At 41.9% G+C, this 72,089-nt stretch overlaps 2 protein-coding genes across 2 annotated transcripts in view; one reads left to right on the forward strand and one right to left on the reverse strand.

Moving 5' to 3' along the window:
• Positions 1-10,349: 10,349 nt before the first annotated feature.
• On the forward strand, positions 10,350-40,555 carry GLUD1 (glutamate dehydrogenase 1). The gene is made up of 13 exons (XM_086616255.1): positions 10,350-10,785; positions 22,744-22,824; positions 23,666-23,721; positions 24,596-24,659; positions 26,336-26,430; positions 30,946-31,125; positions 32,857-32,994; positions 33,934-34,071; positions 34,196-34,276; positions 35,165-35,288; positions 36,244-36,335; positions 38,598-38,660; positions 39,296-40,555. The coding sequence occupies exons 1-13, from the start codon at positions 10,350-10,352 to the stop codon at positions 39,413-39,415; spliced, it is 1,668 nt and encodes a 555-aa protein (XP_086472381.1). The 3' UTR covers positions 39,416-40,555.
• A 25,721-nt stretch (positions 40,556-66,276) lies between these two features.
• The window catches only part of SNCG (synuclein gamma), a 15,122-nt gene continuing 9,309 nt past the window's right edge, over positions 66,277-72,089 (reverse strand). Inside the window, exons 4-5 of the mRNA XM_009989621.2 lie at positions 67,423-67,509; positions 66,277-66,297 (exon numbers count right to left, since the gene is read on the reverse strand). Coding sequence (XP_009987923.1) covers positions 66,277-66,297; positions 67,423-67,509 — 108 coding nt within the window. The remainder of the gene's footprint in view (positions 66,298-67,422; positions 67,510-72,089) is intronic.

A 72,089-nucleotide genomic window follows, 5' to 3' on the forward strand; every position in this document is an offset into this window, starting at 1 on the left:
CTGTTTCTGTTCCTAACAAGAAAAGAACTAAGTAAATTTAATATGCTCTGATAAAGAATAAACATTCAAGACGAGGTATTTTACTTATCACATAGAATAAAATCTAAGACTTTCCTGTATTTCTTGAGAAAACCTGACTCTGACAGAAAAGAAAAATTGCATCAGTTTATTAGAAAAGCAAATTCCATTAGTTTCTCATTGAGAATAAATACTGTCCATGCTCTGTAACTTCTGACCTATATTCATTCAGATATGAGGACCATACAAGATTGCATACCAGTTCAGTTCCAAATGATACTTAATGTATTTGTCCTTCCCATACCTTTAAGAAGCAGGGAATAAATTATCATATGTTTTTCTTATAGGAACTGAGGCTGGGAAAGAGAAGTAATTTATTTTGGCTCACACAGTCAGCTGAAACTTGTGAAGAACTCACTGTGTGAATCTTTCATAGTCATACTTTAAACACGGCACTATCAGTCCCGAATTCATGACCCTTTGACTTTTTGATAAGTCACAGAATTATCCTTTTAATCTCGACTTTTCCACCTCCCCATTGAATTTTTAACATTCATCATTGCTGGTTATTCATTGCTACATCTGTGATTTTCTCTCTTCCTGCAATATAAAATTTATTGTCCTCCTCAGATAAATGCTTTTATTTATTTGAGGTCTCAGGTGTTGACTTATACCACCATAAAATAATCAAATGATTGGTATTAACACAGAGCACTCAGTGTTACTTTTTTCTGTTTAGTTCTTGAATCTCATGTACTATTCGAAATAGGTTTTCTCTTGCCTTATGTATTGCACAGAACCTACCCACACAACTAAGCCTTAATTTTCAAAACGTTAAGAATTACTTAAAATTTTAAGTCCTGAGGCAGTGTGCTATATCCTGACGTGACTAAGACTCATCATACATTCTCGGAGAAAAAAAGGAAATGAGTGTACAATATTTTGCCAAATAAGAGACCTTGTTTGTTTTAGTTAACAGGCCCATTAATTTCTTTGACTTAAAATAACCTTCACTGAAATAGTCATGTAATAAACAAGAATAAATTAAACCTAAAACTAAGTAACGCTAATGACTTGCACTACAAGTACAGGCTCACCGGTAGATGAGGCGTAAAGCATACAGGGGGAACAGAACAGTGAAGGAGACTGACTTCTTTTTCCTTCCTTCTCCTCTATTACCTTCATGAGGTATTTGTCACATGAGGAAGCAGCTCAGAATCTGCTCGTATACCAACATTACATTTATTCATAAAACTACCGCGGTGCTAACGTAGACCATAAACCTGAGATGAACATATAGCATACACACTGTTCAGGAAAGTTGATCTCTAATGATAACTGAACAATCTAAAAGAATACATTATTTAGATTGCTGGCTAGTTTTCCTTTGATAATTAAAGACAAACACCAGCTTATCTGAAAAACTGATAAGACAAAACAGAAGAAATCAAGATAAGCTTTTACAAATTCCATGACGATTTTAACCCATTGAGTCAGATGACAGCAATATAATACTCCTTCTGAAATCAGAAAATCTGTTACCAATGATGTGCAGAGGCTCTACCTTGTAAGCTTATTTTGAAATACTTGTCTTTAACCTACTGACTTCCAAAAGAAAAAGTAGAAGAGATAAAGTAGATCAGAAATTAGGTATTATCTTGCCAACACTGACGTGATTAGATAATAAATAATAAAAAAAACTTACACTGCACAAAATCTTCAGCTTGCTAATTAAAATAAATGTTCATCTAAACCAGATCCTAGGGCAGTGCTCAGGGTTTATAGCAGCAATTGCAAACTGCTCTCATGTCAACTGCCAATATCCCTTGGATGCTCCTCACCTCTCTGGACATCAGGCCAACCCCACTCTTACATCTTAAGGTGTCCACTGCTCCCACACCAGCACCAAGTAACAACAGCAACAATGCCTTCAGAAGATATTCCAGGATACATAGATTTTGTCTGTGTGGGTTTTGCCACAACTCCATAAGCTGGCACTTATGTCTGGCACTGCATGGCTACACATTTAACATGGTTAACATATGGGCACCTAAACAACACACATAATATCTGATTTTAATGAACTCCAGTATTTCCACAGAAGGACATTATTAATAAACCAAGGCATTTAACTGGAAGACAGACCAAAAGGACTGGAAAAATATCTAATTATTTTAAAATAGTGTTTTCAAAAATTGTTCAAATGTGCTCAGGATGGGACAATTTATTTTTTAATTATTTCTTTAATTAAAAATTATTTACAATTATTTCTTATTCTGACCTATTTTCCCATTCTGAAATTTCTTTGGTATGAGCTACACGACAATGACTTTTTGCACTGATCTCTACACCCAGTGGGCACCATGAATAATCTTGAGGTCTGTCTGTGAAAGATGACTAATAAAAGGTATCAAACACTTCTAGCATCCAGCATAACTAGTAATTTTTTATTTTTTTTTTTAGGAAATCCATTATGCATTGAAAAATACCAGACAATGTACTCACAGACTTTTCTGGTGACCACCGTCAATTTCAATTGTACCAATAAACTTGAGAGGCAATTCTTAATTCCTTTGAATCTGGGCTTCATCCACCAACATCTTTCATAAAGGATTAAGCACTCAAACATTTTAACAATACCGATTTCCATAACCCAGTCTTCCAAAGTGAAAGAGGATAAAGTTGATTTTGTTAACAGAAATGCAAACAAAATCACTACAGGAGACTAGTATTTTCTAGTTCATAAGAGCTTTAATGTTTGTTATTTAAACAATATGCACTTTGTTTATGTCAACAACTTCTGATTGTCAATTGAGTACTAAAACAAGAAAAAACTGGTCTGCAGTCTCTGATGCTGTGATTCCAGGCTGTTAAGATCTCAGGTGTAATTTTCAGCCAGACAGCCAAGGCCACCAAGAGTTGCAAAACCCGTCAATTTCAATTGGAAATGTTACTTTCAAACAATTCTTAGTTCACTCCTGGCAAACCATACTTTCTACTATCTGTTGTTTGCTGTGTTGACTACAACAGAGAGCAATTCTCTGAAAAATAGTATAAATTCCAGGAAATAAACTTAATAAAGTACTAAAGTACTTGCTTTCCCTCCTAAACCCTATTTAAGGGAACAAAGCTCACATGCTCACAGTACATCTGTGAAAGTTTTTATGCCTGTATGTCAGCTTTCCCATAACTAGTTTTTTACATCAAATACATTGGGAATATCAAACATACTGAATTTGTAGCTGTATCAGCCCCTCTTTTGTCTTTTCAACTAGAAATAAGGAAAAAACAAGCAAAGCAAAAGATTATTCTACAAAGACACAAAACAGCTACTTCAACAGATTCTCAACAGGAACTGAGAAAGGAAAAGCCTTCACATTGACCTGCAAAAGCCTGTATCACTTCATGAAGGGTCATGTTGAATGAAAGGTCACTGAAATCGGATTAATTTGTTACTAACTTCAGTAAACTTCAGATCAGATCTGCAGGCTCCAGAGAAAGTTACCTTTGGTCCTACCCATCTGAAAACTAGAAGTGGCATTACAGGAAGTGTTATAAAAAGCGTATCTCGTATTTCACAGTTATATTATCTGGTAACACCTATTAGTAACATATTGACAGTAACAGTACCAAAACATAGCACAGAAAGTTCTTGCACAGCTATAGACTGTCTAAACAAGAGATGAGGACATTATGTCCTGTATACATGAACAGCTTTTTATATCTCTTCTGCCACAGAGCTGAAGTAACCAGTCACAGAGCTGAAGTAACCAGTTGGCAACGTTGGTCATCGTGCAGAACAACAATATAAACGGATGGAGATAGACAGTCTTTAAAGCTGATAAACGTTAAGCACCACCACTTTTCATGGCAATCAAGACTGTATTTACTCATGATGTAGTTATCAGAATTTATTCAATATTTTATGACTTTTGCAGCAGAATTATTAACATTTTAAAACCTCAGGAAACTGCCCTCTGACACTTGCTCTGAAACGGTGGCACATTAGTCCACTCTCTGAGGGTTTTTCAAGTATCTTTCACAGAGAGAATTAGGAATCCCAGTCAAATTTACATTCTGAAAAACAGCCTAATAATTCTATCACCAGAACTGTAAAACACAAACAATATCTTGTTGTGGAAGGTCTGGAAAAGTAAAAAAATCTTATAATTGCTTAAATAATAAATCTAATTATTATTTTGCTTAGTAACTGATTATTTTTGTAACTGGACCCAATACTGATCCCTGAGGAACACCACTTGTCACTGGTCTCCACTTAGACATCAAGCCATTGACTGCAACTCTGAGTGCGACCATCTACCCAATTCCTTATCCACCAAGTGGTCCATCCGTCAAACTCATGTCTCCAATTTAGAGACAAGGATGTCATGCAGGACAGTGTCAAATGCTTTGCACAAGTCCACAGGTAGATAATGTCAGTTGCTTCTCCCTTATCTACCAACACTGTAGCCTCATCATAGAAGGCCACCAAATCAGTCAGGCATGATTTACTCTTGGTGAAGCCATGTTGGCAGTCATCAATCACTTTCTTTTTTTGCCCCTCATGCACCATAGCATAGTCGCCAGGAGGATCTGCTCCATGATCTTGCCAGGCACAGAGGTGAGACTGACCAGCCTCTAGTTCCCTGGACTTTCCTTTTTAAAAATGGGGGCTATGTTTCCCCTTCTCCAGTTGGTGGAAACTTCACCAGACTGCCACAACTTCTCAAATACGATGGATAATGGTTCAGCAACTTCATCTGCCAGTTCCCTCATGACTCATGAATGTATTTCATCAAGTCCCATGGACTTGTGCACCTTCAGGTTCCTTAGATGGTCTTGAACCTGATCTTCTCCTACAGTGGGTGGTTCTTCATTCTCCTAGTCCCTGCCTTTGCCTTCTGTGACTTGGGCAGTGCAGCTGGAGCTCTTGCGAGTGAAGACTGAGGCAAAGAAGTCACTGAGTACCTCAGCCTTCTCCACATCCTGGCTAACCAGGTCTCACGTTTCCTTCCGGAGAGGGCCCACGTTTTCTCCAGTCCTCCTTTTATCGCTGGCCTACCTATAGAAGCTTTTCTTGCTGCCGCTGGCCAGACTGAACTCTCTCAGGGCTTTAGCTTTCCTAACCTGATCCCTGGTTGCTCGGACAATTTCTCTGTATTCTTCCCAGGCTACCTGCCCTTGCTTCCACCCTCTGTAGGCTTCTTTTTTGTGTTCAAGTTGGTTCAGGACCTCCTTGTTCATGCATGCAGGCCTCCTGGTGTACCTATCTGACTTGCTCTTTGTTGGGATGCACTGCTCCTGAGCTTGGAGAAGGTGATCCTGGAATATTAACCAGCTTTCTTGAGATCCTCTTACCTCTGAGGTTTCATCCCATGGTACTCTACCAAGCAGATCCCTGAAGAGGCCGAACTCTGCTCTCCTGAAGTCCTGTGCTCCCTCCTCACCCTAAAGATCTTGAACTCTGCCATTTCACACTCACTGCAGTTGAGGCTGCCCTTGAGCTTCACATTCCCCACCAGCTCCTCCTTGTTGGTGAGAACAAGGTCCAGCATAGCACCTCTCCTCATTGGTTCCCCTGTCACTTGGAGACTTTATCATCAATGCATTCCAGGAGCCTCCTGAATTGCTTATGCCCTGTTGTGTTGTCCCTCCAACAGATACTGGGGTGACTGAAGTCCCCAGTGAGGATCAGGGCTTCTGAACATGAGGCTGCTCCTATCTGTCTATAAAGGGCCTCATTCACTTCGTCTTCCTGGTCAGGCGGCCTGTAGCAGACATACTTGGTCACAACATGCAGGCAGCTCCAATGCAGTAGGATTACTCCGAAGTTCTACATATCTGCTGCCTACCTGCATACCCTCTATTTAACAGAAACATGCAAAGGATTTCAACCAAGAGGAATACGAATAGGACTACAGTCAGTATTCCTGACAGATTCATACCCTCTCATTCTCCCAGTAACTATTATTCAGCCATACACAGATCTGTTAACTCAGAGGCTGAACAGTTTTTCTTCAGCAACAGTTTGGGAAAGACAATAATCCCAGCTCTCAGCTACTTAGTTACACTACCAAACTCTACATAAAGCAATATGGCATAACACTTAAGTCCAAGACAAAGAGGCTTTTTTTTTTTTTGCAACTTCTGGTGAAATGAGGAAAGGAAACATAATTGCTCATATAGGCAATTCAAAGGGGAACAAGAACTTGCTTTGACTTGTAAAATATTCTAAATTATCCCACTGGGGTAGAACCTCTGTTTTACAACTTGCCTAGTTATTTCTGACATCACTAGAAAAAAAAGTCTTCATATGCAAGTGTTACCAATATTTGGACTTTACCGCAATTCTTTAAGCAAAGGTTAAGAACTGTCAAATGCTTCATGTGATATGGCTGACAGCTTAAAACGAAGCTTGCCAAAACAACTGTAAATCCATTTGTAGAGTATTTCAAAACCCATTTCTGTTCCTAGAAGAAAGTTTGTTTACCACAGAAAGAAATTAGTTCTCTGCTCACTGAATGGATCAACTTTTCTCCTGAGCGTGCTGCCTAGTGGATGTTCAGACTCCAAAGTCTCTGAACTGCAGGCAATCTCAGGGTTATCCTGGATTCAAAGGGGCGCAGCCAGACAAGGGGCAGAGTTATTCAGTCTTGTGAGGATCCCTAATTTCCAGCTTCTCTGCTCTCTATCACCTTCTTTAGTGAGCTAGTAAGGAGACTGGGATGCAAACTGGGGATAGCTATCCCTAGCTTCTGAGAGAATCCAGTACCAGCACATCCTAGCAACATTTTAGCCACATTGACAAACTTTGATAGGGAACATTAAGCCTGAACATAACTGACCTTCTAATTTTAATCAACATATTTCCCATTTATGATGCGACTATTAATGATGTTAGACATAGGAAAAAGATTATCTTAGTCACCTACATATTCTCAAATAGCTAATACTTCAAATAGTACCATGTATTAAAGTAGCAGTAGTATTAGTGGATTCCTTTCTAAGATCACTTTTTCAATGAAACTTTAAAAGCTGACACATAATAAATTTCACTCCACTTTCATGAAATTGATAATTTACACCTCAAAGCTGTTAGTTGCTTCAGGAAGGGACAACGCAGTGTTTATTATTGTTTATATATATAATAAAAATAATCTTTTAAAATTATATGTAAAGATATTCTAGAAGCATCTTCAAAATTAAAATAAACTTGTCTTCCTCATCTGTGCTTCACAGATTTTAAATAAAAACTTATACCAATCTATCACGTACACACAGTTAAACATGACTTTGTTGCAGAGTCCATGAATCATATGGACAGTTCCTACCACACAGGCACTAAGTTTCCTCTGTGTTTCTCTCTTCAGATGCAGGCTAAGACCAACATTCAATATAAAACTAACAAAGTTAGTGACACTTCTGGTTGTGAATACAGAAAGTTACCTTTTAATCCACCCAAGAGGGTTTTTTTTTTTTCCCCACTGATACTACTGAAATGTGAAATCTTCTGATGGCACCTCATATGCTATAAAAGAACAAGAAGACATAGTTAATCTTTTATTATTGCAATTACCATTTTCATACCTCCTAAAACTCATCCTAAAGCACGTGAATTTTAATTTCCTCTGACAAATAGATTTTGTTTCAACTGCTCACCGCTTACCATATAAGAATATTGGAATGGAGTATATAACTCCTGGTCTTATTTTTCTTGAATACTCTCAGGCAGCATGGTTACTCTTGCCTCCACAAGGGATTTGAAGCAAATAAAAATATGGTAGGGATCTGCTGAGGGAGATCAGTTTTCTTGATAAAGTGCCAGTAAACCATACACATGATTTAATTCATAAAAAATATGCAAACAAAAATTCCTTAGCTATTTTTTTCATTTACAATATTTAAAGATTAAGAAATTTAACATACTGATTTAGTTATTCTTAGCATTCAGCACACAGCTTGTGGAATATTTTGCTGAAATCCAGTCTTGTTTATAAAAGAGGGCAGCTATGGTGCTGCCATTACTCCAAATACAATTGTGTGACTGAATCCACAGAGAGATCCACTTTGCTCTCATATTATCATGCCTCATACTCAGTCTCAAATACTGCACTGCAAACACAGCCTGATACTGCAAGCAGCTGATAACTGAGTAAAGCTCATAAATTAGAGACGCCACAGCTGAAGGCAGGATAGGAGCTAAGCATGTTAACCTTATTTTGATCTAAGCCTACACACTTGAGCAAAGTGGTGGATGGTATTTTTTATTCAATCTTTGCATCTGTGAAATAGTACTCTAAATAACCTATAGAACCAGGTGAAAATAATTAGCAGATAAAGACTAATTGCCACAATACCTTTCATCACCTTCTTTCCTACACATTTACAAAAGTTAGCAACTTGCACAGAAGTTGAGCTTTAGCTAATGAGAACATGGAGATGATGGAAATCAAGTAGAAGCTCAAAACTGATACAACCACTGAGAACACTGCAATTCTGTGAAGTGAAAACTAACACCAAAATGTAAGTTGTCTCTGAACCACCTACAGCACAGAAAGGAAAATGTAAATTAGTAAGTTTATTTCTGAAGTCCTGTGGGAATATCCAAATAACAAACCGGCCTAAGAACAAGCTCCTTTCTTGCTTTTGTTTCCACATTGACTACTATCAAGGATCTTTGTTCTGTAGACTACAGTCAGAAACTATCCTCATTACAGACACGAGGCAACCATTCTTATTACCGGTCCTTACCACAACTTCTCAGGAAGCTTAGAACAAAGAAATAACATGAAATTGAATATCGGTTGCCTGAAAAGTTTATGTCTTGAAAGAGTCTGGGACTAAGCTTCCTGTTGACAAATACACAAAAAAAGTTATATTACTTTCCCACAAGCCTTGCAGCACAGTCCTTGGATGCCCACAGTGGTTAGAGATTCCTATAAAGATAAAGCAACTTCCTGGTTACTCCTGCCTTAAAGGCATTGGTCTCCCACATGCCTAAAAAGAAAAAGCTCCCTGTATTTTCCAATCAGCAGCCCAAGCCTTCAGAAAGTGAACAAGTCTCATTTCTTCTAAAACCAACCTGGTAAAAATGCTGCAACACACTGTCTCCCATGCCCTGAAAGCAGATCTTACAGAGTTCAAAATAACATTCTTAAATACGTACTCAAAAGGCTGAGCTATGTAACAAACAACTGCCCTTAGTGGACCAGACCTAGTAAAAGGTGACAAGCTACTAACGCAACACCTGAGCGGGCAGAGCAGCCGTGTTACCAGATGACACAGGTGCTGACTTGAAGCCTCCGTCCCCACTTCACAGGGCAGTCAATTAAACACACGTGGATAAGCCATCTTTTCCTAAGAGGCTCCCTTCAAAACGAGTTCTCACAAAACCCGTACTTTCCCTGAACAGTTTTACTGCGGGGAAGTACCCGTATTCGCACTGGCGGTACGAGAGGCCACGTTTCAGGCCCAGCAGAAAGGCAGCATGCGGCAGCCCAGAGCCCCCCCCGACCCCGCCGGGCACAGGGCAGGGCAGGCGACGCTGGGAGCCGCCCGGAGGCTCACACTGTGCTCCACCGAAGGCTCCTTGCCCCCGGTTCTTCACCGGCAGCGGCGCTCTCCCAGCGCAGGGCAGCGCGGCAGAGCACAGGCCGCAGAGCGCCCCGCCAGCGAGGCACGGCGCGGCCCCGGCAGAGCCCCACGCTCCGCGCGGCGGCGGCCGGGAACAGTCACCTGGCGGGAAAGGCGGCCCACAGCGCAGCTCCACGAGAGCAAAGGGAAGCGCTCCCGGCGCGAACCGGCGGCGAGGCGGGGCCGCCCGCTGCGCGCCTGCCCGCCCCTTCCCGCCGCCGACCCACCGGAGACCACGTGGGGAGCGACCGTCAGCGACCGCCCCAGCCCCACGCGCTCGCCCGCGGCTACCATGCGCACCGTTACCCGCTGAGCCGCTGCGGCTTTACAGGGAGGGGAAGGAGGGGGCGCGCGCTGCCCTCAGCGCGCATGCTCGCCGCACCTCCTCCGCCCCGCCCACAGCGAGACTGCCGCGCGCCGCGCCCCCTTCCCCTCCGCAAATCCCGCCGGGGTCGGGGCGGGGAGAAAGAGGCGCAGGCGCAGTCGGGAGGCGCGTCGTGTTCCTGCCCCCCCCCCCCCCCCCCCCTCCCGGGCCCCCTCTGCCCCTCCGCCCCTTTCCCCCACCCCGAAGCTGTTTAAAGGCGGCGGCGGCGGCGGCGCCCCGCGCCTATTGTGACAAGACCGCCGCGCCGCGATCTGCCTCCGCCACTCCGCTCCTCCCGGCTGCGGGCGCAGCGGAAGCGCTGGTGGCTGCCGCCATGTACCGCTACTTGGGGGAGCTGCTGGTGTCCCGCCTGGCCGCCGGCTCGGTGCTGGCGGGCGCGGAGCCGGGCGGGTCGGCGGTGGCAGCCGCGGGCGCGGCAGCAGCAGCGGCGGCATGGGGCCAGGGCCGGTGCCCGCGGCGACACTACTGCGAGGCGGCGAAGAAGGAGGACGACCCCAACTTCTTCAAGATGGTGGAGGGGTTCTTCGACCGTGGCGCCAGCATCGTGGAGGACAAGCTGGTGGAGGGGCTGCGCACCCGCGAGAGCATGGAGGACCGGCGCCACCGCGTCCGCGGCATCCTCCGCATCATCAAGCCCTGCAACCATGTGCTCAGCGTCTCCTTTCCCATCAAGCGCGACAACGGCGAGTGGGAGGTGATCGAGGGCTACCGGGCGCAGCACAGCCAGCACCGCACCCCCTGCAAGGGAGGTGAGACCCGCCGCCCCCCCCCCCCAACCCGGTGTCCGGGCCCGCGGAGGGCCGGGCCGCCGTGCCCGCAGCGGAGCTTCCCTGCCCTTCTCCTGCCCAGCAGTCGCTGTCCTGCCGCGGGGCGGGCGCTTCCCGCGCCCCGCTCCCGGAGGTACCGCGGGGGCGACGCTCCGCTCCGTGCTGCCCACCCGGCCGGCAGCCGTTAACAGCCGTTCCGGCGAGGGCAGGCGGCAGCCTCCCTCTGTCACTCGCGGTGTCTGATATCCGAAGGGAAGGCAGGGGCGGTTCCTCCGCGGCCCTTCAGCGGTCTGCCGCCGGCGCTGCCCGCAGCCACCCCCCGGCTAGCCGAGGTGCGAGGTCTCACGGCAGCCGGTCGCGCAGCCGTCGCCACAGGCGCGGCCGGTCCGGCGTCAGGCGAGGTAGAGGGTGCGAGGGCAGCCCGCGTTGGTTACTCGGCGTGATGGAAAACATGCGGAAACCGCACACGAAGTGTCTGCTCCTGAGCTGGGAGCTGGAGAAGCCATCCCTTAACACGCCGCCTGCTGCGTTCGCGAAACCCGAGTGCTCATCCAGAAAACGTTAGTAGAGAAAAATAAGCTTTCTCGGTTACCGACTGGATACACAGGAAGAGCCAGGAGTGATTTTTCTAGGGAAAGCTGACTTGGCATCAGTGAGGCCAATAGCATGCCTGTGCAAAGCGACCAGGAGGGTGAATCCCACAGGAGCTGAGCTCACGTGGGATCAGCTCTGATCTCAGAGGACTCACACTCCCTTTTAGTGTGGGATAGATGGCATTTCCTTGAAAAACAAATACAGATGTCCTGCAGCATAACTTACTCAGGAACTCTGATCTTTGCGGATGGTTAAGTATTGGAGACCATTTCGGGACTGCCTCAAACCAGAGCTTCTGTAGTCTGTAAATACATTCCTTTTTCTTCAGCGTAGACTTTGTGGTAAATAATCACAGAAACTTTGCAGAAAGCAAAGTTTCCTCTGTGATTTCCTGTCAGTGAAGACCTCTTAACTTCTAGAATAGAGTAGGAAGGGTGTTCTTGATAATCAGTTCAGCTGGTGCATATGTATGACATGAGAATTTTTCTCTTTGCAGCACAAATAATCTGTCCTGGTAATGTGGTTCCTAACTTTCCAATATCAAATACGTAGTGAGTGTCCTGTGACATGTTCAATTCTTACTCAAAGGAGGCTAACTCGTAATAACTTCTGGCTATTACCTGGAACAAGAGTTACTGGCATCAGACTTAGTTGTAGCTGAAGTTGGGTATGACTGAAGCTTACTGTGTGGAGCTACTGTTTCTCTGCCATTGCTGTAATTTCTTTTAAAATACTGATGATGAGTACACGTCTGTTTTGTCACTGCTTAGGTTAAGTTAGTTTTTGCTGCCGCTTACGAGACCTTTTCTGTACAGCCTGTGTTACTCTTAAGATCACAGCTTGCATAATAAAATACAGTTCAGTGGCATTTGAAGTAACAATATAGTGTTTGACATATGGTAACTTTGAAAATTTCACATTAGTATTGCTCAGAACTGAAAGAATTAATGTTTTCATAACAAAGAATTATAAAATACTCTGTACGTGAACAAAACCCACCAACTGGGTGATTGGATACCTTCTGTTCTGATACCTACATTTCTAAATCCTCAACAGAATTTCTTGATTTTTAGTAGCATTTTTTACACCTGTCCACACTGACACTGGAGCAAACACTGGAGCATTTATGGAAAGTTACAACTGTAAATTTCAAGGCAGTTGGAAACGACAGCTAAAGAATACTAAGTCTCAGCAGCTTGTCTTTTTCTTCCTGTGCTGCTCCCCACCCTCCCGTGGGTTTAGGAAAGAATTGCAAATGATGTTTCCTTTCCAGTCTTTTCAGCGTAGTGATCGTAAATGGATTTCACCTTCTAATGCTCTCTAGGAATTTGCTCACTATCAGATGACAGATCTGGCTTTGTAGTAAATTGAAATGGGATGTGTGATAAGTGTAGGTTGGCTGCTTGGAACCTGCTATGAAAAAAGGTGGGAAGAAGTAGAACATTTGTACTTAAGCTGCAAAGAAAAGGGGTGGTAAAGATATTTCTGTCTTTTTGGTACATTGGATCCACTGGGAATGCACCAAAAACTTGAGCTTTTTTCTAAATGTGATTTTTGAACTAGAATCCTAGTAGGTTCTACAGGGAAAAACCCACAAAGCCTGGTGAAATACAACTCAAACTCCATAACAGTATGATATGGGAAAACTTGCCGAAGTGAGTGTCTCACACTCTGTGGAGTCCAGAGTCCGATGCAAGTAATTCACACCAGCAAGAAACACCAAGGGACATAAGCCTACCTTTGAAAAGAAGGGATGAGTTGGCATCTGGAAAGCTTGCAGAGCGGTAGGAGGAACACAGCTTCCAGATCTTTTCAGATGCAAAATTGCAAACTTTAACTTTGCACTTAATGAAAAGTAAAGTTTGATAAAATAAGGTTCCCTATGCTGATTTTTTTTTTTTTTTAAGGATCTGTATTTTCTGCTAAGAAAGAAATAGCCTTTAGTTACTGCTAGGTAATCACTAGCAAGTAGGGATGCTTTGTCATCTCTGTCAGTCTTTTAAGGAGCATCGTACTTTAAATGCTCATCTCTTGTATTTCTTGAGGTTTACATTTTATATCAATTGTAATCAAATTTGACTTTACATCTTTAAGTACACTGCAGAAAAAGTACATGGTAAGCCCGTTTATTACTAATTAGCTGAACAAAGAAACCAATGCTGGTTAAAGAATATTAAATACTGTTCAGTATGCAGATTCAACAAACAATTGAAGTGCACTTTAAGATTCAAGTACAGAATGCAGGAAAACAAATGTTTTTTAGGTCTTTTAAAGGCTGTCATTTAATCGTTTGTCGTATCTTTTTATAAACCCAATACCAAAATGCTTTGTTAGTGATTGTATGTTACTTCTGTATACTGTTTATTTTATAAAGTCATTTACAGATTTAACCATGAGCTAATGAAGAATTTATACTGTAAATCAAATTTTAAAATCTTGATTTGAATGCCCTAACCCTGGAGACAGCTCAATTACTTGAGGAGACAGACTAAATAAACATTTGAATTATCTGCACTTTAGCAGCACCTTCTGTTTCTACTAAATGTTTTTAACTTAACATTATAGCAGTTAGCTTATGTTCCTTCTGTCACAGGCATCATCTTCAGTTTCTGTGCCTGCTCATTCTCTTCTAGAGTGAAACCTCAACCCCTGCTTAGTAATCTAGCCCAAATCTGGAAAGTGACAGACTTCTTAATGCAAGGTTGATCTTTATGAAGCAAGTTTAAAACTCACATATGCCCGCAGTTGATACCTGCCAGTAGAAATGCAGAAGTTCCTTGACTGCTAGTCCTTCTTTACCTCCTTCTCTGCTGTCTTCTCTGCTGCCTGCCAATAGAAATAACTCAGAGAGTGAATACCAGAAGAGGCCTGATTTGAAAATAAGGCTCCCGACTGGGTGGATGCCTGGTGGCCTGAGACAGAAATGGCATGGCAGACCACATGGGTTGGGCTGGATGAGGGCAAATTCGAGATCAGTGTTACATTTTCTGCATAGGCAAACTTCTATATGTTGGTTGGAAACTTGACTGTCATATTTCTATTCAAGAAGTACGATGCTCTCAATGCCCTAGTTCTAACAATCTAAAGCGTAGTTAATAAAAATAGGAAGTTATTTAATGGCTTATCCTACTCACCTCTCTCCCTGCAAAACAGGTATAGGAACACAAGTCAACTTGATTGTGTCGGATACAGTTGTCACTACACAGTAGTGCAGGTGATTCTTCATAGGGTCAAGAGAAGAGCTTTTTAGGAAAACTGATGCTAAGCACTGAAACGTGCTTTCTTTTCAGTTTATAACTTGTGGGGTTTTTTCCACCTCATTGAGAGAACCCAGAAATAACATTTCTTGTTGCATCCTGTGGTACTTACCTATATAATTGTAGAAATAAATCCTGAGTTCTGCTTTGGGGGTTGCAAACCTTTGCAACTCAAGAAGGTGGTGACTCTTTTTCTTTTGGTGTGCTTCTGTGCTTTAGGAATCTTTCTGAAATGGTCACGAACATACCCATTTAAGTGGTAGGCCTCGCGGTATGTCCAGCACACGAGTCCAAGTTTTAAAGACTCCGTTTTCTGTGACTGACTGTTTACTGGAAAGGAAAACTCTTTAGAAGCCTCCTCATCCTGTTGAGAACATGGAGATAAGCAGTTTTCTTGTGTTGGAACTCGAGTTGCTTATGATCCAAACTTAGCATTTATATGGCTGGACTGATGCTGCGTGGTAGCTGAAGTCATGCTGTGGATCAGATCACTCTTTCCTTTGCTTGCGTGGTGAGTTGCATGCTAGTGGCCAGCACTAACAGGAAACCACAGCTGCTCTTGTTCACTGCACTGACAGCTGCCTGAAGAACTGAAGCAAACCAAACAGGGTACAGGAAACGAGATGGCTGTATACAGATGACTTTGTTGAAAAGTACTCCGACCATTCCTATTTAAAAATAATGAATCTTCATAAATAATTTTATCAGGTTCTGTGAAAGGTGTGAAACTGATTCAGCTGCTTTTTCATGTGGTTACTGACGGCTGTTTTCATTAATAGGTCAGTTTCAGAGAATAGATTAGTGAAAATAAACAATGTGCAAATATGAATAACCTTATTGAGTTCCTACTCGCTTAGTAGAATGGAAACGATTCCGTGTTCGTTAGGCAGAATTTACTGTGGGGATAAAGCTATTGAGTGGTTTTAAAACTTTTAAAAGCCTCTTCATGTTAACCAACTGAGAGATCTGTTATCAATGAACCAAAAGAATCAGAGCTGGGAAAAAGCCTAACCTTTTGTTTATGCTCACTCGAATTGCCTTAACCAAGTCTCAGCTGCTTCCTCAGTTCAGAAAGACTTTAGAACCATCTTTAGTTCCAGACTAGATTTAGTCTAACTTTCACTTACTAGGCATTTTGGAAAACTTTATCATACGTTACTTCAAAGTTCACTCTCTGTATATAATGACAGATGATTCTTACTTTCTTCACTCAGTTGACTTGGAGGTGAATCAATCTGATTTCCTGTGTGGTGCTGACTTGGCTGGTTAGTGGAAGAAGCTATTCTGCATTACAAAACTTCCCTGTCTTCTGGTTTTGGCGGCTTTTCTTCCATCAGGATTTATCCTTTTCACTTGACTTACAAGTTCATGTTAATGAGTTTCTTGCTGCAGTTTTCCAATTGCAAAGGTCTGAGGCTGATGCTAATCTCGGTGCCCAGATAGCCTCTGTGGTACACATTACCTCGTCTAAAACAGTGTACATACATCATGATGGTAACCTTACTTGCAAAAGAAAAAGCTTTATATGCAAGAGTTGGAGAGTACAACCCCGTGTGTTGCCTTGGCCATTGTGACGTTGTTTATTCCCCTTTGTAAGTGGGAGAAGTAAGAATTAGTGATATAAGGTATCTTCACTTCAACAGAGCTGTGTTTATCCTGGGATTGTATTGGTGGCTTTGCTTTAAGTCATGCATGTATGAAAGTTCCGAGGACATGTCTTTGGCCCAGGGGTCTTAGAGGGCAAGACATGGAAATGTACCTTAGGGACCATGCAACAAGTGGAACTATAATATAGACTGTCTGTAACAGGAAATAAGCCGTGATAGCTGACCTAACTTCAAAGGAATAGGTGTGTTTTACAGAAAAAAAGGTAATTAGCCTAACTGCGATAACAAAACTTGCAGTGTTATAGCTAAAACTTACAAACGCCTTATTTTCATAGGTTTTGTCCTCTTATTGTAGCTTACCTAACTTTACAATTAGTACAACAGTAGATATATATTTAAATTGCAAATTGAAAAAAACAAGACAAGGAATGGGTGTCTTGTGCTTTTGCTGTCCTTTAATGAACTAGTTGGAATTCTCAGTGAATTGTATCAGTTTTGTTGGTTTTACCTCTGATAATCTTGCAGGAGGCTATGCTTTCCTCTTCTGGCTATGAATCTTTTCAGTCTCAGCTTTTTCAGATAATCAGCTCATACCGTTTGTGCAGTAGCCAGCTTTGTCCTTGATCTTAAATAGTTGTTTTCCCTTGCTGCTGTTGGCTCCTTGTCTATTTATAGAGATCCTGCCTTTCTCAGCATTGGGCTTTCTGGATAAACACGTGTTGGAGGGGGTGAAGAGGGGAATCTCTTGTGTGATAGTCTCACACCTGTTCTCTGGGTCATCCTAGCAGGTATTCTTTGTTGCATGAATTGCAACAGCCCCATCTTGATAGGAAATAAACTCTTAGGAAGAGCATGGAATTTGCCTGCTTCACATCAGCACTGTGCTGGCTTACTGTTTTGTGGCTCCTATGGCGTTTGGACTAGCCAGGGCCAACTCCTGTGATACTTCCACCCTCTGCGCACATCCATGCGTGTGGGAGTAATATGTGCATGGAAGTGGTGTTACTGCATCTCTTTGTATCGGTTCTTGTTACTACAGTGTAGGAGTGTAGCTTAATGAGTAACCTGATCCTTTAGGTAGTTCTGTAGGTTAGACTCTACTTCACAACTGTATTTCTAAGAGCATAATTTCAGATAATATGTGCATGCCTGGTAATATACTAAATTTGCCATATTTGCATTTAAAACACAAGATCTACTAATGCACTACATTTTTTTTTTAATAGAGAATATTCTTGGCTTTTCTCTGCATGGAATGAAATAAATGTATATATGTATATGTTTAAGTTTATTTAAAGTGTAAGTATAGCTTATTAAAAGTATACAAGAAGTGATATACTGAAGTATTCTGTCTGGTTGAGTACCTTAATGGTCACTGAGTAGATACTTGTGGTTAAATCAGAATGGTGGGATGTGTCCATAGGGCAATCTCTCTCCTGCCCCAGGTTATAGCTGGCTAATGCTGAGTGGGAAGAGATAAATATTTTTATCTTCTCTCTTGACAGTGAATTGAATTTAGGAATCAGTCGTTCTTGTTGCTGGTTGGTGTACAATGTTCTTGTTTTCCAGGACTGAATTACTCATCTTGCTTTGTTAGATTATCTGGAATTTCTCCGTCTTCTATGATTACAAATTTGTCATTGCGCTGTTTACCACACTTTCCAAATGGTTAAATAAGACTAAACAGTTTCTTTATAGGGAAGGCTGGATTGTTTTTCTGTATTTAGAAAATTCTACTTCTTCTAAAAGAGCCTAAGAATTGCCTGGAAGATCTGTTCCTACTGCGTTAGGTGTCGGTGATTACGTAGAGTTTAATAGTAGTATGATCACAGTCTCACTTGCTTACTTCCCAAACTTCATCTAAATGAAAATCTTGTACGTAATCCAGAGTTAAAACATTAAGGAACTAAGGCATTGCAATAAATGCTGGAGCTGATTTATGGATTTTGTTTGGGGATTTTGCTGAATAGTTTGAACAAGGTGATCATCTTTACTGAAGCTCCTTTGGACTCTGGGTGTAATGTCAGCCTTTGGACAGTCAGGCAAGCTGTTAACCCACAGAGTCACTGCAGAATCCAGTCTTGCTAACCGGGAGATTACTGTGGCTGTAGTCAGTCCTAAAAAGTTTTAATGAGATCATGAAATCTGTTTTGCTGAGTGCCGTATGGATAATGTAGGATAGCTGCTGCCCTGAAACACTTGTTCTGATGAGCAAGCATTTTGCAAATAGAGGTGAGCAGAACAAATGCACTGTCTTAACAAGAATTGTCATGTGTGAAGGACCCAAATTAGTTTCAAAGATCAAAAGATGATCCTAACTAGAAGAAGACACCAAAGTTAAAGCAGGAGAAAAGCCTCAGTTAGATATTAATATTTCAGACTGATGCAAATCTGTTTCAGGTTCTGGGGAACTTGAGAGACTTGCTAAGATTTGCAAGATGTTTAGTGCAGGAGAAGTAGTTTACCAAGTGTTTTGCTCTGAACTGTTACTATGGCAACTGCTTAGTTTTGAGACTTGTCTTTGAATACTTCACGCTCATTAGTGGTGAGAGCATATGTAGATACTATCATTTAAGATCACTGCACTGAAAGAACAGGAAATAGTTACGCTAAGTTTCCTAAATGTAGATTTTTAGGCATACTAGAAGGGCAGTAGTCATCCTTGAAAAGTTGGTGTTTCTACATGTTTTCTAAGGAAACATAATAAACACACTGAACATCATGGGACATACTGAAATCCGTACAGTGTAAAATCTAGTTGGATGTATAGCCAGTTTTCTTTGAAATCAAGATACTTGTTACATGTCTGTTACTACATTGCTTAGTACAAACCTGTTGATTAAAATGGTAAATGACTGCTATTATTATAAAATCCAAAATACAGTCTTACTGATAATTACTACTTTGACATCTATTTTAAAAATACTGTTTCAGGTGCTTTGCTACCTCCATTTGGAGAAGTAAAAATTAATCCATAGCATCTATCTAAGAAGCTAAGCTTAAATCGTGAGCAAATTTTACTTTGGCCAAAACAATTACTGGGCTCAGTGCAAGAGGTAACTGGGTGAAGTATATTATCTCCAAACTACAGATCATAAAAGAGAAGTTTTAAAAGCAATGATGATGACAAAGCCTTCTCTTTATACTGACCAGTAATGAAACAACATTAAAGCGAAAACATTTCCTCATCTAGAATGTCTTGTGCATAAAAAAACAAGATCTCTCTCAGCGTACTGTTTAACTTCTTGGGGTGTGGCAAGGAAAGAGAGTTCTCAAGTAGAACAAGAATTCGTATGTTTTCCAGTGAAAAGTATTTTCCATGGCAGTGAGTCATACTGTAACTTGAGGCTTTCTTCAAACTATTTTTTTGTAGCTGGTTTGCTGTAAAAGTCACAAGTTTCCAGAGACTTACTGCGTGGGACTTGCCAGGGTTTAAAAAAATTACAATCTTGCTGTGTAGCAGTGACTTTTATTTGCTTATTATTAAGAATCTTTAAAAAAACCCTGGTATTTTATCTGTGTATACAGTCCATTTTTAGACTTAGGCTATTGAATGCATAGTACCACTGCCAAAAGAGCCATACAAATGCATGGCAATACTCTCCTCCTGCCAAATTAGGAAGCTGTCAAACTAAATTTCACTGATGTCCAAATAGAATAGAAATTAAGTCTTTTATCTTTGTGCATCCCCTTGCAGATGGAATGTAGAGCATTCTCAGATGCCTGCTTCTCATCACTCCTAACAGCTTAGCACAAATAACTTCCCTGTCAAGAGGTGGGCCTCCTGTAGAGTAATTATAATTCCTGGAAAACGGTAACTGGCTAAATTGTGAAAAGGAATGAAGTGTTAGCGCAGCTGAAATGTTGTCCACTCATGCCACAGAAGGGAAAATATCATCACACCTATCAGAGAACCTGGAATCCACACCTTGAACTATGCCTGGCACTATAATGAAAGCTTTTAGCAGATAAACTGGAGCAAAGTGGCTGGTGAAGTCAGCACAACTCTTAGAACTGACTAGTCTCCCACCTAAGAAGATAAAGCCAGCAGACAAGCCATTTCAATTAAAGCTGTTTAAAAGGCTAGAAAAAGAAGCTAAATCTTGCTTAAAAATATGAAATTGTCAAGAAAAGGACAGTTTCAGCCTCAAGTCTAAAAGTTTTCCGTAGTCTGGTGTATGTACATGGGTGACAAATAGGCATCTTAGCTGAAAGCCTTTCAGTACTTTGTTAGTCTTGGGGCTTTTTCCCTATTTCCCTTGGTATGAAAGTTTATTACAGTAAAGTTTATAGTAACCCTTGACTGTGACACAAGGAAATTGGGGATGTAACTGTTTTGCATATGTTTGAGTCCTACTTAAACTGCCACTTGTTCACCTTTTCAGATTCCATCTTCCATATGATGTGCAGAAGATGCTGCTCTCTCCTTTTATATTTTACTTCCCTGTTAAAACTGTATAAAATAACTATCCCTAACTATTTAGCCTGCTGCTACTTTCCATATATCAATAAACAACATTTTGTGTGCCAGCAGGAGCAAAGTTACAGCAAAACTGCAAGTTTGAATAAATATAGGGGTTGAATAAATACACAGTGACCCCGTTCAGCTGGGGGTGGAGGGGCAGAGTTCACTTCTGCCCAGCATAGATTGTGGCTTCAGACTTGATTGGCTTGAGCATTGCTCAGATGAGACCTGTCCCCAGAGTACCTGCTCAACCAAGAGGGAACGATGTCCCCAGGCAGGACAGTCAGTGCCGTAGGTGGTGTTTGTTCTTGCTCAGGGCTTAACAGAGGATAAACACTCCTGAAGGATCAGAGTAAGCAGTGTTAAAAAACCACATACGTTGTAACTTTGGCTGTTGTGTTGAGCTCTGATAGATTCCACTTAAATTTCAAATATTACTTCCTGTGAGAAGGTTCTTGAAAGCCTAGACATTAACACCTTACATATACCTAAGTTGGAAACTGGTTGGTTTGTTTTGGAGACCACCCTTCCTGCAAATACACATCAAATCTGAATTTTGTTCTGCAGAGGCATGGTACTTTCTTTTACTGATTGAACTCACGTAAGAAAGCAGCACTTGGCCCTCAGCTTTATTTGAGCAGCACTCAGTTCCTTTGAAACTGGGATTGTTTCCAGAGCATTCAGGAATGGCTTTCATAGCAGCACAGTGCTTTAGTTTGGGTAATGCATGCTGGCCTTTTTTCACTCCTGAGGACCTGAATATGGTAATTTCTTTACATAATAGGAAATCTGTGGTGCCTTGTCCTAGCATCTAAAGGACATTCTGTACCTGCTACAAACCACCGGGCAACTTGGCACAACCTACAGCAAAGGATTTGGGGAACAGAGGTGGGGATAATATATTCTTCATGGCTCTGTTATATGCTTAGTGATGTAGGAGAAGCTTGGATAGAAGCTAACATATGTAAGGGTTTTTTGCTCTAATCCCATGATTTTGGGCACTGTGCTGATCTTAAACATCATGTTTAGTCATCTGAAGTTCTATATATGTCCCCGATCAGTTTGGTTAAAAAATATTTTCCACTCTGCAGAAATACCTGGATTTTAGCTTGGATTTCAATCAATTTATTGGACAACTACAGCCCATTTTTTAGATGACTGGTAAGAGTCGGGCAGGTGACAGATCTCCCTACCTTTGTGTAATCGTTTTCCAATCAGTTTTGAACTGCCTTGGAAGCTGGGGTCACCCATTTTGCATCCAGCCGCTATCAGACCACAACAATTTGAATTTGCATCTGGACCATTTGTCAGCACATACTTGCAGTTCTGCTGAATGACTCAGAGCAGGGAATGCAGGTGTGGGCTGGCTTCCTCGTGGGTGCGTGATGGGTGGCCCAGTCACACAAGCTTGCTGGGATAGAGTTATTCCATCAAAATGTTTTGAACAAATTTGAATTAGTGGAGTGGCTTGCTGCTTTCTGTTGTGTGGCTGCACATAGCAGCCAGAGTCCTGAAGCTACATATGGTTTTTTTGGACCACAGCCAACATATTGCAAGGCTCATAACTTAACAGGAACTTGCATTACTCTAGCAATTGATTATAACCTGTACTGGTAAGTTATGATCAGGAACAAAGTTTATCTTGTATATACACTGAATGAAGTCCAAAACTAAAGATCTTATGGAATGCTGATGAGCTTTATCAGCCTCTTGAAAACTCTACTCCGAGTTAACTTGGCTCATCTTCCTCCCCAGGAATATTCACTTTTATTCCAAGGTTGAGTGCTGCCGTTCAACTACTTAATAGAAAATTGGTTTAGTCTTGAACTTCTGCTAAGTAAAAGACAGATTTCTAAGTAGGAGAATGCAGAATTGTTCTTTAAGTCTTAAAGCAAATAAGTTGATAAATTACATACTTGCATGTTATAGATGGCTAGTGTAGAACTAACCTTCCCAATTTATAAATACCTGTGAAATTGTTCAGTGAATTCCTGTTTTTCTCATGTGTCTTCTGCAGGTATTCGTTATAGTTTGGATGTTAGTGTGGATGAAGTGAAAGCCTTAGCATCTCTAATGACTTACAAATGTGCTGTGGTTGGTAAGTGATGATTTTCAAGCAAAGATAATTCTTTAATTTCAATCAGTACTGACGTAATTTACAGAAAAAACATCTAAAGGATTAAATTAAGTTTTAGACACTAATCTCTGATTAAGTCTCCCATCTAGCAAGATGGGAAAAAATATATAGTGACCAAAATAATAATACATATTCCCTCTGCTCTTACTGTAGATACTTCAATAAAGTTGCATTTTCATTTCAAAAGTCCAATTTCTGCTAGCTACTCCCTCCCTTGAAAGTTTTGCCTATTGAACTCCAATCAAAGTATGACAAACTTGGATTAGGAGGGGGCTAATTTTAGGGGGAACAGATGGAGGCTGTAAAGGGTTCAGGCAGGGGGGCTGTGGAGAGAGAAGGATAAAATTCCTTTATGGGTTATAAAGAAGTATAATTCATACATGGCTGCTAAATTGTAAGAGAATTAGGAGTAAATCTGCGCATTATGTGTAAGAAAACAAAATATTTCCTTCATGTATCTAGAGACACTTAGGACTTCCAAAGTAAAATATGAGCTAAACCAGTAAAACATAAACTGTAAAACTTCTTGTTTCTACAAGTACCAAGTACAAGAGCTTGAGGCACAGAAAATTTAAATCATGAACTTTGGAGTTTCGAAGACCATTTTCAAGCTGCCCTTGAAAGATTTCCCATTTTTATAGGTGCACCTAGATCAGATTATAGCTTACACTTGTGAAGCCCTAAGTGTGGCAAAACCAAATTCACCGCTAAAATCAAAGATATTATATACTCACACATATTACTGATGTGTTCTGCCTTTATTGTTGAAAAAGTAAAATGGTTTTCCTTTGCATTCTTGTAGATGTGCCATTTGGTGGGGCAAAGGCTGGTGTCAAGATCAATCCCAAGAACTACACAGTAAGCTTAATAGTAGATAAAAATTCAGTTATCTGCAATACTGAAGCCAGCCAGTTAAAAAAGCTCTTCTAAGGGCATTATTGACCACTTAAAACTTCCTGCCAACTCTGCCTCTCTAAAGACTGAGTTTAGCTTGTGCGTGAAATAGGTAGGACAAGAATTTTTAGGTGGTCTATGTTTCAAAGGTAGAATACTTCCATTATTTAATGTATTACTATTTTTCTTAAAGTCAGGAGACTAGAAATAATTTGAAACCTGCAATTTTTAAAGTTGATACTGTTAATAAAGGGTTAAATTAAATTATTCTTAGAAAAAAGTTAATTTTTTTTTATTTGGACAAATAGTTTTATGCTCCATTAAACCTTTCTATGCAGTGTTCCAGCGTGAATAGTAACTAACTTGGCTATAAAAAGTTTACCACGGGCTTGCCACCTTGCCCTAATTGAAATAACTCATATAGAAACGAGTACTAGAATATGTAACAGATATTCTGAGCTCAAAACTCCTGTAAGGATTTATTGATTGTGTTGATTTCACAACCAGCAGGCTGGCTAGTGCTGCTGCTGGTTACAGATCCCTCATATAGGATGTCAGATTTGTTTGCTGGAAATCTCTGCTACAAGCACAGGTGGTTCTTCCTGTGCCACACTCCTGACTTGTCGTGGGTCAGAATGTACAGAAAGCAAGCCGAACATTTCCTTGTGCTGCCTGAATACCAAGGGTCTGTTAGGGAGTGGCATGTAAATTATATAAATATATGAATCATCCTTTCTTCTAAAAGAAAAGGGCGTCTGTTTATGCTTGGGCATAAGTTCTAGCAAACATTCATAAACACTAATGATTTCTTGTGATATTTATTGCATTTTCTCTGCAGGACAATGAATTGGAAAAGATCACAAGAAGGTTTACCATGGAGCTGGCAAAAAAGGGCTTTATTGGTATGTTGTGCAATTTTACTGTTAAAATTTAGGAATCTGATTTATTGTACCTTGGCAACGTCCACTAGATAGAATCCTTAAATAACTATTTTTAGGAGCTGTAAATAATTTGGGTATAGAACTTTCAGCCAGAGCCACAAAGAATTGAGTCATTGCATCTTAGTGCATTTTAAAGGGAACTGTGTCTAAACTTCTTTCTGGTGCCTGTTCTGCTATGTAAAGCCACAAAAGCTGAGCTCACAGGATCCAGAATGAATCATGTTTCTCTTAAAGGCAGATTATAAAATTGTGACCAAGTTTGTTGCAATTTTGGTCTCTAGTATCAAACTTGTTACTGTTTCCTGTAGTCTCAGTTGAGGCTTTTGGCAAATATCTGAGGAAACAGAGGAAGGAAATAGATCCACCCCCGAGAAAGTTGATGGTTTCACCCATGGCAACCACAGGCTGCAAGCAAAGCCTAAGTACCTGTTATAAGAGAACCTCAGCTTCTGTAATATTAGTAGGTGTTTTATTCAGGCTCTCAGCCCTGAGTTGTTCTGTGAGCTTGATGTCTGGAGTTGCTGTGTGGAAGTCTTCTCTGGAGAAAGCTGAATGTTACTAGCTCAACTTGTAGCTAAATGGAGGATCTTTAGCTGGAGGAGGCTCTTATTCAAGTGAATAACAAGGCATGTAACTAGTTAAAAGTCTGTCATGTATTCCTGATGTCTAACTGCCTCTGGGAATGTATATCCATTTATTTATGCATTTTCTTGCTCTTCAGCCAGAGTGTTTGCCATCTGCTCTTCCAGCCAGAGTGTTTCTCATCTATATTAAGCTTCTGCATAAATATGCTTAGTGATGTTACATGTGGCTAGGGTAATACTACACACTATGCCAGCTATAGTGGTTATTAGTTCAGCAACAATTAAAATGGCTTGATTAAATTTGTCTTCCTTTTTGGCTCTATGGTTGGTGCTATGCAGCTTTCACAAATCTTTTAAAAATACTTAGAAAAAAATTGATAAAGACAGAGTTGCATTTAAAATCTTGCTGAGCAAGTCCCTCTGATCTTAAATAGGCTGGACAAATGCTATTTTCAGTTATCTAGAAGAAACACACAGAATTTGTTTTTATTACAACAGATGTGTGAAAGCTCTTTCAAAGGTTTATTTCGTCAAGAAAGATGTAATGTCTCTTTCTTGAAGTGAGCGGTAAAATCAAATGCATGTGCCACAGTGCAATGACTAGGAACAGCTTATCCTCAATTTTTAAACTCACCCAGAAACAAAAAGGAAATTATAATGCAAAAAAAAAAAAAAAAATTAACGTCATGGTATATAGAAATCATACCTACATAGCACCCTTCCTGTTGTTACAGCAAAGATTATCCAAAAAAGCCTACATAAATATGCTTTTGATGTTTTATCTTACTCTGACTTTTTATTGACAAACTGACCTTCATATTACTGAGTGGCTTGTGTGGAAGGTTGGAGGATTTGACAGTATTGTACAAATGCGTGATACAGCATCTAAAACTGAACTGAATCCAGAAGAATCTGTTACTTGCATAATAAACTGAGGATTGAACAAGACAACACTTCTTCTCTGCCAAGCCCTGCACAGTTCCCAAGGGAATAATGGTTGAAGATAACTATTTGTGTTTGAACCTTAAAAGCTGCTTTCGCTGTTGCCAACAGGACCTGGTGTTGATGTGCCTGCTCCTGATATGAGCACAGGGGAGAGGGAGATGTCCTGGATTGCTGACACCTATGCCAGTACCATAGGGCACTATGTAAGTTTTTAGCAGAGGCTTTGAAGGAGAAAAGCTTCTTAGTTTTTGCAGAAATCCTTTGATCTAGAATATTTATTACCATGCTGCTTAATCATATAATTTTATTTAATTATGTGGATCTAAATATATATTTGCAAACTGTGACAACTTAGTTGGTGAGAAGTTTTTAGGGTACAGCTAAGGAAAAATAGCTTTAAGGTTAATGCCTTTATACTAGGCTTAAGTTTATCTAATACAGTACTGATTGCAACTGTTCAGCAGAAAGAAAATACACTGATTTTGAAGGTCTCATACGTGGTCTAAAGTTGGTTTCTATTTCTACCATTTTGCTCTGTTTTTCAGTAGTACTATAATTACTAACTTAATGTTGTTAGTTAATATATTGTCTTAAAGTACTGAAATGTTTCTATTTCGGACTACTGAATTTACAAGTGTTATTAAATAAATGCTCGTGGTTTTGTGCATTCAAGAGATCATGTAAATTATGTTCACACTGATAGTATAACCTGTCAAAGTATTAAAGTTCTCTGTGGTCCCCTGAAAGTAACAAGTAATCAGTGCAGACTTAAGCAAATTCTCCAAAATGTAAAGCAAAAGGACACTGATATAATTTATTGCCCAGAAGGCAATTAAAAACAAAAGTTTTTAAAAATTAGTTTTTAAAAACTACAGCCCTTAATTTGGCCTCTGTCCTTATGTTGCAGGAGTTATTTTCACCTGTTTTGACTGTACCAAAAACATGACTGTTGACCAAACACTTCTGTTGTATACTTTTGAAAGGCTGGACAAAAAAAAAAAAAATGTATTATGGACAACTTATTTCTTAAGCCTATACTGTTTATGCTACCCAAACTTTCTAGCTTCTCCTTCAGATGTTGTTTCTGCTACTCCAGCAGGTCATACTTTGCTAAGGAGTCTTGCCATAGCTTCGTATTAGTGTGTTAATATGCTAAGCTATTGCACATTTGCATATCCTAGCTGCTTTCGAATTAAAAAGACTCTTTATTTTTACTTTCTGCAGTCCCTTCCAATAGTTCCTCAGAAACACAGCAGGGTGTGTGTCCCCAGTAGTAAGGCAGTACCACCCAACACATATTTCTCTCTGGCATGTCTGTTCAAGACGTGCCTGGCTTTCCTGAGACAGTCTCTTGACAGAATATTTGTCTTGTGCTGTCTGATGCCTTTAACAATAGAAGGATGGAGTGGCACAGGTTATTCTAGATCTGAAATGTAGTCTAAGGTATCTTATGGGGGGGGAAAGGAATGCTTGAGGAATAGACTGTGTCATGCTGATTAGTTGAGTTTAAATCACTTTTACACAGAGCTGTCTGTTATGTAGGGATATCACTATAAAACATGACTTGCTTTTTGTTATTCACATATGTAAATATAAATATTTTATTTAAAACTGCAAACCTGATAAAAAGGCAAAATTATGACTTCAACAAGACTTCAACATGCAGAGTGGCAACTTGCTCCCTCGGTCATAACTTAAAATTCCAACATTTAAGAAAACTACTGCCTCAAAGCATTTTAAGTTTTAACATTTAACTCATTGCACTAAAACACATTTCACTGTGATACAACAGTACTTATTGTGACTGACACAGAGGACTCACAGCACATGACCTGCTTTAAGATTTGCTATATTAATAGTTAATATTCAGTTTTATACACAAGCTTCAATTTCTTTAATAGGTGGAAAACTAAACACTCAGAAGATTTTTAAATGGCTGAATTTCTTATTCTTTTCACTTTGTCATGTCAGCTTGTTGTGTAGTGCTACACATACACACACTTCAGTGACAGAAGAAAACAAACAACTACTGAGGATAAAAATACAATTTGAAATTTGCTACAACAGCTTCTTTTATTCCTAGACTCTCTCTGTATGGCAGTATCTTATTCTTGAAGAACAGAAAAACCTGAGAGGATTTAGGTACATCTTTCTGAAAAGTTAATTAAATTGAAATAAGAAAAAAAATGAGATCAGTTTACTTAATTTTGTTGAGTTGCTTGTTAGTACATGGGAGAGATAAAGGTAGCCATAGTGGAACTTATCAGCTACTGTGGAGAAAGACTAGGTATAGAAAAGGAAGGTGAGAACTCTGACAGTGCTGTAAGAAGTGTAATGATCTATCAAAACCAGTTTGTAGAGGAGGATGTTTCAGGTAACTATCTGGTTATCTATTATTCACCAAGAGCAGAAGTAAAGGTGACTAAGGAATACCAAATACTTACAAATGACTGTAGGGGAAAGTGGGAAAGGAACTAAGAGCCAAAACTGACCATGGAACAAAAGAGAAACTAACCATAATTCAGAAAACAGATGGAAGCAATAGGAGAGACTACATGCAGTTGAGTGGAAAGATAACTCTTCAGTGAGAGGGGTCTGAGAAATCTACAGACCTGCTGAGTCAGTATGGTTGCACACAAATGTGTTCAGGGAGCTTGAAGTGAAAAGGAAAAGCCAAATAACAGATACAAACAGATAGGGGAAGTCTGCTCAAAACCTAACATACAGAGCCAGGAAGCCAGAGAGACCAGGAGAACATTATTGCAGCATGGAAGGGGGTTAAGAAACAAGCAAAAGTTCAGTGTCTGAACTTTGCCAACTAAGTTCATAGACTATCAGTGCTAATGTAGAAGTCTTTATTTAATGCTAGCCATAAGCCATTTTACAAGCTTCTCATTAAAAGCCACGGTCTTTCTTTTTGACCCAAGATGTGTTAAACATTTTTTTGATTGACTTAAAACACAAAGTTTTTAGGACTTGACATCAACTATGGTTTGTATATGTGACTTTAAGAAGACCCAGACCTGCCCTCACCTCATGCTCTGTTTTCTTGCCAAACCATGCAAATCTTTAATAACTACCATGTTAACTGTTCCAGAAAATCCATCTTAAGTTGCTGGATCACCAATTTATACATGGCTAAAGTTTTTGATTAAATTCATCCTTTCCACTCTTGTGTACTTCCTGACACATCCAACTGACTTCTGGGACATGGGAAGGGCCTTTATAATAAATACATTCTGCATATGATAGGAGGCTGTATTTCTTCAAGTACTTATAAAACGTACTTCCTCCATTGTGAATGCATGAAGGATAAAATGTAGTCTCAGAATGAAAACCTAAAAATGCATCAAAACGCCAGGGCAAGTTGTTCCTAGCAAAACACCACCACGGATCTTGTTTATAGTCCATGTGCCACCAGAGGGAGCATACAGCTTAGTGAGAGCAACACAGCTGTATTTTGGGAAACTGAATCGGGAATGTTGTGGCAAGCCCAGCATCACTTTTAGCGTTTTTAAAGAGGGGTTATCTTTGGCTTTATATAGTTAACTCACTATCATTTTCAAACAATAAATAGTTTTTGTTTCCTTTATGGCTTTAGTCATCTCCTGCCACTCTGTCTCCTCTTGTTTTTGTCTGCTCCTTTCCTTCCTCTCACCAAGCGTCTTTTGCTCACACCACAGGCATGCAAATGCATTTGGCACAAGCGATGGAGAGGAGGGAGCCTCCCAGTGAATGTGTGGCTAGTGGAATAGAAGCCCATCCGGCTGCTGGCAGACTTATTTCAGTGAATTCCCTTTCATCCCTACTCTTTTACTTGTGTTGGATGCCAAGCCACTGTGTGACTGTGCTCCCAGGGTGTGAGAAGCATGGGAACCAGTGGTGACAGGAGAGGGAGGCCCAAACAGTGTCTAGTTGGGAAGAAATTTTTTCAAGTTATTGATTTCAAAATGAAAAAAATAACTTCATTTTTAAATAGTCTATTTAAATTTTAAATAGTCTATTTTATATTTACTTCTAGCTGTCTAGCATATGGAAAATTTAATTTTATTACCACCAAATTAATGATAGAGGCTTGATTGTATATATTGTTCTTCTGAATAAAAGTAGTACATACTTATGTAACATTTCCTATATGACCTTTGTACTGTACATTTTCCTCCAAGATCAAACATCGCTGTATTCTCACAACTGGAAGGTATTAGGCCTGTATTGTTGTTTGTAAATAACTGAATTTGGTATAAAGGAACACTAAACACTCTTTACAGATGATTAAACAGCTTTAGCAGTGACCAGTTCAAGCCATTTAAAATGTCAAGAATAATGATGGGAATTATGGCTGTAATAGGAGCTGATTTTGAGAAACACATCCCTCAAAGCTTTTTGATTTGTCTGTTCTTTGCTAACAGTGCAACAGAGATGTCACCATACTTAGGTAACCACAGACCGAAGTTCACATATACACTAATACAAAGAAAAAAAGAGGATATCCAATATTGCATTGCACAACCTTTCCATCGTCTACTAGACTACTTCTGAGAAGCTGTTCACACAAGCTCAGGAAGGAAACCATCTTTTCAAACTAAATGTATATAAAGTATATTATGTTCTGACTCTCACGATTCCTGTTCTCCCTTATCTCTAAAGTATACAGAACTTCTTATTCCAGCTGTTCTTTGAATAATTCCATAGCTCACAAGTCCTTCACTCTTTTACAGGACATTAATGCACATGCATGTGTAACTGGTAAACCCATCAGCCAGGGTGGGATCCATGGGCGTGTATCTGCAACTGGTCGTGGTCTTTTCCATGGAATTGAAAATTTCATCAATGAAGCATCGTATATGAGCATATTAGGAATGACTCCTGGATTTGGCGATAAAACATTTGCTGTTCAGGTAACTTTTTTCCTTCAACTGCAGGGAAAAAGTAGTAAACAAACTTCAAGTAGAGCTGCTTTTAAAAGGGGCTGTAGCAATAAATTCTGTTAGGGTTTTACAACTTCACAGTTAACCTTTACTCTCAAACTTTAGAAACACTTGTCAGGCTACATAGGTGCCCTTTATTTCGGACTGTTTTTTAAAAACTGAACTTTTGATTGCACTCTACAGGCACAAAGCCAAATCTCCAGTCTTTATAAACATAAACTGCAAAGAACAAAGTGAAATACTATTACAGGAGTTCTTTAAGGCATTACATGCTTTTCAGTGAGCTGAGATGCTGTTTCTGCCTACACAATTTTTTTTTCTCTGTTGTGTAATAAAAAAAATTAGGGAAAGAAGGAATTGGGGGTTATGTTTTTGTTCCATTATGGAATAAGGAGTTAGAAAAGTATAAACTAATACCTTATCCTAAATTTGTAGGGTTGAATGTATGTTTTTGACATTCATAAGACTCCAGGATTTATGTAGTTGAATTTTGAAAGGGTTTGACATGCAGTAATGTGGGTTATCATTCTTAAAATTTTGAAGAAATAACTTATTCTCTTCAGCTTTGAACAGTATGTTAAATGGAGGATTTGAGGGATTGCTTTGTTTTATTGTTTTTAGTACCAATGCACTGGTGGTTAGAAATAGCTGAGTAACTGTAACCTCCAAGTTATGTCTCTGCCCTGCACAGACCCAGCAGCACACTCCTCTCTCTGCACTTTGGCATTTTCACACCTGGCAGAGGGCTAACCAACAGGCACTTAAGTGTAACTTAAACTGAAAACATGGCCAAAAGGATAGCTGAAGATTCCTCGAGGAAAATGAGGATACAGCATTGCAAAGAAACCTAGCGCATAACAAACTGTTGTATTGAAGTTTGCTTCTAACGTATGAACAGAAATCCTGAATATAGTTGAAACTATGGTATACAGGAATTTAATATTCAGCTTTTTTCTGGCATAGAATCTTACTACAAACTTTTGACATGGATCATGTGACCTTTTGTTCTGCCATGTGTGTTCCTCTACTTCCAGAATGTTGAATAATGTCCAGGAATTAGATTTTCTACACTTGTAAGGATGTAAAACATGCTAATGAACTGCAAGATTATCTATATTTAAATTTAGGTAATCTGTTTTGTACAGGACCACTTCAGAAATGTAGTAGAAATTACATAGCTTCCTACTAATTCATATGTTTTAATGTGAAGAATTAATGATATTCTCGTTTACTGCATTCCATTATGGGATGGTTTTACACTTGTAAGCCTTCCTTACCTATTAAATGAGAATATTTCCTAGCCTGCAAACGTTAGTCAAACCTTAGAATGGTGATACAAAAATCCATGAATCTCTCTAAGACAGTACCAGTTATAAAACAGATACACGTCATGTTCCTGTGTTGATAAATATCATAGTTTTGACACTTCCATAGTAGCATTAATGCTTCCCTTCTCTATTTCCAGCATAAAAAACTTAGCACAACTGTACATTGCTGGCTACAATGCATACTTTCTACAATGGTATTCAGACCAGAATGCATGTAGATTTCTTTCATTTTACCTGTATATGTCATCTAATGCCAGGACATACCGATGGATTAAAAACTATCTAAAGCTATTCAAAACTATATAAGCCTTAGCAGTAATCATCATTGTAGTTGAAGGGTTAACTACTTTTCCCTTTCTCTTTCCACTTTCAGGGATTTGGTAATGTGGGTTTGCATTCTATGAGATACTTGCATCGTTTTGGAGCAAAGTGCGTTGCTGTTGGAGAGTTTAATGGTTCTATCTGGAATCCTGATGGGATTGACCCAAAGGAACTAGAAGATTACAAATTGGTATGAAACTTAGCTGAGCAGAAATAGTTTAATTTTAAACAGCTTTGCAGGCACATAGGATGACTGTAGCCTGGTGTTAATTTGTGATATTTAAAGCATACTACAATTAATACTTGAAAAATGACTTAATGTTGATTGATCTGGCCTTCTCCTTATCCCAAATATGAATGCAGATGGTACTTTTTTACCCTTTGACTTGACTCTCAGAAAAATGGCAAGGGCTTGCATGTGTGCAGACTAATTATTTTGGTTTCAGAATTGGAGTTCATGATTATTTTGCCCTTCATATGACTAAACTAGGAAGGATGTCTCAAGGAACCAGGGCAAGGAGGTTCCTGAAGGATTCCTTACTGAGAATCACAAGCATGTGGACATTTAAGACTTCAAAGTTCACTTTTGCTGCTTTTTACCTATTGGATGTTTCTATAAACATAAAAGCCTGTCTGGCAGTGTGACTTGAATATGTAGCTTATAATGAAAACTGGATATAATCTTTTTATTTCAGTTTCTAAGTGAAGCAGTCTTGAGAGGACAGTTCACACACAGTAAAATACGATCTTTACTTAGAGCTTCTAAAGGGCTTATTTGGTGTGTCTTCTTTTATATAGGAAGTATTTGAATGTCTTTATCACTCTCTTTCTCAAAAGAATGAAAGGATTCTGTCACTAAACGAAGGCTATTATTTTTTTAATATTTCAGAGCCCAGATAGTTATTAATGGGTTTGGCCAGAGAGCAGTTATACCTCAATCATAGGAACTTTGTTATCCAAGCTTTGTAGCTTGCTTTTTATGCCTACTCTAAGTAAAAATAGGAATTATGTTACGTGCTGTCTTTCTAGGACTGTTGCTACTCCCTTCTTTCTTTTTTCAAAGTTAGAAAAAGGAATTCATACAAGTACACATTCACTAAAAGCACCCTGATTTGTTTTCTTCGAACAGCAACACGGGACAATCATGGGCTTCCCCAAAGCACAGACACTTGAGGGCAGTATTCTGGAAATAGACTGTGACATTCTTATCCCGGCTGCCAGCGAGAAGCAGTTGACTAAAGCCAATGCTCACAAGGTTAAGGCAAAAGTAAGTTGGAGAATTCAAATGCAAATGAAAAATAGAGAAGGCTTGTTTAAATACTATATTCAATAATTAGCCCAGATGGAAACAAACATATACCTCTGAGTTACTCTGCTGTGATTCCTTTCAGATTATTGCTGAAGGTGCCAATGGGCCTACGACTCCTGAAGCTGACAAAATCTTCTTGGAGCGGAATATCATGGTTATCCCCGTAAGATTCTATTATGACCTTTGATTTTCATTACAAGCGTAATATTTCTGTGAACTGTAGCAAGACGTTATTTATTGATGGTTTTTATTAATAGCCATTCTTTCTCTTAGGGTCGTTTTTAACAACTGATGTCTAGGAATTGGGTGTCAATGTTGCTTAAGATTGGTAGTAATTACTTACAGATCTCACTGCAACTGTAAATGACCAGAGATAACTATTGCATGAAGGTTACATATTTGGAAGAGAGAACAATCCACAATTAGTTCTTAAATCTGTAGTTTTTAAATCTGTAGTTTTGCGGTTTTGGAGTATTAGCTGACATTTGCTCAACTAAACAGTCCACTAAGCAAAGGAAGAAGGCAAAGTAAATACACTGGCCAATTTGTTTGTAAACATTGTGTCTCCAGTGATGCTCTGACAGAACTGTGTGTTGTAGATTGTATAGAGTAAATGTTGCCTCTAGTGATAATGTGAAAGAATAAGACCTCTCCAGGTATAATGATAACCCAGTCCCAGAGAAAGGACGTCCTGATCAAGTGATATTGCTAGGAAGAGCAGGTGATCTTCAGCCTTTACTCACTGAGACAGCCTAAGAATACCCTAATTTTCTTGATTAAAAACTTGTGCTAAACCAAAAGAACGTAGTCAGTCAAGCACACCTGTACTTCATATGTTCTGAAGTCAAGTCCTCTTTTAAATCAGCAGAAGTAATCCCTGGACTGCAGAAGAGGATAAGCGTTTTCATGTAAGAATAACAACTGGATTGTCTTCTGTATTGCAGTTTAAACTAATACTTCGTACTTAATACTTCTGCTTTCTTTTCCGTAATACAATAGAGCTATCTTTGTCACGTGGTCACAGTTCAAGACGTTTACTATTTCTGTGCAGGATCTTTACCTGAATGCTGGTGGTGTAACAGTATCCTACTTTGAGTGGCTGAAAAACTTGAACCACGTCAGCTATGGCCGCTTGACTTTTAAATATGAAAGGGATTCAAACTACCACTTGCTCAGTAAGTGCTCAGTTCCACTTTCACCCACTGTTTAATTAATAGATTGGACTAGCAAACATCAAATGTAGGAAAAATGAATACAGAACTATTTTAAATCAGCCTCAGTGGATCCTGCAGGATATTACTCTGTTTTAAACAATATTCTGTAGAAAACATCTGAGAATCTTGGGACATTGGACTTGGCAAAACATACATCTGAATATTTTTTTAATATAACCTTTTCTCATAAATGATACCTTTCAAGGCGTTTAAGAATAGGGTGGATGATCTACTTAGCGATATGATTTAATGGGGATTAGGGATGGTTGGACTCGATGATCTCTAAGGTCTTTTCCAACCTAGAAATCCATGAATCTATGAATAAAGTGGTTGAGGGTTATGGCAATTCTAATGTAAATCCCTTTCTTAACTTACATATTGTGTCATCTGAAATACTCTGTGATGTTGTTTAGGAAACCTTACTAATTAGATATGAAGAATTAAGATAAAATAACACCAAAACACTTCTCGCATCCTAAGGAAAAAATCTAAAATTCCACATGGCCTTTTTTCTTAGCAAGTAATGCAAAGTGTAATAGGAGATAATTGATTGCTTTGGCTTCAAGAAATATTTTGTCTAATGCTGTCTATCAAGTTAGGAAAATTTATCCAGATTGCTCTATCAGCTTTATGAGGTTAGCAAAGTGGGATCAGTAAATCCACAGTTGCTTGCCATGTTACTGTACTATAGCAATATTACTACTAATATTGGAGGCATACACCTATAGACACAGAAAAATCATCATCTTTCCCTGTTTTTGGAAAACAAAAATAAGATGACTCCCTTTGCGCCTTCAGTCCTTATAGTCTGCATTTCACGCCATTGAATGCTGAACGTCCTGGGGTCAGCTCCTTTGTTAGGGAGCACATTCCTTTCCTTGGCAGTTACCTTGCCTCTTTGTCTTTTCCTTTCTAGTGTCTGTCCAGGAAAGCTTGGAAAGAAAATTTGGGAAACATGGTGGAACTATTCCAGTTGTGCCTACAGCAGAATTTCAAGATAGGATATCGGTAAGTAGTTGCTATTGTCTTTTTGGTTGTTTTTTTTACTGTAACTGTATTCTGGTATTATAACTGCAATTTAAATTTTACCATTGTAGCTATCATAGAGGTTTTTTCCCCAACCAAGGCATTAGTACATAGTTAGCCTGATGGCCAAGCAAATAAAGCAAACAAGTGATCTGAACTGCTTAGGAAGTAAGCTATTTTTTCTTTCTTATACTTAAGCCTATACAAAATACCTCCAATATTGTTAAATAGCTACATTTTTAATACAGATGCATTTTGTATTTGTAACTAGCGTTAGATCGTGCAGTGCTGTTCATATACTGGAGCTTTTCAAAGCAACAGACTGTATCTCCACTGTTTAGTGGAGCCTGAGGTTTTTTTGACTGGGGAGGGAGCAGGGAGTGATTCTTTTTGCAGTCTAGTAAGGAGAACCTGAAGACCTGTGTTTTTCCCTCAAGCTTTTGTTTTGCTATGAAATACTTGATGTTTGCTGACTAACCTGATAGATTCCATGATTTCTTTGAACCCTAGCTATCAAAGTCTATTGAGCTTTTGTAGTGGGAAATACTGCCTCTGACATTACCAGAATTTATTTTGGAGATCTTGTTGATATAGTTTACCTAGATTTCCAAACAACTTTCAACAAGATCCCACGTCACAGACAGTTTGATATGATGTTTCTGTAACTCCAGGATAGTATAGGCCTATATAGACCTGGGTGAAAAATTGTAGAATGTTCCTCTAAGACTGAATTAGTGAGCAAAGAAATGTCAGGTGAAATTCATTGTTATCTAATGCATATCAATACACAGTGGGGAAATTTTCATATAAAATGACAGGTTTTGAGCTCATCCATTTGCATTCAAATTAAAAATCTGAAGGTAATGACAAAATATAAGCTTAGAAATCCATAGCAATCAAAACGCAAATTCAGCATTAGAAATCATTCTGAAGGAGAAAGAATAAGATTAATGATGCCACAATATAAATCCAGAGTGTGTCTGCCTTCTGAATACTACATGTAAGTTAGGTCTCTGCATCTTAAAACACTGTAGATGTGGAAAAAGTTCAGAGCAAGATCACCAGAATAATCAAAGATATGGAAGCTTCTCATACGTGGAACAATGAATTAACCTAGGTGCTATTGGCCTGAACTAGTCCTGGAGTGGAGACAGTGATCTACAGAATGAGTGGTGTAAAAATGGATGGGTAAGGATAGGTTGGTTGTTCACTGGAAGGGTGAAAGAGAATGAGATGTGTTGAAACAAAAACGACAGTGAAGTGCAGAATGAAGAACAGGGATGGTTCCTAGCACAGAAGACAGTTAAGAAGTGCAGTACTCTGCCAAGGGAAGCTAAAAGGATTGGTTGGTTTGTTTATCAAACACAAGTTCAAGAGGAGATGGGACAAATGATTGGGGGAAAAACTCCATTGAATTGTGAAAAACATTAAACCATGCTTCCTCAGGAAGAAATCGGGGAAAGTGCATGTAAACTTGGGCTAGTCAGGTGATAGAAATAGACTTTAGCCTGATCCACTGCAATGCTAGCGTTTTCATGAATGTTAGGCTAAATAAATAGCATTGTTCTGTGGCTTAAAGCAATTACTGCGATCTCTTGAACACAAGACATAGAAACATCCAGCTCAAATTGGTATTTGAGGGAAAGCAGGCATTTTGTGAAGCCAGGTCTCAAATTATTACTAAATTATAGCAGTCAGGATGATGGAACATGGAAGCTGATACTCAGTCATCCTAATTCTGTCTATCTTCAGTTATTTATTGTTCTGTGTATTTAAATTTTAATGGGAACAAAGTTACTCTGGAGTTGCTCAGGGCTAATACAATGTTGAGTATATAAATTGGAGATCCATACCCTTCCTAAAACCTGTTTGTCTTCAAAACAATTGCAAGTAGCTTCTACAGCTTATTAACTCTTGGGAGCTTTTATGTTTTAGCATTTACTGTGTGTTCTGAAGGCTGAAAATAGTAGTTACAACATCAGTAAAAAACACTAGCATCATGCATCCAGAAGCTAGGCCTATAAAAGACTTCAGTGCTTACGTCTGAGGTTTTAGAATTGAATTGACGATAATTAGCTCTTCATGTAACACAGTAAAGACAATTTAGATTCTTACACCAGTCATTAGAAGAAAATGAGTGAGTGATTTTCAGTCATTATAGGAATTCAACATGTCATCATCCCTAATACAGGACCAGTACCTTTTTGTGTTTTGGATTAAACTGATTTTATTCCGTTGTTGCAGGGTGCATCTGAGAAAGACATTGTCCACTCTGGGTTGGCTTACACAATGGAGCGTTCTGCCCGGGTAAGTATTGCCTTAGTAAATACTTACAGGAAAAAACTGACATGACTTTGCAACAGTTTTTGAATGGGTTGTACAGAATTTCTTTGAAATTAAAGTAGTAGATAAGCAGTTCATTATAATGGAAGTCACTGTAAGAATGAGGTATTTCTGCATTGTGCCAGGATGGCCAACTGGGTATAGAAAACATTAGAGACTAATACATGAAATCAGGAAGTATTTCCTAGTAGAAGCTGTAGTAATTAGAAGCTTTTTAGTCGTTCTCTAGTACCTGACTAATCTGTGACACATACCTAAGAGTGCTTTACCATCAGCAATTTTAGATTAATCCCTCTATGCAGTATTTCTAATTAGTGGGGCAAAGACTGCTTGAGACATCTTGTCTCTTCCTGTATCTGAAGTATATATGGATCCAAGACCTACAAAGGGGCAGTGTAGTAATCTGGGAAAGATTTTCTTCCCTTTCAGATCTCAGTTGTAAGATGAGTCAAGAAATTTTAGAATCGATCCACAAAAGATCAGAGCTCTGATACCAATATAGCAGCTCTTGTATTCCTAACTTAGATCCTCCAAGCAAAATCTAGTGTAGCTCCTACGGAGAAGCTTGCAGAAATCACATACAACCTTTTCTGTTTCAGCAAATCATGCGTACTGCCATGAAGTACAACCTGGGTCTGGACCTGAGAACAGCTGCCTATGTCAATGCAATTGAGAAAGTCTTCAAAGTGTACAATGAGGCTGGCCTGACCTTTACATAAAGAGGCCGTTACTGCTCCTTATTGTATCCCATCCCTCTTGCCGTTAACGTACCCTCTTCTTGAGAAAGCTTATCACAAGTTTACATGTAACCACAAAATTTTCTCTTCTTCTGACATTGTAGTGGATTCTATTCTCAATTAGTTTTGGTCCAAACTAGCCTTTTTTTACAATAAAAATCTGTGGATTAGGAAATTGTATACAAGTATGTATCTGAAGATAACAGTTCATCTGCACTTGTCGGGGCCATTCTGGGTATTTCACCTACAAAACAAAATGGTACATTTTATGTATGAAAGAGTGGTCTTGCCACCTGAGCCACTTCTCAAACTTCAGATCAGATACTGTACTAGATGAGCACTTAGCTCATTATTACTTCATGCACTTTTGTTTGATGATGAAATTTTGGCTTTGGCACTTTCAGCAAGGCCTTGTATGATCAATGCTGTAGCATTGTCAAAGGAAGAATGGGCCTCCAGCAGGGATTAACTTTGATAGGGGTCTAATTTTTATTTTTAGTAAAGCTTCAGGCCTGATTCTCTTTAGGCAATGTTTTTTCTTTAACTGTGCTGCTGTTACAGGACTGCCTTTTATTGCTTGTTCAGGATAGCTTGACTATCACCATGAAGTATGTAGAGGTGACAGACTAATATTTTTATAAGCTGAAACTATCAAGCAACTCTAGTTACATTTTTAATCAAGTATCTACATAACTATTCTGACTGTAAGTTGTTTCCTTTTTTGGAAAGAAAAGGGATAGTCTGAATTTGGTAAACAATCATACTCTGTTTTTTTGGAATTCTTTTTCCGTCTTTTGCTTTCAGAGGCTTTCTGAAACTTAGATGCTGCCTCAGTGAACAACTACAGTGAAACTGAATCCAGAAATCATTGGCCAAACTGCAGAGGAGCTAGAATGGTGCTCTAAATGTAAGAGGGTGGATTAACACACACAGCCTTTTCCCCGCCCAGCCCCCCATCAGGTCTTGAACATTTTGAATATATTAGAGTACAACAAAATGGACCTCAACACAATATTGGATCAAGCACAGTTTTTAAAGTCAAAGGCTTTTGTCCAGTGGAGTCCCCTTGAAGTGCCAGATGTTATTTATGTAATGAATATGAATGTGGTTTTTTTTAAGACAACTAGTCCCTCCCAGAAACTCATGCTTTTTTTCTAACTACTTTGTAACTGCATGACATAACCTGGAGAGAAGCGCAGTTATTAAAAAAGTTGACCTTTCCAAACCTACTATACTGTTGTACTACTGTTTTCTGTTTCATTCAGTAGCTTTCTGTAGTTACAATCAGTCTGTGAATCTTCACAGCACACTCATTTATTCATGTGATGCTGTCTCAGAGTTATCCTACAGGGCTCATTAATACAAATCTCCGTCTCTTTAACTTGCTCGTCAGCAAGGCTTTTGAAGTTGGATATATTTCGTAAATCATTTCAGGTCTTTACTTTGTCCTCTAAAATTTGTGAAGAACTACTCTAGTAGTTAGCAGTGAGCAATAAACCTGTGTGATGCATTTAACTAGTGGCTTACTCCATCATATATGCTGATATCCGGGTTGTAAAAGTACTTCCAATTACTTAAGCACAGTGTATGTATATATATAGGCATCTATTTTTAAAAAAAATTAGAACCCTTTGGGCATTAAAGAGTTAGTGATCAAGGTAAGGATCTCTAAACACAAGATCTGTATCTTGGATCATACTTTTAAGTGCGGTTTTTATGTAAACATTTACTAGATAGTAAACTGAAACTAAAATTGTGACAATTCAACTCTGACAAATTGTAACCTGCTTCCACCAAAAATCAGATGCTAAACATGCACAAATAAATATAGTTATATTATTGAAAAGAGAAAGTATTTTAAAAGCTGAGTTGCGGTGTCTGGCAGCAAAGCTGTTGAAAGCAAAGTGCAATAGCAGCGAAGAGATTTGGCTAATTTACTGTTGTTCTCCCTCCTTCCCACTCTCATTTCCTTTCTTCTGCTGCTAGTAAAGCACCTCTAATTTAGCTGTACAAACTTGAAAAGTGGGACCCTTTCAGTATTGAAGTGTATGGAAAGCTGACATAGATAGGTAACTGGGTTATTTTCTACCTCCTACTCAGTTTGAAGGGAAAAAAAGCCAAAAGCTGCACAACACCCAATTCCCCAATTCATTAACATCTGATGTTCTTGTACACCCACACATTAACACTTATTTTCCCAGGACACCGTGAAGGAAAGCAGACCTACCACAAGGTGTGATTTTACTAAACCCAGAGATGAGCCCTTCAGGTTGACCAGATTTCTCCTCAGCCGGCTTGATTGCCATGGTCACTGACCTCTTGTTAACAGTGTTGGAGACCTGTAAGACGTGAATCTGGGCCTATCCAAAGGCTAATATAAGGAGTACTTGGGCTACTTTCTATCAAAGAGCTGAGATTCTTGCTAAGATTGATGCTGGGAGTCTGACTTAAAAATGACAGTACATCAGCTAATTTTCCCTTTCCATGTAGTTAAAAGCAAGAACCAAACTGTCAGTGAATCCAGACTTCCTATGATAGCCTGTTCTCAAGTGGTCTCATATTAAGACTACACTGGTGCTGAGCTTTGCTGAGCTCGGTCTCAATGTGATCAGACAGTTAATAAAAAGGTAAAATTGCACGTTCCTTATCACATTTTGCAGCACATACCTCTCAAGACCTGACAACAGCAACAGAGAGAAGAAAGAGGTAACATTTTACACAATTGCTATGAGTTAGTGTGGCTGTAGAGGCTTGGGTGCAAAGCAGCTCTAGCCTTTTCCTAGCCACAGCGGAAGAAAACAATCACTCTCTGGGATGTAGGTTTTATTTATAACTGTACTGAAGTTTTCTACTGTAACATCAATTAGGTGTTAGATCAAGCTTCCTGGGGAATGCTCCCATTCTTACATATACCTACCACCACACACAAATTTTATCTTCCAGCTAACAACATTTTCACTGCTTGTATTCACTTACACGCCACTAAACATTCGCCAAGAAACTTGGAAGGATGTTTGACAGGGAGCCAGTCAGTGCCTGAAGTTAGATTTAAGTACAGATTTGAACCTGCTCTGAACTATACCTACTACCTAGAGTGAAACACATCCTTACCATAGCAAGTATTTGTAATCTCTCATGCAGGATGAAGTGCTGATTATGTAGATAATATGTGTTGAATAGTGGCTCACTAAGTACTCTGAAGCTGTGAGTGAATTTCTAAGGATCACAACTACAATGTTTGGGGTTACATGCTGCCTGCAAACTACTAAATGCAAAAATATCTTTATTAGACAGAAGAGCAAGTAGAATAATCATTTTTCGTCCCAGCAAAGAACTCAGACCTACCTCTGTTTTCTTTGATGGCAACTGTCACCATCAGGAGGAAGTGTTGAAGCAATGGTAATTCTTGCTGTGATTTCAAGATGCCAAGTAAGTGACCTCTAAACTACTCTGTTAGTACAGACTCACCAGTTACGAGCAGATTCCTTACTCATTGCAGTAGCAAGACATTTCTTCCCTTCTCACTCTAAGTTCATGTGCATGCAGGGGTTTTTGGTTTGGTTTTAGGTTTTTTTGTTTGTTTGTTTTACAGCCCATACATAGTCAATTCTCACTCTTCCAACTCCTGCTTGATTACTGTCCATCTGAGTGTTTGACAGGAGCCCTGCAAGCGTGGTAAATGGCTCCATTGCCATACTATGTGCTGTGTTACACATCGATACTTTGCTGTGCAGAGCTACTGAAGTTATACCAAAGAGCCAGCTCAAGCGGTGTTAAGCAGTTCAGTGGTGAGCTAAGTGCTCTGCTGGCAGTAACACCTTGTCCTGCTGCTAGTATTACTTTGAGTATTACAGTGCTCTTTTACAGTGGTTATGTATACTTTAAACACACTTGAGTTTATCAGCGTGGTAGCTAGTTGCAATTTTACAGATAAGACTAGAAGTACAAGTACAGTCCCAGAAGTGTGCAGGCACTTACCTTGTCTTGTAATGGCTGTTTAGGTGCTCAGTTTGTGCAGCTTGCACACACACAATCACAACTTGCACTCAGTGACGAAACGGGAGACCAACTCTTTAAGTCCTTGACTTTACATTGTGCCTACTCCAAGCCATCCCACAGCTCGTAAAAAAAAAACCCACAGTGTTTCTCTATGTTAACAGCATAGCACAGCTTTAGCTGTGTGTTCTGTGAAGTAATCCAGTCTTTCCAGGCCAGTGATTGTGAATGTTTTTTAATATGCGTAACCAAAGGATTCCTAAGGAACACATGCAAGCCAGGTAGAGTATAATTATTTCTTTTATTTAAGAGTACACATAGTAGAAACTTGTTTACAAAAATTTCAGTGGCAATACATTTATCTTCACTGTCCAAAGCTTTTGCCCCACGAAGTTGCTTGATTTGCTACATTTTTTACAGCTTTTTCACCAGTTTCAGCAACTTTGTAGACTTCGTCAAGAGCTATTAAAACAGAAAAACAAAGGTTAACTGTAGCATCACTGCAATACCTTTCCCACCTGGTGTGGGATAAGGGGCAAGGCAGGATTGGGGGACCTATCTGGGATTTCACTGATGTGATGTTATTGAAATAAACAGAAACATTACCGTACCTTTCTGACCGGCATCCTTAGCCTGATCCACTGCTTGCTGCACAGTCTGGCCCACCGTGTTAACTGGAATCAGGAGAAAACCAAGTGTAAATCAAGCAGCCTTTACCCTTCCCCTAAACTCAGTAATCGCGTTTTAGAAGGGTTTGCTGGATGTTGCTGGGCTAGAAGATGGAAAATTATTCTAGAAGGATGGGAACCCTGTTCTGGTGGTAACGAGATGCTATTAGGAAGTTGGCTGTAGTTCCCTACATTATCATGTATCTTGGTATGGATGAAGATTATGGAAGTTACAATCTGTGTCACCTACAGCGTCAGGAAAAAAACCCTAGTAGAGAATTGGGTTCAATGAAACCTTCCTTTTACTGAGTCTGACTAGGATCTACAGAGAGCAGGCTTGGGCAGTTTGGTTGGTAAAGATTCTGCCACCAACTACATAAAGCTTGCTGCTTGCTGCCTGGAAGCAGCATGCCATGAGGGCAGCACATCAAAGTTTAGTACTTCTCTTGTCACTAGAGAAAACTCTATTCTGTGAGAGACCAGACTAGTTTTAAAGGTGTGGAAATAATTGAGAAGACTTATTGAGACATGATGAACAAGTATTGTCTTAAAGTGGAGGAACTGCAGTCTACAAGAGAGTGATAAATATTTGGATTATCAACCTCCAATAGCTATGATCAGAGAAGTCTTGCTCACGAGAGTCAAATAAAAGTTTGGGACAAATGGCTTTCAGTTGAACCTGTATTTATTTTATTTCCCCTAGCTCTGAGTACTGCCTTTTTAAAAAACATTGATGTGTTCCACGCAACAGACACTGAAGGTGTGGCTGACTTAGCAAGCCAGATTCCTCATGGGCTTTACATGAGGAAGAAGTGCTGGGGTGAGGAAGGACATTTAAGTGGACTTGGAGCATCTAAAACTTCAAAGGTCTCCAAGCTTGCGTTGAATGACTCTTCAACAGTAGTTGTTTCATTTAGTTTCTTGTAAAAACTAGTGGCCTATTTCACCTTGGGTTCATAAGATACTTTCTAATGCTTAAAAAATGTGTTAATTGTCATTGTGCCTCATCTTTTGCTGCAGTTTCCTAACTGGTGGATGATGTACGCTGCTCATAAGGTGTGGCTAAGGAAAATGCTTCCCCTAGCAATCCTAGGTCACTGCTGAGTTCATGGCTCCTTTCAGGAGCCATAGGGTAGGTGCTAATTTTAGGTACTTGGAAAGCCCAGTTGTGCCGCTTCGCTCTTTGCAGTGGCTCATGGGACTGCACCTTTGGGGCATGTGAAGACACAGCAGCAGTAGTTCAGAGATGAGGTAATTAGTAGTTGCACAGCCACCAGTTGGATATTCTTGTTCTAGTTAAAAACTAGCATAAAATCCCCCTTTGTTTTCATTTAAATGGGGATTTGGAAGGTACCTCTATTTCTAATACTCCCAGGAGCGGATGCAGTACTGACTCTGATGCGACATGAGTTCAGCATTACATGCTGCGTATTTACTGCCCATCATCAAGGCACGTGCTGATGGCACAGAAGTAAGAGGCTAAAGTCAGACCAGTGCCTGGGAGGTCCTGCTGTTGTTCCAGGCTCAAACTCTAGCTGAAGGGCTGTGCTATGGCACAGGACTTGCTGGGAATATGGGTGCAGGCAAAGGGCTTCAGGCTGCTGGCATCTGAACAACTGGTTCAGCTTCAAGTGCTTGGGACAGAAGAGGAAGGACTGCTGCTACTAGTTAAAAACTTTGCTTAGAATTAGTTGACTCCTAAACACTTAGTTCAGTCAGCTGAACATTGAGATTACTGCTCAGCTCCTTCCAAGATGACAGATACCACTTCGAAAACATCCATATCGGTCTTCTAGCATAGGAAGCCATAGACAACATTTTGATGATGTTAAAAAAGTTAGGAAAATCAAAAAACATTCAGAAATATGCATTTCTGTGGCTACTGTACAGCAAAAGCAAAATGAAAAAAAAAATCTTCGTTTGAAAGCAAAAATTGATGGCTACCCTCCAATTCCCCATGTACTGGTGTTTCTCTTCCATGCTTCAACAAAAAAATATTTGATTTAAGAATCAACTTTGGAAAAGGGAGCAGTGGGTGTAGAATTAGGCATCTTTCATCTTCCTAGCAAACTGAACCAAGAATAGATGGTAAATAAGTAGCAGGCTTTCCACTTGCTTCCTTGGGAACATAACCTGCAAGTAATGTTTCTACTGCGTTTGAAGTCACAGAAAAAATGTCTGCTTTCGAGAGTTTATGTAAAGAAATATGAAACAGTCTGCACTGCTCATGTGTTATACTAAGGTCAGACATTTCAGGAATTGCGCCAGCGCAGATCTCTGCATTAAAGCTTCACTAACAATGGCTCATCTAAGTGGCAAGTTATTTCAATCCAGGGTCGATTCTGCAAGCCTCTCCAAAGGAGTAAACTTCACTCAGGCACGCTGAGCCCCCGCAACTGCGCGTCGGCTTTCGGTGTGGCAAGTGGCTGCAGCACCAGTGGGACTGGAGCACTGACAGCAGAGCGGAGCTGACTTAACTGCGTGTATTCATGCAGCACTGAGCAGATCAAAGACCTCAGAACTTCGGGAAACTAATTCACCATACTATGACAAAACTCATATTTATCATGGCTGTTCACATTAGAAAACAAAGCCCTAAATCAGCAGCCTTGCCTCCCCTCCTGGCTTTCTGCTGTCCTCTCTTCAGAGCATCATCTAGACACCCACATAGTAAAAGCCAGAGTGGGAGAAGTTGTGGGAAACCAGTAGTTAATATCAGTCCTTCATTTACTATAGTGCTAGAGGGTTTGGAGATTACAGGACATAGTGACTGCACCCTTGAGGAGGGCACCTATAGAATTCATGCCTAAGAGACAGATTTGCTCCCAGCTGCAGGGGTGGGAGCAGGGCACTCACTTTAACACCTAAGGCACAGGAGGAGGGAAAGCAGCAATTTGTATTTACCTGCCACCTGTGCTGCGCTTTCAGCTTGCTGCGCGGCTTCCTCGGCAAACTTCTTCCCGATCCCAAACATGGCTGTGCTTGGTTCTCTCTCCCCGCAGAGGATGGGCGAGTGAATCGCTAAATTCGGTTCTGTTACAATGTTTGGCAAAGTGCAGCTTTTTATAGACAAAGCAGGACTCCTCCCAGTAGTTACAGGGCAAACGCACACTGGAACAGGGAAAAGCCATGAGCCCTTGTCGGATAATTAATATACGAAGCATAAAAGGGTGAAGAGACATTAGTGTTTATGTTTTCCTCCCCAGAGAGAGGGCGTGGATTAATCAGAAGTTTCCCATAGCCCAGGAATGAAAGCTTTGTTTTTCCATGTTGAGTTGGTAAACAGCAAGCATGCCACAGCTGTCCCCACCAAAGGCTCCCGAGCCCGTGCCGCAGGGGGAGATACAGGCAGGCACAGCCCAGCATCAACGGGGCAGAAAAACATTGCATTTCAAAACACGCAGCTGAAGAATTGCTTAAGTCAACTTTGGCATTTCAAAACCTTACATAGAAAAGTATCTAGTTTCAGATGATTCTTGTCCACATTTTTTTTTTTCTCCCCAGTGGGACTTAGAATTCATGGCTATAAAAAGAAGTGGGAGGAGCTAACCCTGCTTTTTAAAGTATCTGATGAAATCTTTGTTGTGTTAGATGAAGCTAATAATTTAGTGGTGTGTCATAATTAATATTTTAACTCCTTGTTTCCAATGCCTGGCTCAGCAGAGTGAAGAGAGGAGAAAAAAAAAAGACTAGACTTTTTTTCTGGGATCACCTGCTTTCTAGCAAAACTACCTTTGAGCCCTTTCACACTGCAGACAGGAGCTTTCTCTCTGTTATCAAATCATTGTTGCTGAAAAGGAGAGAAAAAGCCCATAACCTACCTCAGAACAAAGGGTTTCTTCATCAAATGGTTACTGCCACAGCAGGCTCTAGGAACACCTGTCCCGACATATCACTTTATGTTCCTCTACAATGTCCCTTCTAGCAATAGAGCAAAAGTTCTGTTTTCTTTCAACCATTGCAGTTTCTTACTGGCCACAAAGTCCCACTTTATATCAATTAAATATGATGTGGAGGGTTTTCTAGGGGTGGGGAGGGGCTTCTCTGCATCATTTTATCTTCTGATGCAGGGAAGGGATTACTCATCATAGCCAAAAGTAAATTCTACCAGAAAATGCTCACAAAAACTAGAAGGAAAGTAACAATTTTGGTTTTAAATTAATGTCTTCCTTGACATCAAGTCGAGGGACACTGACAAAGTCCAGAACTGACCCACGATGCAGAAAAAAAAAACCCAACAAACTGAAATAGTTCAGATAACTCAGAGCAGCATTTGACCCATGGAAACTCACTGCACAGCAGCCAAGCGGTGAAATGCACCCATTGTTCCCTGCAACATCCTCAATTACGTGGCTGGCCTTGCCTGCAGGAAACAGCTATTTCCTAGTCCTGCTCGGCTGTTGCTTCAGTTAGTGACAGGGAGAGATGCGTGAAGACAGCAAGACTCAGAGTCAGCAATAGGCTTGCATATTTGGTGAGGTGACTGTTTACGTTGTAAAGAGATACTAGAAATACCCCTCTGCATCCTACTCTGATTGCAAAGTGAAGGACAGTTCCTTTTCTCCCACACTCCTGTACTGCAAGTACAAGCCTTTTTTTCAAAAGTCGCATCATCATTAGCTCATGAGCAGCTTCCACGAAAGCAGATTGGTACAACACCAGCACTGATTATTTGACTCCCCAATGTACAAGTGTAGAAATACAATTACAGAAACAATCCTAATTACACTGCACCGACGCACTGCAGGTACATGTTGAGTTGTAATACCAGAGAGAGAACGTGCCATTGCAACACTCCCTACAAACAGGTGAAGGAGATATTTGCCTCATAGGAGTGAAACCATACAGCATTAAAACACACCACAGTTCTCAAATATAGAAAGGACATTTTTTGTTACTACATGCAGACTAAAACCATGGAAGAGGTGTAGTTCTCCGCAGGCACCAGAACTTTCACCACATATGCATTTAGACTGACTTTTGATTGCACGCAGCACCAAAGCTTTTGCCATCCATCATCACCACAACACATGTCTCGGTAACTGCGTTTACTAACGTCGCACAGGCACGTGGCACCACGGCTGTCCATAACACGAGCTGTCCTTCTGTGCCACCCTCACTTCTTCTCCCCTCCTCAGCTCCCTCAGCTACCCCCGGCACAGCGACCAGCTCCCGGTGAACTTTGCTCATTAGTGCGCCGGGGCTAACGAGAGCAGCACCTCCGCTTCCGCCACCTCCGCAGGGCTCAGCTCCGTGCCTGGACGTGCCCCTCCATGCCTCGCTCCCACCCTGCGCCTGGCCGATCGGGCAGCCAAAGCCCAGGGCTGCTGCTCGGAGCTGGCGGTACCAGAACAGCTTGCTGAAAACACGGATGGAAGCTGCCGCAACACAAGCACGTACGTGTCCTGAGCTCAGCCACCCGCAGCCCAGGCAAACATGCAGCAGCTCCAGAGCAGAGACTACACCCAGACGCTCGTACCCCAGCCTGGCCGAGCCAGCACTGACCACCCAGAGCCACCGCAGCCTCTCCCATGGGGTCTCATCCCTCCGACACGCAGCCATGGCACTGGAGGCAAAACCACAGCAACCACATCGCAGCAACCGCGCCAACAACACCCCTCCTCCCCCAAAGCGCGCAGCTGCCTCGCATGCCCCGCTCCTACCTGCCCTCCATGTCCGCAGCCAGGAGCTCCCCCAGCCCCGTCCCACAGCCCCTTTATGGCCTCTCCTGGCACAGCTGGGCAGCCCCTCCTGCAGCCCCTTTATGGCCTCCTCTGGCACAGCTGGGCAGCCCCAGCCCAGGTGCGGGCAGGTTTCAGAGAAGGGCTCCTCTGCCCCGGCCCAGCCCTGCCTGCAGCAGGGCCCTTATTTGTCAAACCTTGCAAGGTTCTCAGTGAAGGGGTGATCTATGCGATTGGTAGGAGATGAATTTAAAACTGTGAAAGGCAGGTCATCTCCATTCCATGAGCAGCAAACCCCGGTGACCACACTGCTGCCATGGGATCTGGGAGCAGACAGAGCTGGCAGCTCCAAAAAGCAGCTGGGCAACATCATGGACAGTAGATCTGTTCATAACTGGAGATTCCAGGGAGCAGCTGGGATATACCCTCCAACATTGTTAATCCAACAGCCGTGGTCGCTTGGGACTACAAGGGGAACAGTGCAGAGAGTGGCCCAGCTTGCTGAGGCTCCCAAGTCACCTCTCCTGTTGCTGCTGTTTGCTGCTGCTGCTCGTTGGGAAAGATGGAGGCTGAGGGGGGTCATCTGGCATTTTTTCAGGTCATGGCGAGATTACATAACACTGGCAAAGCATGCAGCAGCCTTCACAGCAGCTTCAGCTCCAGCACCTATCAGTGGCATATGGATAATAGTGTCTAACACAGAAACAGCTTATTCATCTTTAGATTCCTCAGTCTTACATTTAGGAAGGTGAGTTTCTTCCTGCAGACACGCTGAGCCGTCTCAACGGCGAGCCATTTTTCCACAGTGTCCTCACCAAGCACCAAGCTGTTCCTGCACTCCTGCTCCATGAGCCCTGGCACAACCTTGGCTGCGGCGACCTCCTGGCACCCACTGGCCTTCCACAGCAGCCACCTGTGTCCTGCCTGTGTCCCGTCCGTGTCCCGTCACCCAGCCCATGCCCATGGCAGCAGCTGTGCCACGACAGCCCCGCAGCAGCTGTGCCAGGACAGCCAAGAGGAGCCCATGGGGTCTGGGTCAGGGCCATGGGCTGCGCCAACCTGATTAACTGCAAAAGGAGTGACCTGGGAAAAGGAACAAAAAGCCAGAGGGTTAGTCCTAAAGGATAAAAGAGGCTGTGTTTTGTAAATGGTCAGACACAGGAAAAGAAATGGCAGCTAAAGCAACAAGGTGTGAGAATGAGACCGAGAGGGGAAACTGAGGCAGGGTGAGCTGACGCTGGCAGGCCCTGGGGAGGCTGCTCGTGCAAGTCCGACAGAAGAGCAGTGAGAAGGGCTTTTTTACCGAGGGCTCAGTTAATATTTACCGCAGCACGCCTCTCTGCCTAAGCAGCAAGTCCACCTGCTGTGCACAACAGTCGTGCCCTCTGCTATCTGGCTTTTACCTGCTCTGCTCTCCCAGCTTTTAAAATGAACCATGAGGGCTAGAAGTGCTCGAAGGGCACTCCTGGTTGCCTGTGCTGGGTCTGGGAGCTGCAAAGAAAGGAATAAAACAATAATACACCAACTGTTACTAAGTGGAAAGAAGTAGATGCTTAACAAAATGGGATTGTTTGCATGAAATTCCCCGTAATTTCCTACCTGAAGGCAAAAGGGAAAGGGCAGTTATGCAGGCCAGGGCTCCCCTGCCACTGCCGAGGCTGGAAACTCCATAGGAACCAGGTGAAGGGCACCAGGGTGGGGGAGAGGTGGCAGGGATTTACAAAAAAAAAAAGTCATCTTTGTGTTTTGCCACATGAAAGGAAATTGTGGCCACAAGCACAGACTTCATAAAGCTCAGATTCTTGGTAACCCACAGACCATTAATCAAGGCATTTATCTGAGATAAGGATTCATGTTTTCTTGGGCAAAGGAAGGTGCTGAAGGTGGATTTTGAGCAGTCTGGTAAAACCTCTGCCCCCTGAGCCTCTGCCCTGCTGAGCTCCAAAGGAGAGACGGGGCAGCTGGTTACCCCCGCAGCCGCCCCAGAAAGGTCTCTGGGGCATTGGAGTGGGTTCCAGGGCAGGTGGTGCTTGTGCCAGGCTGGCACATGAATTCCCTTTGCTCAGCATTTCACAGCTTAGGCAGCTGTGGGCACACCCAGAAGCATATTTTATGAAATTTGAGAACTCAGGTGTTGGATAACTTCACGTGTCTCTAGGGTTGATGGCACATGAGCTGGCAGGAGCATTAAGGATGTCCGTTTTACACAACATCTGGGGTCTTTAGGTGGGATGGGAGGGCATGGTCCTGGGGTGGGACACAGCTCCCTCTGTGATGCATGAGGGAGGGACAGCCCCAGATACTTTAAGGACAAAGATTACTGTGAATAAGGCAGTGACCTTATTTGTGGAGCAAAACGCTGTAGACTTAGAAACACTTGCCAGCAAGTGACTCAGAGTCATGGGTGCCCATGGCACAGCATCCGTCCTCGGGACAGGAGATGTGAAATACTCTGATCAGGCTCCTGGGATCTGTGCTGAACAGCAAGGGCTCTGTGTCACATCCCTGTGCCAGGGACTGGGCATGGGGAGCTGCCTCCTGCTGCTCCGTGGTCAGATGGAGAAAGGTGCTTCTCCTCTCCGGACTCAGGGGATGACCTCCCACGGTCCCTCCAGCCAGGCAGCCCAGTCCCTACACTGCCAGCGCCACAGCCGACACTGGGCTGGAGCAGTGGGCAGCAACAACCTGTGTAGTTACACTAAAAACATGGCCTGTGATTGGCGTAAGGGAACATAAAAACCACCCACAAGGAGTCAGGGCTGTGTTCCCCATGCACAAAGTGGCAGGAATAGAACCAGTCAGGTAAGAGGATAGCAGGTTTTACTGGCAAGAACCTCACAACTGTTCGATTATTTTTTTTTTTTTTTTTTGTAATGTGAACTAAGAAATGGTTTGCAGGAAAAAAAAAAGGGTGTGATGGAGAGAGGTGTATGAACCATTATCACCCACAAACGCAGCACCGGCATCTGCACCGCCGAGCCTAAAGAGCTCATTCTCTGAAGATTTCACCATCGGGGAGGTAACCATGGAAAGTACTAAATAATTAAATACTATCGAGGGTTCCCCAGTAACTGAGAGTGCAATAGCCTAATGCTTTTTCTGTGAGCTTGTACTTGGGTAAATATTTAGGCTTTTAAAGCTTTAAATGACAGTGGACATTGCATTGGGACACTGTGCAAAGCCCCAGACTATGTTTACTCACAGATGGTCTATTACTTAGAGTCCTCTAAAGGCTTTTAAGTCCGTGCAGTCCTTGTGCAGATCGCAGTGGCCTTTGGGTTGGGCGGTGAGTCAGTCTCTCCTTGGACTGTATTTGCAAAGATGGGCTTCCAAAAAACCCTGGTCAACCAGAGCTCTTGGTCAACAGGTGCAAGACAGCGGTATCTCAAGCTGGCCTGGATTGCCCCATTTCATTAAATCCAGGTGCTTTGGGTTATGCTTCGATTTTCTTTTGGTCACCTTTTTACTGAAATCAGCCGGTATGGCTTCAAACCAGGAGATTAAAAAAAAAAAAAAAAGGAAAAGAAAAGAAAGGAAATATTGCCTAGCAATGAGAAACATCCAGAGGCCAAGGTAAAAGCACGTACGGTGAACACGTGGGTATTAGCACCTTCTGTTGACAGAGGCAGCACTAAGTGGGCACCCTGTCCAGCCACAGCAGCCTCTGATTGCCGAGCAAGCAGCAATCTAAAATAAATATTTCCATCTCCTAGGCAAGAAGATTGCCCGCATCCCTCTCCTGCACTGGCTCCCTCCCTGAGCCCTGCTGCCTCTGCGAGTGGGCAGCTGCTGTGCAGCCTGATTTCAGGGATGTGCCAAGCACGCCGCGGTGCCGTCTCTTGCATCCGTGCCACCGGTCCTTCACAGTGGTAGTGCTGCAAGCACGCATTGGGATGAAGGGTCACCTCCGTCTCAGGACAGTCACTGACCTTGCTGGGCTTTGAACCAAAAAGCAAAAGAGATTTGCAAGACACTGTGCAATCCTTCACTGAAAGCCCCCAAAATAACAAGAGTACGTAACAAGGTGATAAATTTCTGTGTTGGTGGAAATCTTACAATACCTTTTATTTATCTTAATCTGAAAATACAGCAGATGGGAACAAACAAACAGCTGACATGAAATATAACCCCAGCTTAACTTTTGATTACTGGAAGAAACCTCAGTTTCATCACATGAATGTTCTGGTGTCCCAGAGCAGGAATGGTTTCACTGGTTTTGTCAATACACTCAGCCAATGTGGCAATAACCGCTGCGCTGTTGTAAGAGTGAGGGGCGACAGCATTGCTGAAGCCTGATGAGCCACGTTGTGAACAGATGTTACAAGATGTGCTAAAAGATGTAATTTTCCTATGTGAAGGATGAGGGAGGCCTTAAAATTTTGTGTTTGGAGAGAGAGAAATTATCCAGTCCTCAAACAGCTGTTGTTTTTCCACACAAAGGAGTAGGGAATTGCAGACCAAAGTGAGAATTTTACATGCAAGGCTGTTTGCTTAAATTAGCATCATTTCTTAAATCCACATTTTTTCCCAAAGCCAGACATTGCTTCTGCAGCTTGTCCGGTTGCTTTTTCCACCCCATCTTGGGCCATCTTGGAAGCCTTGTCAATAGCTGCAAGAGAGGGAAAAAGATATGCAAAACACCGGAAAAATGCAACATGGTTTAATACTTATGATGGAAAGGGGAGGTGTGAACATGATTAGACTGTAGAAATATAGGGATATATCTTTAAAAAAGAAATGTCCTACAGAGCTGTTACTAAATAGGAGCGGTCACTCAGAAGTTTTAGGTGCTGAAGCAGTGTGACATAAATGACGGGACGAAGCTGTAACAGATGGATTTTGATGCACGTGTGGCCTGGATGATGGCAGAGGGTGTTTTGGGCTAAGAAGTGCTGTGAGTACAGCAGTGTTTGGGAAAGAAGATCTTATCAAGTGATGGAGCTGGAGCTCCCTGGTCTCAGCGAGAGCCTGGGTCTCACCAGGAGAGAAGAGACCCTCACACATAGGGCACAGCGTCTCTCTCCTCTGGGATCTCAGCTGTATTTTGGCAATTTTGCCGCCACCCCATCTAATGTCAACAACTGCCCAAGCCCTTCCTTCCGGTCACGTGAGGGAGCTGCAGAGGCTATCTGTTCTAAGGAGATATTGCCAATGCATTTTGGCTTTCCTTAAACATTTTCAACTGCGAAGTGGCTAATCCTCCCCTCATTCTTACAAAATTACTGAAATTATGTGAGAATTGAGCTTAGCTTTTAGTTTAACTTGTTTTCAATCCTCAGAAACAAGACTCCAGTGCTTTCCCGACAGCACCATGTTTGACCCCAGCTGCTGCCTCAGCAGGTGCTGGGGGCTGGACCTGGACAGACCCCTGCCCTCCAGGCTGAGGGGAGAAAGATGTATCACTGGATTACTCAATCCTCGAGAAAGAAGAGCAAAGGTTTGTCTGTGCTGTTCCCACACGTTTTCTGTAAAGGAAGCCAAAATCTGAATGCCGTGCATGAGACTCAGTGGCCGGGGGGGTGTCAGCTATCATGGTACTTCTGCCAGTAAACGCGTGGAGCTACTACGCGACAGATCCTGATATCCTTTCTCCTGAGACTGATAACAGGCCAAAAATTGTCACTGAAACCAAGGGCTTTCAGGCTGAGAACATCTGTGGGACAGAGAGGCCATGAGCACTGCCCGCTGCTGGCTTGTGTTGAGCTGCTCCATCGCTTTGTGTTTTGCACGTCATTTCTCCTACCTTTCTGGCTTGCATCTGTAATCTGGTTGACTGCGTCCTGAGTAGCCTGTCCCAATGTGTTGGCTGTAATTAAGGACAAAAATATTCATTTCCAGCTGTTCACATATTTGCTGATAGGAATCCCCTACGTCAGTTGGCTTTTTTGCATGGCCGCGGAAGGTCATGCCCCGGGTAGGGAGCAGGCTGAGGCTGTGTGCTCTGCTCGTGGGCACCCTGGGAGCCATGTGCGTTGCCAGAGCAGCTTGGTATGAGATTAGCGTTCACCTAGCACTTACGGTCAACCGAGTGAATCGATAACAGATAAGAAGATAAACTAAGAAGGAGATAAAGAAGCAAAGATTAGCAGTGAGTTGGAATGATGATATTTAGCTGCGAGTTGCTTATTTTACACTACACTCGCTTTTGTTGATTTTTCTAGCTTATTCTGCTTGGAGCAGCTTGGCCATCTAGCATGCATTTTCTTTGTGGGCTGTTTGGAGTAGTGCCTTTTCCAAAATGGAAGCAAATGCATTAAACAGAGCCAGACACAAAAAAAGGGAGATTTTACAGACAAGATATAAATAGAAGAAGAAGAGGAGCAGAAGCTAGGAAAGTCATGGATCAACTCCAGAATATAAAGCATTAGAAAAGTGAGATGCCATGTAATTTTAAGACATTTGACAGTTTATGAAAGAGCAACAGCAATCCTCTCACTTTTTCTAGAAGAAGAAGTGGCCCCTCACTGGCACGAATATGTTCAGGGTGTAGCAAAGACTATTTTGATTTTCAGAAAGATGTACTGCCGTGCTTCTGGGTCTACTACACGTTTGTTCCCAGGCGTATGGGAACTTACTGTAACTCCAAATAAATCAGTGGGGTTACTCAAATACATCAGCTATTCAACAAAGTGGTTGTAGGATCAGAATCCAGGACTGTGTCTGATACAAATTACACCCTGCTAGGAATGAGCTGCATGCAAACACTGTAAGGAATATACTGTAAAATGCTTGAATAAGCTATAAACGTATTGCAATTATTCATTTAAAGGAAAAGTTATTATACTCTGCATTCAAAAGTTGGTTTCCAATGCACAGGGCTAATAATAACGCAGTGTGTGGCTCTATAACATGGGCATAGCTATGACAGAAATATGTACACAGGTTTTTTTAAACCCTGGTGATCACTGTTGGGGAAGAATACAACAGGAACATACTTGTACTACTTATTACAAACAGTCCATTGCAATCAATACAGTCATTACCAGAAGGCGCTTATTGTCAGGCCAAGCAGCAAACGTCAACCAAAGGTTAACTTCAACCTCTTAAAAGGAGAGCAGTTTAAAAGCCACTGCAGAGCATGAGAAAAGACCACCCTGAGCAATGTAAATGCTAGATAAAAAAGGTTATTAGTATGAAAAAAGGCTCCAGTGCTCCAAAACCAGCGAGTTTAAAGATCTGTTTGGGGAGTGATAAAGGTAGGATGATACCCAGCAGGTGCTGAGGCAGCTGTGGGTGGGTAGAGGTGGCTGCCCACGCCAAGCCGAGAGCTGTGGCCAGCCTGGGGCCTTCTGCAGGCAATGGCCAACACTTGGCCTCAGGAACTGAAAGAAAAGGAAAAGCCGTGTCCTGCTGGGACTGATGAAGCTAGTAGTGGAACTTCAGCTTGTAGTTTCCATAAGCAAAAGCAGCAGCTAAGCACCCCCCCAAAATGTACAATGGTGTTTAATCTGTCTTACCAGCATCTTTTGCTGCACCTTCAGCCTGTTCCTTCAGTCCCTGGAAGTTTTTACCTGACATCGAGGCTTCTGACACTTGCCAACACTCCTCTGCTTCAATAAAATTAAGCGTCTGGTGATCTATAGCACACTATGTGAGAGGTGTCCTGACCTGTCCTGGTTTTATACGTGTGCCAGGAGCCCGGCTGATGCTTTTGGGGGTGATTGGTACAATGGGTGGAGTTTCAATGTGAGGAATGAGAGCTGAAACTACACACAGAAAAGCCATTTATTTACCCTCCCCAATGAAAGGGTGTGCCTGGGTAGAGCTTTCTGCTTCATCGAACTGTCTTTGTTGATAAATTCAGGTAGTTGGTTTTTTTTAAATCAAACCACAAAAAAATCCTGTTCCACCATCACAGACAGAGAAAAGCCACTGAACTGGGCTTTGTAGAAAGTGCTGGAAAACTACTGAAGTGGCAGTGCCTGGGCACAGTCAACTTTCATCCCTGCCGGGCTGGCTTCTTTCTCCTTCCTTCATCCCCTGAGCTGAAGCTCCTGAGAAGAGAAACCAGCCCCAGCTTCACTCAGTTTTTAACAGTTTTAATCACAATCCCTTTTTCTTGTCAGGTGAGATACTGTTAGGTGGTCACAGTTGTCATTGACATGTATTTTTATAAGAAACTGCAAATCTGGTCAACTTGCTACTTGTCTGCTCAAGTTGGATTGCAAAAGCCCAGCATGACTGAAGGCTTTGCCTTGGTTACCAGGTGAGCAGGTAACCAGTGCCAGCGCTAGCAATTCCCAGGGGAAGGGGAAAAAAGAAGCCAAATTAGCAAAACCATGTTTTCCTGCCCTGGCTTTGTATTATGCATTTTGTTAGTACAGAAATATTATTTACAACCATTTCCTTACCTAGCATCACTACATTAATAAAAGTTTCTGGCATTAACCTCTGGCATTTCAGGGGTTTCCGCTAGCCTTTAAAATTTATGTTTTCTGTCACCGATCCCCGGTACAAAGAAACTTTGTACAAATAAACTATTGGCAGAGTCAGAGGCCAAAGGGCTCGTGGGCTTTGTGGGGCTCGGATTCCTCATCACCATTTTCCAGCACACAAAGCATCTCGCTTCAGATGTTCACACTCATACCCATATTCGTCTTCCTGAGGAAAGCTTTTTTGTCGAGAAATGGGCACGAGAACAAGATGCCGCGGATAAATCAGGCTGGGAAGTGACAGTGCTCGTAAGCTCAGTACTTCATTAGTACGCAAGTGAGGAAGAGCAGCAGAAAACACGGTTAAATGCGTTCCGCCGCCACTCCTATTCAGCCTGTCATTTCAGAGAGCTCTTTTCAACTTTTGCACTGCTCATTTATTATTTCAGACAGCAATTCTCTTTCCCACTTGACGGGTCAATTAGCATTTAAATTATATATTCCCATCAGGTCTCTTTTTCAATTCCTTGCTGATTTCTTTTCCAGAATGATTTTCTTACTTGGATTTGCGAAAACTCAGATAAAAGACACTCAATACTCTGGAGCTGTGGCATTTTTTGGACAAAACCACAAACATAGACCTACTTACCTTTCTTGCCCAAACCTGAGAACCTAGCAACAACAAAGCCATACCAAACAGGCGGATTTCAGCTGCTCTCAGCCCCCTTTGCCAGATCGCTGCCACCTTGATTAACTTTGTGCAGACTGTTTGTGCGAGCAAGGAGGAGGCTTCTCCAGCACCCACCAGGCAGCTTGTTGTGCCTCAAGAGAGGATGTGCTGAGGCTCCAGCGGCAAATACCTTCCAGCTGCCCTCTCAGCTCTTTCCTGCTGCTGGATTTCCGTCTGAAGGGCCCTGCTGATGCTGGCTGGGTAGGCTTCCCGAAAGGGAGAAGATGAGTTTGGGAGAATATTGAAAACCAATGCACACTTACACCAAGCATTAAACATCCACCACCTTATAGCAACATTTTAGAGACTCCTTAGCAGTTCAGATAAATTCTGCTCTGGCAGCCACCTAGGTTACCCCAGCTCCAAGTGTTATTCTTCCAAGTGGAAATCTTTTTCAGCGCTTTGAACTGACGAGAGGTGTCTGACCTGTGCCACTGCTCACTTTACTTTCTGCTCAAAACATTAAGTAGCATGAATTTGTGAGTAAAACCTACACCATTGTCAGCATAGCAGCATGACTCCTTCTCTGGTGTAATCTTATCTTATCATCATCCTGATTCCAGGCAAAAAAGAGCAAAGAAAGTAAATTACACTTGCCAGGCAAATTGACACGGTGTGATCACTATAATGCAGCCCAGAGTAAAGGGAAAAGAGACCTTTGGTATGGTATGTATATATCCTGTACAACGGGACAAATGGTCTGTGCATCAGGTGGCTCACAGAGCTACAAAACCACATCAGAAAATTGACGGAACATCTTGCAGCATTTTTATTCACTTTGTGACTTAACATTACTATTTTAAAGCTAACGTGAAGTCTTTTGAACTAATGTTAGATAGAGATTAGAGAGGTCAGATATAAAAAGGATGAGTGACCTGAGCAAAAACAAGGATTTGAATTTCATCTGCTCAGATATTTACAGCAATTCATCCCTGAGTTTTCATTTTGTTGTGCTATGAATATCGAATCTACTAATATAGGTTGGATCTACTTTTGGATTTTGTAAAAACGTTTTTCTCAAGAGAATTTAACCTTCTATTGGCCTCTAAAGGGAATAGTACCACAAGAGAAACTGTTAAAAGCTTTTCCCGAGACATACTATTTAAGGAAGAGTAAAAGTAAAAGAGTAACTAATGTCTAGTTATAGATCAATGAACTATGCAAACTAACCATATGGTTTAAAATAATTCCTGTCCTGGTCCAAGCTATAGGTGACCTGACTGACATTTCACTGCATGGATGTCCCAACACCAGGTAGTAAGTGTGTGCACAGCCGTTTGTGGTGGGCCGTCCATGTGTGTCTCTTACAAGTGCCATGGGAATTGTTTGAGCTCATGACGAGCCAGACGGCCAGGCACCGGCCGCCTGGGTGATGGCCTTTCCCGTGACTTCAGCTCGGGTTCAACGCACTCGTGGCTGCCCAAAGACACCAGTGGCTACGTTTTTAAGAAAGTCAGTTTTCAAATGTGCCATTCTCTGAAATGCTGCGTCTCTGAATTGATAGGAGTCAAGCTATCCTGCATGTCTGGGTAAAAAAAAGAGCTTTTTCAAGAACTGTTCCTCCTCATGAATCTCAGTCTTTGCTTTGACCCTTTTGTATGCTTTCTGACAGTGTGTCACCACTGTCAGAGAAGGTTGACGACTTGGCCAGCAAGTATTGTGGGATTGTTCATTTTGCCATTGTCAGTTCTCAACCATGTTGTTTCATGACAAGACAAGACAAGAGTGAGGCAGGATATGATAAAGTATTTCAGAAGCTAAATGCCCAAACACTACAGCCTGTGTGCTCCTTGTTTCTTGAATTCTCCACCATATTGACTCAAAGCTCCAGCCTCTAAGAACACCGACAGTTTTAACTCCTGTCCCTCCCATACATTACCTTTTCCTGAACGGGTTTCCTGATCTTTGATTGCATCATTTGGTGTGTCCTAAAGTCAACTCGAACTGCCTACAGGTGGAAAGATAGTTCAGACTTTTGCTCTGTTCAGCTCTCAGCACCTGCTGAGACTGCAAAGAGGTATCCTGGTTATCCAGCTGGGGTAGGTACCACAGTGCACAGACAGAGCCACACATCAAGGTGTTCCACCAAATTTCAGGCTATTCCAAAAGTTACTCCACCCGGCAATGCCAGGGCATGTCGCTGACATTGCCTGGCCAGAACTGAGAAGTGAAAAAGCATCCCCATCCCAGCAGCGCTGCCTGCTCGCCTCCTGTGAGGAACGCGTCTCACCAACATGCTTCTCTTGTGCTTGGTTCCTCAGTCTTTTTCTCCATATCCTGCTCCTTCTCAGGCTGTTGCCTTTGATGAGCAGTTACTTGTGTTTGGGGGAAAAAAACCTCAACTGCTTCATTAATTTTTAGGAGGGCTTCACAACCCACAGCTCTGGAGCTACTTGGCAACTCCAAACATGCAGCCCAAGTAGCTGTGAGTCGGCACTGCGGGGAAAGTAGACATTGTTCTGGTCTCCTTTCCTTTCATGCCTCTTCTATGGCATCTTTGAGCACTCTCTCACACATCAGTAACAGGAACCCTTCTGCTTTTATTACCTAATGAAGGTGAGAAGTAATTGATCAGAGCTAGAGCTCATGTTTTACACATGAAAATGGGTAAACAAGGTTAATTAAATGGAAATTGTTCAAATTAATTTGCATTTTGTTCGATTACAGTTTTACCAGGGTTAAGTTTTATAAATAGATATCGTTTACATCAGCAAGGTAAATGCAATGATGCATCAGGGCTGAGAAGTTTTACCAAACCGTTCCCGAAGTTAATGAAGTGTGCAGTGTTCAATAACCCCAACTGCTAAACAGCCTGATATTAGGCTGCGTGGTTGATAGTATATTCTGATATTAGGACAGTGTGGAAGGGATGTGATGTTTACATTATGAAAAAGAATTGTTTTAAGAAATAGAATTTTTTGCTGACAAAAAGATGTAATTCTCGTAAGTCATAGGTTAGTCTTTTAAAGGATGAAACTAAAGCTGGTCTAGTGAAGATAAATTAGCCCTTCAGTTCAAATTCAGAAATATGTTTCTGGGAGAAAAGTAGGTCTAACTGATTGTTTGTTTACATGGGTGGCAACATTCTCCAGAAATCATCAGCCAGCTCTGTTTTAAAGCACAAGATCAAAATAAGGACAGTATTTATGGATTTCTTGGCCTTCTGGTTTCTGAATCTTCAGGCAATGTCTGGGTGAAATGTCCAGTTTCTGCTGTCTTCTGGAACATAGAAGACTAAAACCATGCTTAAACATTGGGATTGTTGTGGAGTCTCATGATATCCTGCAGCCTGAGTATTAGGAAAGAAAAAAAAATAAGTCTGGTCTTTAAATTAGAAGGGGTAAAAAGATGAGAAAGGCTTGACCACCACCTTAAGATCTGGCACAAGGCTAGGGAAAGAAATAACTGGTCCCATCCCAGGAGCGGCTAGGAAAGCCGAGGATGTGAGCTGGGACATAAGCTGAGGGTAAGGTCTACAGGGGAGCTCCGTGTATTTTTTCTAGGCACACTGAGAGGAAGAAGCGCCGTGGCTCTACCCTTCTGGCAGACGGCGACGGCCGTGCTGCCCATCCCACCCAGGTGAAGAAGCAAAGCTACTGAGCTTGCTTCCCTCCCGTGCTGGAATCCACTCAACAAAAGCAGTGCCAAAGTTTGGCAGGGCAACTTTTCGCTGCTAACGGAGCTCTGCGAAGTCACGCAGGCAGGGTTTTATCTGACCTTTGGAAAGCTGAGTTTTAATCTGATTTTTTTCCGATATGCTCTTAGCAGTATGGAGAATCTTCTTGTGTTTTAGTAGGGCTTCGATGCATTTATGAAACAGTTAAAATAAGCTATGTTTCAATATAGAAAAAAGCTCAAAGTGGTGAGAACGTGTGATTGTGTATATTTTATGGAGAACAATTTAAAATAAACAGCCTTCAGTTTTTAATTGGATGCTCTTTGAGTTCAGTTTTAGGCCATGCATTATGCAGACACAAAAAAAAGGACTTACAGATGAATTAGGAAGCGTATTGTTACCTGATGTGCATTTAAATTAGTGGAATACACGTTGAGATATTCTGGAGAGAGCTGCTGTTTTCTGCATCCCAGACAAACATCTTTTTGAAGAAAAAAAAGCCCTACACACCCTTTAGCCCTTGGCTAAAACATAATTGGGGGGGGGTTTCTCAAAGGCTACGAACTCTATCAGAACAAATCACTTAATAAAGCTTAACTGCAGTTTTACACGGTAAGTAAGTTTTACTGTTACAAGGGGAAAAAATAAAAAAGTTTTTCAGCATTTTGTTGGTCATTTGTATGGTAAAGTTGAGGCAACATTTGGCAGTGGCTGTTTCTGGCTCGTTGGATCACGGAGGTCTTAGCATGAAGACTCCAGTCATGTCACTGGGGATGGACCATTGCCCTGTGGTGCCTGGCACCAAGCACTGTCTTGTCACCGTGGTATTAAACTAACAGCTTCTACGAGAGAGATGTCACACACACACAAGGTCGACTTAAATAAATTTCAGGGTGAGATGTGTAAAAGAAACTCTTGATTGCCCAGACCATCACTTATCAGCAAAAGAAATATTTTGCTAGTGTTTGCCTCCATCAGCTTTTACCTGGGGCAGGGGGGATTCCCCACATCTCCCTTGTGAAAGTGCCTTCTGCCGTGGAATGTCCTCTGATGCATCTCCTCCATCCTTCCAATTTTTAGTTTCCTTCCATCACCTCTCGTTACGCTTGTCTGAACACTCATTAAAAGTACGGGCTTCTTTTCCATGCAGTGAACCAGAGAGACAGACAGCAAAGTTTAATTGAATAATTAATAGATAAAATTTTGCCTCTTTTATGACAGACCCTTCTACATCAGCAGAAACAGCTGTTCACCTTTCTCACCGCTGATGAGGGCCACTCATACTGGCCCCTCTGCTCATTCCAGCTGGATAGCGGCCGGTTTGGGGATGCAAGGGGAGGAAACTGAGGCTCACCGAGCCGGAGCACTGACACAGCACTGCCCAGTTCCTGCTCTCTGATGCAGGGTGCTCACATGGGAGGAAAACACCTGTCCTGATCTCTATCTTTAAGGCTTGCCATTGCCTTGAGCGAGATATGTAAAGACTCCTCCGAGTGGGTCCAGACCAGACCTAAGCACAGGCTATGGCAGGTTGAGCAACCTGGTGTAGTGGAGGGTGTCCCTGCCCACGGCAGGGGTATTGGAACTAGATGATCTTTGAGGTCCCTTCCAACCTAAACCATTCTATGATTCTACGAAGTGCTGAACCTCTGTCCAGCCTGTGCATGAAACAGTGCTCAGAGATGCGGGAAGCAGGCAAGCAGAGAGGCAGGTGTTTAGGGTAAAAATTTAGACACTTCTGGTGCCCCCAGTCAAGCAGTGTTCAGGCTCACAGCTCTGGATATAGGTGTGTAAAGACCAGTTAAATCCTTCCCTCCCCCCAGGGAGGAAGACGCTACAGCACAGCACATGGACGGAGCGCTGTGAGCCCCCTCTGGAGCAGCTACGCAGCTCGGTACTGCGGCGCGGTGCACCTGCACTCTAACACGGCAATTAGCATTTTCTCCTGGTTAAGTCCTTTTGCACCAGGGGCGAAGCCTGCTCGAGAGAACAGACGTTCAGGGAGCGGCTTACTCCTTGCTGTGAGGTACAGCCTGGCCCAGCCCATACCTGCCCCTGCCCACATGTGCTGTAGCTCACGAGAGCACTCAACTCCTCTTTCTCCCTGGCTGCTAGAATATATTTATATATATTTTTTCCCCATAAAGCAAGGCTTTGGAGCAGAGGGGTTTATTCCTGTCTCTGTCTAGCGAGCACTAAGAATAGGCTCCAGCCTCCTGCTGCTGGGCATGACTGTCACAGCCCTTTATGCACTCTTACCTCGGCCTCGGTTTTAGTTATTCTGTTTAATTGGCAAGTTCCACAGATGTTTTGCAGGACATGAGAAAAGGGTATGCACATATGGAATATAACTTCCTTTGAGGGACCTTGTTATCTCTGCTAGGGCTCTTTCATTCCCTTTCCTTGTCAAGATCAAACCTCCACTCGGATGGAAATCCTGTGGTGTTTGAAAGGTAAAGGTTCATGTGTATTGCTCATGTGTGAGGGAGAAGCTGATATCACACCTGCTAGATCTCTCCGTGCTACAGCAAGTCTCTCCTGCAATATGTTCCATAGTCATCATCATTATGCAGCTTAATGAAGGTTAACAGGCTGATTTTGAAGCAGCTTAAACCTCTACAGTTTATACTAGCTCCTTGTGGATTTGTGGATGCTCTGCCTGTACGCAAATAGGAGATCCCATTTTTCGATCCGTACTTACCCATGTGCTTTAAACACATCCTTTGTTATTTACAACAATGAGCTTGTAGCAACATTTTCCTGTTCACTACGTGTGTGAAGGCGGTCTCTCCTGCGCCCACTTGGCAGCTTATCCACAGGCTGACCGGCTGCTGTAACTGGTACTGGCCCCGGCGTCTGCGTCTCACCAGGAATTCTCCTTTGGCACGTGTTGTCGGACCCACACGTTTCATGGGAATCCTGCCTGCCCCTGCCAGCAGTAACGTGGTTCTGATCTAACAGGTCAGTCAGGTTAGTGCCCGTCACATGTCTTTAATTGCCTTCTAGCCATTCGTTACACCCAGAAGACGCCAGGATAGAGCTTTCAAGCTCTGGTGCAAACAGAGTAAACAGCAAAGAACAAATGCTACCGAGCTCAATGTGACTTTCATGTTCCTTTATAAAGCCTTATTTTTTTCCAATTTCCCCCACGCACACTCTCTTAAACATGGGACAATATTTAAAAAGTGAAATCTCTGTTTTTCAGCCACAAGAGACAGAAAGCTGGCCTACCTAGGCTATTGACTTCAGAAACACAATTTCTCATTATTTCCCATCTTTTACATCATGATCTAAGGCCCTTACAGTCCTGAGATCCTTGTATTTTAATACCACATCTTTACAGGAAGAGTTCATCAGTTTGGAAGGATCAATGTCTAAAATGTGCAAATAAAACTGACAAAACAAAAAACTTGTTCAAACTTTTTTTATTAGTTAAAAAAAAAAATATTTCCACGACATCTAGAGATCCCAAGTGCCAGTGCAGATGGATGTGAGACATGGATCAGTGAACCCAACCAAAACACGCCGAGCGAGCGGGTTGGGAAGCCATGAGGGAGGTGGGGAGGGAGACACACGCCCTGCAACACGGCTGCACTTTACTTACAATCAGAGGAGCCTGGCTTACGTATTTTGTGCCTTTGTTTTTTGAGGGAGGTGAAAGGCTACAGAGCTGAAGGGAGTTAGTCTATGGAGCGTGGGATTTTCCTGTTGTAGTGTCAGCTAATATTTCCATGTATGCTCTTGGAACGCTCTCTTTTGAGCTAGAAGTCCCTAAGTTGATTAATTGCCTTCATTTTCACCCTGTGAGAGAACACACATGGGAAATCAGTTAAACACGTCCGGTGGAAAACATATATAAATAAAATCAGGAGAAAAATCAATGCTGGTAGTCACCACATAAAACCTGATAAACAACTACGTAAGAATGACTGTGGTGCAGAAAATAAATGAAAATAAATGAATTACTCCCCCTTCTGGGAACCCGACATGCTCCCGCTGTAACTCAGACCTCTGGGGAAAACGAGGGTGTGATTTCGCACGTGGTGGAAGTTGAGCTATCGTGGGGCCGGGCTGCCACTGGCAGGAGGGTCCTGATTTCTGCTGCCAGTTCTGTCCCCCTCCCCAGTACACAGCCTGATGCTGGCGCTTGTGCAGCCACAAAGTCAGTCGGGTTCACAGGGCCTGTTTTTGGGACGTGTACCAGGGGGGTGATGGCTGGCAGAGGGTGGCAGGCACAGGCTGAGACCTTTGGGGGCTTCAGGCAGTGTGAAAACAGCCTGAGCATCAGCGACGCTGAAAACTGGGTTCATGCAGCACCGTGGGTCTTGTGGAGCAGGTGGCCAAAGGCCTTAGCACCGGAATTGTAAAGGAAATTCCATGTTGGGTAATAAGAGGTCATGCTCTCAGAGATGGACATTTGATCCGGGGCTCCAAAAGGACTTGGCAGGCAGAATAGATCAAAAAGTAAGAGAACTAATTTAAATATAGAAAAATCTATTAAAAAAAATTTAGCTTGTTGTCTAAAAATCTATAGAAAAACCTAACTTGTTAGCTAAAGCTCTTGTGAAGCATGGCTGCGACCAGGAAAATCTATTCCATGAGAAGGTAAAACCATAGGAAAGCCTTAACTATTATACATGCGTTTACACCCCAAAATCAGCCCAAGTCAGACAGCAGTTCACAATCTGTCACTCATGGCAAATTCAAAAAATCTCAAAAAAGGAGGTGGCAAAAGTGATGACTCATTTTTTTGTCAAATAACTCATGAAAGTGGGAATACTGATGGGCTCCACCCGCAGCAGAACTCTAATCTCAGAAAGCAAAGGGGAGATAGTCCTGGGGAAAGCCAGCAACCCAGAAAAAGCCCATGTGCCATCTTGAGACCCCAGGACCACAGGGAAGTTCGGGGCGGTGGCATCCCCTTACCTCTCCGCCGCCACCTGTGCCTGGTGCTGGGGCTCCCTCTCCCGCTGCCTCTGGCTGCTCGGGCGGTTGCGGTGCTGCCAGGTCCTCCTGCCAAGTCACAAGCAAGGTGTTTCTCCTCACTGCCACATGCAGAGTCACGGTCCTAATCTTAGACAGACTATTTGAGCAGACTGTGCAAAATGGGTTTGAGCATTACACACATGAATAAAATACCAGGTTTAATAGATGGTAAATATTGCCCAAAATCAGTTTTTTATGCACCTTGTCAGAGCAGATGTCTGAAAAAGCACTTCAATTTCTTAGAGCCTGGTTTAGAGTCTTTTTCTTACAGAAAATCAGTTCTTTTTCTGAAGTTATCTTTCCTGTCGCTGAGACCAAATAGAGTTTTGACTCCTTCAGTGTGAAATTAGGGAGCAACAAATAAATTTACTTAGAGTAAGACAGATTACACCTAGCCTTTCTCTGCCTTCTTTCACTCTAAGCGCTCATTGCATAGACTATGCTAATTCCAGATATAGCAACATTGTGGCAGCATTAATGTCATGCCTCAGACAGAATTTCATCATCAAAGGATAAGCTTTCCTTTGCGTTTGAAGTCCAAGCATTTTCATGAGCACTTTGGGCTCTTTTAGCTACTTCCTCACATCTTTCAGCTACCTTCCTATTCAAAGAAGAAGAGAAAAGATTATATTACCAGGCAATTACTTTAAAACATGATTTTGCCACATGGGAAGAAGAGAAGACAAAACTCCTGATGGACCATACTGCGTGTGCCCAGCGGATGGACAGAAAGCAGAAAGGCACCTTCGTGGAATTGGTCAGCAGGAGCAAGGGGAAGCAGAAATAACAGGACCTTGACAGTCCAACCCTGAATCACTGGAGAACTCTGCTAAAATTACAAAATTTCTCTGTTCTCTTTGAGTACACGTGCCCAGCAGCATCCCTGAAGTTTCACTCTCCTTTCCCACATGAAGTCAGGGCCACCATAGAAGGAACTTGAGACACATATATTACATAAAGGGCAAGTCAATTCTGCATGGAAGGAAGATATATAGTTTGAATTTCAATGTTTTGGAAACATGAGGCCACCACTTTCCCTGGTGCTGCTGCTGATGCAGGGCAAATCAAATGTCCCTGCCAAACCTACTGTAAAGAGAACTTTGTGCTCCATGCGTTTTGGGAGCCTCCATTCTTCATTTTCACACTTGTCCTTGCCTTTCTGTCCAGTCACAACTGTTCTCATCAGTAGGAGAACACCTCCTGCTGCGTTTGGGACTGAACTGAGGAAGAAGAGGTGATGTGAAGTAAAAAGGAAAAAAATAAACCTATGTCACAGAGTTACATAGATAGAAGGTACATCCCATAAAGATTTAAGCTGGAAATTGGACTTTAGATCCTTATAACTCAACAGTACACATTAGGTCAAAGCAGCTAAATAGCATCAAATTGTATTTTGAGGCTTTACAAGCAGTTTTTTGGTCTGTTAGGTGGAAAGAAAAGAAACCTGCAGTGCAAGTCCATGACAATAGCTGCAACAGCAGGCGCTCTGTAGGTTTTTTGCATGTGGGGTTACCAGCTGCCGTGTGGAAATCGTGAAGGTGAAACAAAGGCGACTGCCTAAGGAAAACTGGGGGATAGCTCATAGGAACACTAGGACAAGTGCAGCGCACACCATCTTTCTACAGGACATGGCCACCCACTCTTCCTGTGGTCAGGGAGCTCGGCTCTAGCAGATGTGGAAACAGTCATGGGAAAGGGGATCCCTTCCTCAGGATCATCGTCAGGACATCACACCCGAGAGTGACGGGTGAACTGAAGAATCCCTGTTCAGCTATTGCGCTGCTTATTATGTCCTTTAAACTGTACTCTCTGCCAAGGCTCTGCTCCAGAAGGATAAAAGCGACTCATCCACCTATTTTTAGAAAGGGAAGCAACCACGTTTCTGGAGAGCGTTTGTAAACTCTGGTGGAGGAACCAGCACAATTGCAGGATGAAGAGGTGTCAGGCTGTGCTAGGGACGTCGCCTCACAGCCTTTTTCTCATGCGCTTCCCACCCTGCCCAGAATAGGGAGCACAAGATGAGGAAGGGCTGCATTCTTCAGCTGGGCATTAGCTGGCTGGGGATTTTGGTGACTAGTCAGGAAAACAACATACAGAGGAGGACCATGGGATGTAAGGGTCTTCACTTTGGACGAAGAGCCAGAAAATCCTGGGTACCGACTCCAGCTGCAGCAGTGACTCACAGCGTGATGCTGGGCAAGAAAGCAAGGGTGAAAATCCAGCTCCTCTGGAGGACACCAAGAACTTTGCCATTTCTTTCAGTGTTCATCTCCTCATTAAAAGGGACAAAATGTTCTAAGGGAAAGGCATGTTGCAACCACGAAGTAATTAGTAACGCTCCCCCTGCTCTTTAAACGGCAAACGGATTTTTTTCTCCTCGTCAGAAGTGACGTATTGGCTTAGAAAAAGTATTTAAAATGAAAATAAAATTATTTAGTTTGTTATGCATTGTTTTCTTCTTTTTTTTTTTTTTTTTTGAAGGGTTGAATATTTCTTGGCTAGGAAAAACAAAGCAGTTTAACATAACAGTTCAGTGAAACATAAGGCCTCAGAATTCCTTACAGGAACACCATACTAAACAAATATATATGTATAGAATATATATACTATAGAAGATCTATACATATAAAATATAATTTTCCAATAAGTTTATGAAACATAGTTACATGTTCAGATATCTGTGTTGCATGTTCCTCTGGCTGAGTCCATACATGAAACAGAACTGATATTTTTATTCATATTATGTTATAGGCCAGTGGGTTTTTTTGGCCATCCCTCAAAATTCTGAAAGAAATAACCTTATTGGGATTATCTTCCTCATCAAACAGAGAAAGCATGCAGAGTCTAAATGTTGGATGCTGGAACATTACTCATCAAAAACCTGACAAATTCTGTGGTAAGGAAGATTTCTTTTTTATTATTATTATTTTAAGGCTGCAAAACCACAGAGTTGCACTGGCAACCTAATCTGCTACAAATTTAACAGCCCACAATGGGACATCAATTGCATAATGCAGAGAAAGGTTCAGCCTCCTGTAGTGCTGTCGACCTTGGGCGTTGGAGCAAAAGCAATATTCCTTGGCAGTATCCCCAAACCACTCCCTTGTGAACCCTCAGGCAAGCTGACAGGTCCTACAGACAGGCTGTCCTGGATGGGTTTCGGGCTGAATGTGCTCAGAGTGATGCTGACAGCTCTGGCTAAGAGGTCAACCCATGATTAAAGTGAGTGGACCCACTGATGGGACGGACAGATAGGCATGCAGGATTCCTGTCTCACCCTACAAATCCAGGCGGCCTCTTGGGGTAGCTTTGTTTTAATCCAGCCCGCAGCCAGACTCTCTTAGGGTATCCTGAGGCTGCTTATACAAATAATACACATTTAATAATGTTGACATTATTACCCTACAGGATTATTCTCAGCCTTTAGCCATGAAGCACGCACACACACACAGGTCTTGTAGACATTAAGGCTTCATCAGCACCACGAACTCAGCTATTCTGCATGTGAAAAATGCACGTCTGGACACACTAATAAGACTGAGAGGGGAGCACAGAAAAAGCACCTGTAGGCAGTGTACCCCACTCCACGCTGCTTTTGCAGTCTTGTCTGCTCTGCGAGACTATGAATGATACCACCAAGATGCCTCACTGCATCAGCAATGTACAGCAAAGCTTGGATACAAAGGATGAAGCTTGAATACAGAGAGGAAGAGTTTCAACTATTTATTCCCCTTAATTGTGAGGTAGCTTGGCTGTTGATTTCCCTGCTCCTCCTGCTTAGATGCTCTGCCCTGGGTGGCCTTTCAGATGCCCGTGGTTGCTCTCTCCCAGTGGCACTCACCCTGCCTGAACTAACTCATGCAGGTAGGTCACTCATCAGTTTCTGCTTCTAATCGCTTCGGTGCGACTGACCCGGCGCCAGTGGTGTCACAGGGTTTAAGCGAACAGAATTAAGGCCGTGAACACCACCCGTTCTTATTTAAAATGTGGAGCGGTTACGAAAGTGATAAGCTGCGGTACGGGTTTGGTACACGTGCGCTAGATCAAGCGCAGAGAGAAACGCGATCCAACAAACACACCCCATGGTTGGGCATAACTGACAACCCCTCAAATAATTAATGGAGTGAAATAAAAAAAGATCAAACCCAATTCAGAATGACAGAGCCATGAACTGACAACTAAACCGTATGAAAACTGACAGATCTAAAGGGAAGATCTAGGTGCAGGCGTAGGGAAAGCATCAGCTACTGAGGAAATTCCTCCAGTCCCCGAGGGATGTTTTGTGAGTGTGTGTGTACGTACATGCGCTTGTTCCCAGCCACGTGGTGTCTGCAATGCAGCAAACTTTGTGCTGTGTCATGCAGACGAAGAATTAATCCTCTTCTAAGACATGGATATTTAGCGGGTGGTTATCTCCCTGAAATCCCTTAATGTCCACCCCAGGGACTGGGATGGGTGCAGAGCCACAGACAAAACACATTACCAATGACTCCCATCCCTTTGCGTATCAGAAAAATTGTGGAGGGTTTATAGTCTTTTAACTTACATATTTTTTACTTAAAAACTCCTCCAAAACAGAAAATACATTCTTGCAGTCAGTTAGCAGC

This window comes from Tauraco erythrolophus, chromosome 9 (assembly GCF_009769465.1).
Source record: "Tauraco erythrolophus isolate bTauEry1 chromosome 9, bTauEry1.pri, whole genome shotgun sequence".
NCBI classification, from domain to species: Eukaryota; Metazoa; Chordata; class Aves; order Musophagiformes; family Musophagidae; genus Tauraco; species Tauraco erythrolophus.

Coding starts and splice junctions, on each gene's coding strand:
- GLUD1 (XM_086616255.1), top strand. CDS start 10,350: ATGTACCGCTACTTGGGGGAGCTGCTGGTGTCCCGCCTGGCCGCCGGC. Junction 23,722..24,595: donor TCAATCCCAAGAACTACACA/GTAAGCTTAATA, acceptor TTTTCTCTGCAG/GACAATGAATTGGAAAAGAT. Junction 36,336..38,597: donor AATTTCAAGATAGGATATCG/GTAAGTAGTTGC, acceptor CCGTTGTTGCAG/GGTGCATCTGAGAAAGACAT.